This window comes from Vicugna pacos, chromosome 16 (genome assembly GCF_048564905.1).
Source record: "Vicugna pacos chromosome 16, VicPac4, whole genome shotgun sequence".
NCBI lineage: Eukaryota > Metazoa > Chordata > Mammalia > Artiodactyla > Camelidae > Vicugna > Vicugna pacos.
This window is the reverse complement of record NC_133002.1, coordinates 8,605,157-8,671,159: the sequence shown is the minus strand read 5'-3', so window position 1 is coordinate 8,671,159 and position 66,003 is coordinate 8,605,157. Positions and strand designations below refer to the sequence as shown.

Sequence of the window (66,003 nt, the reverse complement as noted above, 5' to 3'; positions counted from 1 at the left end):
AGGAAGAAAAAGAACACATTCTAATAGGCAGGGTGGAAGTGAAAAATAGCTTAATCTAAATACTGAAAGGAGTGTAATCTAATTTTGCAACAAACTGGTAAAGCAGGATATATTGGTTAAACTACTTTTTGCTTCTTTAATCCATAGATTGAGAATCACAAGACTGTTTTCAAATATCTTTTTGGTCATCACTCCAAGGGGATTTGCTACAGAATAAATATCCAGTACTGATTACAAGATGGTAGACCTATAGATACTGGGGTCTACCCTCCTACAAACTATACGCATAGAAACAATAGGAAATACATTGTAAATAAATTGATAACTATGCTCCAAAATTAGAAAGTGAATGGCTGGTAGAATAGAAAGAGAGAACTTGCTAAAAGATATCATGCTAGATTAGACTGAAATGGAGAACTGTAGCTAGAACATCAGCCAGAACAGAGGGAGAGAGGAATATATTCCTCTCCCTCAGGAGGAAACAAGACCCTGAGGGGTGGGCCAGCTGGAAGCCATCCACAGGGAATACGGAGTAATCACACTCTGTACTCCGACTTCCCTGGTACCTCACCAGCAACACATCCCACCCACTTCCAACTTCCAGTGAGAATAAATACAAACTGGAAGTTATTAAATGAAGCAATTTGAGAACTAGGAAATTAAAAAGTCGAACTGTTGAGATTAAAAATCAATAGCAGAAAAAAAAATCAATAGCAGAAAGGCCACACTCTTTGACAGCTGTGACTTTGCCGTCCACGCCTTCTTAACTTCCAGAGAGAAAAATGTAATGAAAAAGAACATGAAAAGGAATCTATGTATGTATATGCATAACTGGGACATTGTGCTGTACACCAGAAACTGACACATTGTAACTGACTATACTTCAAAAGTTAAAAAAAAAAAAACCCCGAAGAGAAAAATGGAGGAAGAGATGTTAAGTCTACCCACATCCTGTGTTCTTGACTTTTCTATCCTTGTTTTAAGAGACTATGACAGTATTCTGGGCAGGGAGGGGAGAGGGTATAGCTCAGTGGTAGAGCACGTGCTTAGCATGCACGAAGTCCTGGGTTCAATTCCCAGTACCTCCATTAAAAAATAAATACATAAACCTAATTACCCCCTCACCAAATTAAAAAAAGAGAGAGAGACTATTACAGTATTCTATACATTTGCTTTCTCAATCCTTCCTTCTCCTAAGGATGGGAAGTAGTTTGATGTTTCTTAGGCTCCAGGAATATAGAACTGGGGTGGTGGGTAGATCATAATACTGGTCTCAACTCTTCACTCTCCCTTCCTATGAAAGAATTGCCCTTCCTGTCCATTTCCATAGACTTAGTGACTCCTCTGAGAGGAGAAATATACAGCCCTGTGCTCTTGACCTAAGGCTTGGCCGTGTAGCTTGCTTTGGCCAATAGACTGGAAATGGATATGACTCCTTCCACATTTAAAGAGAAGCCTTTTGCCATGAGAACAGCATGTTGAAAATAAGGGCTGCTCCTTCAGCCTGTATCCCAAATAAAGAAGACTTATGGAGCAGAGTCCAGCAAAGCCACAGAGGACAGAAATGAACCTTTGCTGTTGCAAACCACAGAGGACTGGGGCTCATCTGTTACTGCAGCAACGAGGATCCACGTGTCGTTGGTTTAACCACCTCCAGTCATCACACAGTTACCTCTGCAGCCTGAAGATGGTGCATACAAACCTCTAATTCTTGTCCCTCTCTCCTGGGACCAGCAGCAGGATTCTGCACGGGAAAACATTGTTCCATGGCACATGGGAGTTTAATTCTTTTTCTGAATGTCTATATTTGCCTCATATGAAAAGAGGCTCCTCGGAGAATAACACCAGCAGCAGTGTTTAAAAAAAAATCAGTAGCAGGATGGCCACAGCTAAAGAATGAATATGTGAGTTGAAGATCCAGCCAAGGGATTCTCTCAAAGTACAAAACACAGAAATGGGACTTCATAAAGTGAGGAAGAGACACTGAGGGACATGGGGGAAAAAATCCGGACGTTCCAACATCTATGTAAAAGCTAAAGAAGGAGAGACTGGAAACAAGTGAAAGAATGGCGCTATTGAAACAAAGAATGTTCTTGCAATTAATCATGAAGGATTGAATCTCTGCTCCTTTCTTTGCTCTCATTCCTCCCTCCACTAAAACAACAGGCAAGGAATTTTTTAAAAAGCATAACTACAAAGAGAATGGAGGTAAGAGTAGATAACAGATCATGTCCATATTTTGGAAGCTTAAAGCAGATGGACAAGTGGTAATTAACTTGGCAGACCAGAGAAAGTTAAAGGGCAGATGACTACAGGGTACATACATGTGGGCCAGTGAGCACAGATACCCAGAAAGTCTCAGCAACTGGAGTATCAGTGATCCCCGAAGATAGCGGTGCAGGTAAAGCTGAACACAGTAGGACTGATTGAAAAATCTGCATGAGAAGCCCACAAACGGCCCCCATTAATCCTGAGTTGGGTATGGGGGTGCTGGGGATCAAGCCAACCAGAGAGAGATTTCTGGTGGCAGAAAATGGCAAAAAAAATGTGGAGAATATACGTAGATGGCTAATATTCAGTCTTACAACTGATCTTGTCTTTATTTAAAATTTTGAGGGATAGATGGGATTTCAAAACTGTAAAATAGATAAACAAGATTACACTGTTCCGCACAGGGAAATATACACAAGATCTGATGGTAGCTCACAGAGGGAAAAATGTGACAATGAATATATATATGTTCATGTATGACTGAAAAATTGTTCTCTACACTGGAATTTGACACAACATTGTAAAATGATTATAAACCAATAAAAAATTTTTTAATTTTTGATATTTTTGTTTACTGTGAATTTTTGCATTAATTTTGATCTTTTCAAATATTGCATTAAAATATTATTTACCTTGATGACCAGGTTTTGGGGGGACACTTTAAATGTTGCTCCCAAGGTAAGTGCCTCACTCGCCTCACCCTATTCCCCACCCTGGCTATTGCCCTCTCAAACCTTCAGTACAAATCTGTTACATGGATCCGCTCTGGGTTAGTGATAGCTTTTAAATATGGTTCAGCACAAGATGGAGCAAAGAGATCACAGGCGGCAGGCAAGACATGAAAATTATCTAGGTTATTCTAAGTGAAGTAAGCCAGAAACAGAAAGAAAAACACCATAGGATATCACTCATTTGTGGAATCTAAAAGAAAAAGAAAAAGAAAAAAAGGACACTAATGAACTCATCTACAAAACCGAAAGAAACTCACAGACACAGTAAACAATCTTACAGTTACCAGGGAAAAGAGGGTGGGAAGGGATATATGTGGGAGTTTGAGATTTACAAATGTTAACCACTATATATAAAAATAGATTTTAAAAAATTTCTTCTATATAGCATAGGGAACTATATTCAATATCTTGTAATAACCTTTAATGAAAAAGAATATGAAAATGAATATATGTGTATGTATATATGCATGACTGGGATATTGTGCTGTACACCAGAAACTGACACATTATAACTGACTATACTTCAATAAAAAATAAAAGATTATCTAGAAATCAGTGTGAATTAAAAATTTTGAGTAATGTAGGATTATCAGAAAAAAAGAGAAAGATAAACAGAGTTTGGGATGGTTTGGGGGATGCTGGCAGGGGTCCCAGAGAAGGAGTGGAATTTCTCCTCTGATGGACCCCACAACTCATTTGTCCCTTAACCGTTGTTTCTCCAAGATGGAGTAAAAAGCCCAAAATGCTGTGGGTCTGGCCTTGCAGTTCAGTCCTGAAAAAGAGAGGCCAGGGGCTGCATGTTGGATTCCTGGGAATCCCAGCCCCTTCTCCAGAGTAGTTGGAATAATCCTCCCACTTGGTAGCATATGAAGCTCCCACGCCCATAAAAACTAACCGCCCCACCCCTCATGGCCACTCGCACTTCTGAGTGAGGTGGCCCGCGCTCTGCCTATGGAGTGAAACTACTTTAAACTGAGCACCCAACCCCCACACCTCCTGGCCTTTCTCTTGCCTTCTGAAACAGCCCACACTCTGTCTATGGAGTATGTATCTCTCTAAATAAATCTAGCCTTACTCAACTGTGGCTCACTCTTGAATTCTTTCCTGTGAGAAGCCAAGGACCCACACTTGGTGACGCACATCCCAGGGGCTCATCCGAGACCTGGGACACAGCCATCCTCTTGCCTCACATTTTTTCCTGTATCAGTTCCAATAGAGACCCATCAGCAGGAAAGAACCAAAAGGGAACCCTCTGTGAGCAAAGTTCTCTGGTTAAAGGACCAGGTTCAACACCAATGCCTAAAGGTTTAAGCGGCTGAGGCTGGACATGGGCCTGACCCAGGCCCCTGGCACCAGTCATGCTTGGGGCCCTTGCCCAAGCCTGTGCGAACAGGCGTTGGGAAGCCCAAGTGTGCGTCACTGTCGTGGCCTGTGCAGTGGTCCCTGCAGCACCAGAAAATGACCCATAGTATGTGCAGGAACAATGTTCCCGCAATCGACCACTGAACAAGAACAGAAGCAAGTAACACCACTCAGAGAGGAAAGTGCTGGGCTTCGTGCAAACAGGGGCAGGTGGGACCTCAAATGACTCAATGGAAAACATGTGCTACAGCGTCGGCCCTGAAATCAGATCCTATGTTTGGTTCGATGCTACACAGTTTATAATGCCGTGTTTGTGTGTTTAATTTGCCCTCAAGGAACAAATACAAATGTCTATAGCCCTGTGCCAAGTATGGGTTCCAAAGATTCATGCAGAGGGGACAACTGAGTTATCCTCTAACCGACTGCAGTTTGAGCCACCCTGGCACAGAGGAAAGGAAGAGGATGAAATTATCCTTGTGATTAGAACACTTTAGCAAGACTTTTTGGCTTGAAAGCCAAGGTCCATCCCTCTTTCCCACACCCCTTGGTGAGAGAAGCTTTAATCCAGTTAAGTTGTTCTGCAGAGAGAGGTCATGGGAATGTGGGTTGCAGAACAGGGCCCTGGGAGTCTGGAAGAAGAGAGAGTCTGGCTCTGGTGTGCACACCTGGGCCTCCCCACCGTGAAGGGCCTGGCAAGGCCAAGGCCCTGGTCCTTCCCGGGGCATAGGTACACAACAAAATGGTAATTGTGAAGACAAATAAGCAGCTTCATTCTCCCTGCTGAAAATAATAAACTTCTTCCTCTTTCCCCCTTTTCTTAGCACATTAGCTTTATTTTTATTTATTTTATTTTATTTTTTTTGGAGCATTAACTTTAGAAAACTTGTAGCTACAAGTTCTTCCTGTGCCTCTTTGAAATGTGTGGAAATCTTTTCAGAAGCTAAACCAGCCTCTTGCTGGTTTTTGACCCAGGAATGTCACTCCCAAGGCCCCCCGCCAAGAGCCATCTCTTTCAAATGGAAATTTCAGGAGGTAGCACCCCCATCTCCCAGTTTCAGTGGGAGGGTAGGACCTTAACTGAGGTAGGCTCCTTCCACCAAGTTGCAAAACTATCTCTTATCATAAAGATACAAGAACTTAGTCCTATGATTAAGCCTACTAGTAACCCAGAGGCTCACCAGTTACCAGGTTAAGTTAGGATGAACAGTGTGTGACAAACGGTGCGGTCAAGCCTCTTACTTTGAGGACTAGTTTACTGTTTATCTTGAGGGCATATGTGTGACAGCTGCACCTCTTGGCTGTACTGCTTTATAAAAGGACTACTTTATCTTTACAGTCTCTTAGCGGATGGCCTGTGACGCATATCACATTCTGGGAATGCTTATTCAATTATACAACTGTTTTCTTTCCTCTGCAACCTTTGTGGAGGGGTTTTAGGGGTTTTTCTGGGTTGGGCAATTTTGTTTTAAATTCTGTTCCTCAGCATAATGCATGTGCTGAAAAAAGAAAAAAAAACCTGGAAGGGTCTTGAGGAGCAAGATCCCTAAATGGGAGGCTGGGGTCTGTGGAGGGACATGGAGAAACAGTATGGGGTGGGGAATGGCGGAGGAATTTCCAGAAGGAATGCTGCTGACATTCAACTGGAAATTGTTTCCAGTCTGTAAATAGAATAATGGCAGCGGATACATACAGAGGCTAGTGTCAGGCATTGTTCTAAATATTTTAAACATTAACCCCTTTAGCCTATGTAGTGGCTTGGATTATAGCTCTTAGTCATTCGTTCCCCGCCTCACCCTGCCTCTGCTGCGTGACCTCGAGGGATACTAGAATGGGCAGAAAAGTTGTCACGAAACAGCAGAGAAGCAGGCTGAAGTCTAGATGGGTTCTGGAAATAGGTGTGAAGCAAACTCTCTTTTCTAGGCCAAAGTGACCCTTGAAGGGTGTGTATGGAAAACCAGATTCAGCTACTACGTAAGATGGGGACATGAGATAGTCTAAGTATTACAGGATAAGGGGACCCCCCCGAACTGGAGGAAACTAGGGTCCAGCATGTGACAGACACCAGCCCTGAGCACAGAGGATGTAGGCAGCAGTGGGCCCAGAAGATAAGAAGAAAGCACACTGTAAGGATGAGACCCTTCCAGAAGTTTGGAGGCTAGAAGGCAGGACTGGAATCCCTCTTATGCTCCCCCACTCCCCGAGTAACCACACATCAAGTCATTTTTGAGGGTCTGGCTCAAGAAAGCAGATTTACCTTGCCCTGACCTAGCCCGGGCCAACAGACACATCCACTGGGAGCCAAAAGCTTATAATGATTTGGCCAAGAAGACCTACATAGGGACCTGCAAGAGGCTGCACCTGGTTCCTGTGTGGGTGGCAGAGCATGAGGCCTGAACATCTTCTGATGTTTACGAAGTCCCTAACCAGCACTGGCCCCTCCATAGCTCCCTGGTTTCCTGCCCAGAGAGCCACAAAGGACCAGGAAATAGCTGGGGGGAGCAGGATAAAGACTAGAAAGAAGATGAAAGAGGTAGAACTTCATAACTAATAAAAACCTTGCATCTAATTTCTTAGAAGAAAACTGAAAAAGCTTCAGATGGGGGAAGCAGGTACCAGGGTCAGTAAGGCCAGAATAAAAATGAACCTGATTTCTTCTGTATAGAACAGGGAACTATATTTAATATCTTGTATTAAACTACAGTGAAAAAGAATATGAACACGAATATATATAAGTATGACTGAAACATTTATGCTGTACTGCAGAAATTGACACACTGTAAACTGACTATACTTCAATTTTAAAAAATTAAACTTTTAAAAAATAAAAAATTAACCTGGAACATATGGAAGGGGAAGAGGTTGTGTTCACCTGGAAGGGAACAAAGTCCAGGGGAACTGTCCATGGATGCTGTGTCCCTAAGTTACTCCACACTGTACCCTGACACCTGGATCCTAACATTCTCTGCACCCACTGTGAACGTTGGACAAAAGGTTTTCACTGCCCTGCCTCAGCGGGGCCTCCCCCTGTATCTGGTGTGCCTGGGGTCTTAACCTAGCCATGCTGGAAAGCAGGTTGAGGTCTGGGGTGCAAGTCTTTGAACTGCTACTTTTCCGGTTCTAGGAAGCCTGGGGGACCTTAGGTCATTTACTAAAACACTGGGCTCAAATGAGGTCGAAAGCAGGAACTGAAAACCTACTGGCCATACCGGGTCTAGCAGCAGGACACTACGTGCTCCCTGGGGCCCAGCCAAGAAAAGCAGAGACTTTCCCCTCCATTGGAACACCGACCCACCTCCTCTTCCGCCTAGCTCTCCGAAAGGCCTGGGGACCCCGGGAAGTCCTCAGCCTTGCTCCCTCAACCCCGAGGCTCCCTCGGAGGTCCAGAGAAACCCAGGCAATTCCATCCTCTCGGCCTCACCGAGGCCGGTGCCCCTTTATCTCCCGCAGCTCCGCCCGGATCCGGAGGCGCGGCCCTTCCCCACAGCCGGCTCTGCCGCTCACAGGTTCGGGCTAGTCTGGGGCGGGGACTGAGAGCGCCAGCAAGTCGTGAGAAGGGCGGGGACGCGGACCCATCTTTAAAGGCCCGGGCCTGGCCCGGGCCCCAAGGCGTCTCGACACCCGCCCGCGGCCCCAAGAAGCGCGCACGTCCCGACTCCCCTCGTCTAAGCCGCCAGGGCCGCCATGGGCCGCTACTGCATCCGCGTAGCCACCGGGGCCTCGCTCTTCGCCGGGTCGCACAACCGCGTGCGGCTGTGGCTGGTCGGGGCGCACGGGGAGACGGAGCTGGAGCTGGAGCTGCGGCCGGTGCGGGGCCAGGTCAGCAGGCGGGAGCGGGGGCCCCCACCCCGGCCCGGGCTTGGGCTCGCGGTGGGAGGGCAGCCCAGAGGCGAGAGGCCGGCGAGGCGCGGGATCCAGGAGCTAAATGACAGCTGGACCGCACTGGCTGGGACTTCCAGGTGTTGGGATGCCTGCGCCTGGGCGAGGAGGGGCGAGGAGAAGGAGGGTCGGGAGCCAGAGACGGGCTGAACGCCACCCCCTTCTCCCTTCCCAGTTACCCTGGTCTTCACAGCCTCCAACTGACTCTCTAAATGACCCCAGGCCAGTGTCAATATAGCATCAGTGTCAAATGGGAAGCTCCTGGGAGAGCGCAGACGGGAATGGCTCAGTTAAAGAACGGATGGAAGTGATGGTGCTCAGGCAGCAATTCAAGACAATGCGGGCCACGCGCCGCCTTCCCTTGTCCTCCTGGTGCCATGGGGCGCCTAAAATCCACCGCGCAGGTGTCCAGAGGAGGGAACGAGGTCTTTGGAGGCATTGTCAACGGAGGCCACCAAGGTCCCCCCTCTTCTGTCCGCACCCCGCCTCAGACCCCCAACCCTCACTCCCGGCAAAACGGCCTCTCCCAGGACCCTGCCACTAAAGTCTCCGGGTTCTGGTCCCACAGGAGGAGGAGTTTGAGCACGACGTTCCCGACGACTTGGGGCCGCTGCAGTTCGTGAAGCTGCGCAAACACCACTCCCTGGTGGACGACGCGTGGTTCTGCGACCGCATCACGGTGCAGGGCCCTGGAGCCGGCGAGGAGGCCGCCTTCCCGTGCTACAGCTGGGTGCAGGGCGACGGCGTCCTGTGCCTGCCCGAGGGCACCGGTGGGGGCAGTGGTGGGCGGTGCGGAGCCTGGGGAACTGCTGACGAAGGTGGGGGGGAGGACTGAGGAAAGTCAGGGGGGCTTGAAAAAAGTGGGTGTTCAGCAGGTTAAGTGCGAAGAAGACAGGAAATGGGGGAAAGTTATAAACTACCGAATTTATACATAGACTAAAAAAGGCTGCGAGTGGGGCTGGATAGGGACATAAGTGGTGTGTAGCTCCCACCCTCCAAGAAGGTGAGGACATAGAATAGGCGTTGAAGCAGTGATGGAAAACAGAGAAGTCCAAGTAAAAGTGAGAAGGAGATCTGGATGGGACTGGGAAGAAGTTAGGGCAGGACAGGTAAGATTAGCACATGGAATAGGGGCTGGGGAGGACCCCTGCGAGGACACAGCTAAGGGAAACAATAAATAATATGACTTGGAGAGCTGGTTTGGTTGGGAAAACATGGAAGACAACCGTCAGGGACAGGGAGCATGCTGACAGGAGGCGGGGATGGATGACAGCTAATTCAGAATTTGTTGGGGAAACAAGAGAGATGATTATGGAGGCAACTGAGGCAAGGGCAGTGATGACGGAAACGTGAAATCTATCACTTTGAGGCAGGTAAGTGTAAGTACAGATAAGAGCAGGAACAAGTTGATAATATAGACTTTGCTGGTGAGTCTTGGAACAATGAAGTCAGAAACAGAAGGCAAACACAGCTCCTCAAAGCTTTTTGAGGATGGCCAAGGTGCGGCAGGGGAGGTTCAAGACACATGAAATTAACCAAAGCAATATACTGTAGAGAAGAGGTGTAGGCACATGAGTGATTAAGATGTTATCACCTTAATTAAGGTGATTTTTCCAATCATAGATATTGATGAAATAAGATCAGGAAGGGAAAGACAGTTAAATGACAAGAAAGGGTGTCAAACATGAGACTGTTGTCTCAAGGCAAGAGATGAGGTCTGAGATTAGCACAACCAGGAGTGCAAAGTTGGCAAAGATAAGATAAATGTGTCTGGGGAACTGATGCAGTGAGGCAAGGCCAGGGATAAAAGCAACAGAGCGTGACTGAACACATGGACTATGACTATGGAAAGGAAGATGAGGATAGGTAGCGGGGCACAGGACCACACAAACTGTGGCCAATCATCTTCATGTCTCCCCAGCCCGCCTGGCAGGAGACAATGCGCTGGACGTGTTCCAGAAACATCGAGAGAAGGAACTGAAAGAAAGACATCAGATATACTGGTGACCACCCACCTACAGGGCCCCTTGGTTGTACCCCCATTCCCTGACCCTGCCCCCATCACTGACCTGGACACCCTCCCTGAAGCCTTCTCCCTGTCTCCTAGCTGGGCCACCTGGAAGGAAGGCTTACCACTGACAATAGCTGCGGGCTGTGAGGATGATCTACCTTCAAACATGAGATTCCATGAGGAGAAGAGGCTGGACTTTGAATGGACACAAAAGGCGGGGTGAGAAGAGCCCGGAGCTCAGAGTGGAAAGAAGGCTGGGAGACCCCAAAATGGTGATAAATGGGGAGGGGCTGATGGATCAGCAAATGGGTTCATGCCACCACACCTGTCCTAGGGCCCTGGAGATGCTCCTCAAACGTGTGTACACCCTCCTGAGCTCCTGGAACCGCCTGGAGGATTTTGATCACATCTTCTGGGGCCAGAAGAGTACCCTGGCTGGTCAGTGGTCCCCCCAGGTCTCTAGAACCCCCTGATGGCCCCTTTTGATGACCCAACCATCACACTTCACAGTCCCGCATAACTACTTCCCAGATGAGAACATATTATGCTTGGTCATTTCTCAGAGGCCCCAAGATGAAAAGGCAGGGGCTGGATACGGGCTGGTCATATGCTGGATCGCTGGGGTAGGGCCTGGAGGAGGGGGATATCCCAACTGTGTACTGTCTTCCTTCTCCACTCCACCCCGACCCCACAGAGAACGTTCGCCAGCGCTGGCAGGAGGATGAATTTTTTGGCTACCAGTTCCTCAATGGCGCCAACCCCATGCTGTTGAGACGCTCCACCGCTCTGCCCCCTCGGCTAGTGCTGCCCTCGGGGATGGAGGAGCTACGGGCCCAGCTGGAGAAAGAACTCCAGGTACCCGTCCCACCTTTGCCTTGTTCTCTCCTTGGCAGTGTGGCCAGCAGTTGTGAAGAGGAGGGACCAAGGCTGAGTCAGGGTCAGGAGGTTGTGGGAATCCACTGCCTCTTGGTCCAGAGTCCAGTGCTGGAAAAACCTAGAGATAATAAGGCATGTAAGGGAAAACTATAAGGAGCACCCAGGGTGGAGGGGAACCAGGATGGATTCCCAGGGCACAGATGGGGCCAGAGATGTTAGTAGGGACGATGACTTTCCCTGGCTGATATCGGTGCTCCAGACACCAGTGTTCACAGGCAGGAAGAAAGATAAAGAATGCACCAGCAGGTAGAGAGAACTGGGGAGGTTACCTGGGTTTGGAAGAGATGAGCAGGGCGGGACGTGAGTGTGTCTGTGTGCGTGTGTGCTGGACTCCATGGTGGTGGTAGGCAGGGGAACCTCTGTGGATCACTTGGCAGAGGAGGTGAGGTTTGGATAGGGAGTCAGAGAGTGCTGGCTGAACTGATGACAGTCAAATCCAGTGAGCAGATCATTGAGGAATGGGGGTAAGGGGCCTGGCCATCTTGACAAGGGGACAGCTTGCAAACCAGACTCAGCAGTCCTGGTTCTAAAACCAGATCTCCTACTACACAGCCCTCACTAGGCGGTTTCTTCACTTGTCTAAAATGAGAGGAACTGGGCCAGCTGCTCTGCTCCCGACAGGACTCTGCTACTGACACAAGATGATAGCAAGAAGCAAGCTAAATGTCTTTAGATGTCTTCCCCCTTTGCCCAGGCCCTCTAGTGGTGGACTTTGAACTCTAACGATGGATACATTCCTCCTTTCCCCAGAATGGTTCCCTGTTTGAGGCGGATTTCATCCTCCTGGATGGAATTCCAGCCAATGTGATCCAAGGAGAGAAGCAGTACCTGGCTGCCCCCCTCGTCATGCTGAAGATGGACCCCCATGGGAAACTGCTTCCCATGGTCATCCAGGTGAGGCGCCCTGAGCATCCCCCTCCCAACCCTGCTCTCTGACCACCTCAACCTCTGTTCCCAAGGACACAGCCCCCCGGTTCTGGGCTCCTGAATTCCATCCTCACGCAGTGAGACCTGTCCTCATGTCACTCTGCTTGTGGCCTAGTTTCTCCTTGACTCATCCAACTGGAAGGACTTGTTCAAGAGTCATAAAGGCCTTCTGGAGTTCTCCTCATATACCCAGTGGCTCTCAGACATTACTGTGCCTCAGAATCATCTAGAGGGCTTGTTAAAACACAGGTTGCTGGGTGTCCTCCCCACTTCCCCCACCCCACACACTTTCTGATGCAGTAGGTCAGCAGTGGGGACTGAGAATTTGCATTTCTAACAAATTCCCAAGCGATGCTGATGCTGATGCTGCTGGCTTGGGGACACACTGAGCATCATGATTTAATCTCCCAGTTACCTCTGACACTAACTACCCATCTACCCTTTCTTCTTCTGTTCTCAACAGTTAGGTAAAAAGTACGGTCAATGATTTCACACAGCCCACTTCCCCTTCCATCCTCCCACCATAATTCAACCCTCATCATGTTTCTCCCAAACCACTGGCAGGATCTCCTCGCTGGACGCCCTGCTTCTGACTCTCCCTGATTCAACCTGACCACCATGGCGCTCGCACGGTGCCACAGCTAGGGAGAGACAGGGTGGAAAGTCCTCATTCCTCCTACAAGATTATAACTTCTTTGATGGCAATCAACATACTCATCTGTTTCCCCAGGAATGCTGACCATAACGTCACACATAAAGCAAGAGTTCTATGACGGCTTCATTTCTCTTTCCCAGCTCCAGCCTCCCAGCCCCAGCTCCCCGACCCCACCACTCTTCCTGCCCTCAGATCCTCCACTTGCCTGGCTCCTGGCAAAGTCCTGGGTCCGAAATTCAGATTTCCAGCTGCATCAGCTCCAATATCATCTGCTGAACACTCATCTGCTGGCCGAGGTCATCGCTGTGGCCACCATGAGGTGCCTCCCGGGACTGCACCCTGTCTTCAAGGTACAACCTCCACCCTCCACATCCCTCTTGAGTCAGAGCCCAGAGAAAGGAAACCACCCAGTGGCAAATGATATTGCAGCATCAAAAAAAATTTACGTCACCTTGTGAGAGAAAGAGGGGAGAAGAGAAGGAAGACAGAGTCCATATGTTGAGACTCAGATTTTAATTAGGTCGAGTCACTTAACGTTTCTTCAGAACATATTATTAATATGGCCCTCTGAAATTCTCAGAGATCTGATGATCTAGCAATGGGCCTAGCCAGATTACTAGGAAAACAAAGGCCTTGTTCCTGCCTTAGGAGATTTATTAGCCAGAAAGACAAGCGGTGTCCATTAGAACCACCCAGAGATCATCTGGAACTAGACTCTGAAATCACAAGAGACCACCTATAAACACTAGGGCGTTGATGGAGCAAATTCCACCCCAGCTGAGTCTGCTAAGTAGCAACAGATCAAAAGGCAAGGACAGGAGCCCAGCGGGCCGTTTAAACCTGCCCCAGAGAGAGATGGAGAAAGATACGCATTGGCAAGGTGGCGACAGGAATGAAAAGGACAAAAATCAAAGGGCTGGTGCAGGGGGGTAACAGCAGCTGCAGCATGCCTGCGTGCCAGAACGGAGACAGAAAGGTCAGAGGTCTAAGCTCCTCCTAGGAGCCCAGGGGTGGGTGTGCTGGAGTGATCTGGAAAGCCTGTGGGCTTAGGAAAGACCGAGTTCAGCATCTGTTGCCAGGCAGAGGCAGTCACATAAAGCCTGTGCTTGCTTCAAACTGTCCTCAAAATCTGGACGGCACTTTAGATACAGGGAACAAAGCAAAGGAGGGACAAAAGTGATACAAGTTGAGGAACCAGAGCAATGATCAGAAACAGTGAAACCAAGAGAAGCAGCCAGTTGAGAAGTAAAGATGAGGTGCTCCATTTTGGGTGCATGGAGTCGGAAATGTTGGCAAGAGATGCCAGTGAGCACCTGGTCAGGAGAACGACGAAACTGTGTTTCAGTGGGGTTTCTGCCCAACCCTCCAAGCCTGGCCAGTAGTAGCTGTGGCCTCCTGGAGTCCTGGGTGACACAGAAAAGATGGAGACCAGTGGAACTGACAGAATCTGGGATTTCACTGATCTCTAGGGGGCCATGCACCACCCTCTTCCGCTCATCTTGACCAGGCTCAGCCTCTATTCACACTTAAATTCCCCCTTCAGTCCCCTCCAAGCCCCATCTCCACTGCCATGGCAACAGCACGGCAAACAGCTGAGCTGTTACCGGTACACGGGGGAGAGCCCAGCCGGCACGTGTCCTGGAGGTGGTGTGTGCAGGCTCGGGACTCAGACTGCCCAGCTCTGAATCCTGAATCCTGACCTCTGTACTTACCAGATGTGAGCTCAGTGTCCTGCCCTCTAAGTGGGGACAACAGGAGCTCCACTGTGGCTCAAGGATAAAATGACACAACAGCGTGACAGAGGCTAAAAGCTGTGAAAACATCCGTTCTTGCAGCGATTGTTACTGTTATTCGGAGTTGTCTGTCCTCAGGTGTCTTCTCTCCTCATGCGGACTTCGGGCTTTCTATGACACTCAGTGCCCCTCATGAACTTTCTGAGAAGTTTCAGTTCACTGTGACCTGCTCTGACCTCCTGGCACCAGAGGTATTGCTGGCTCATCCCGTGTCCAGCAGCAACTCATATAGATACCAACACTGCATGAAACCTGCACTCCAGAGGGAAACAATAACAAGGACCCTTCCTCCAGGACTTCTGTGTGCACCAAACACTCCTCACACATCACCCACATAAACACCACAGCCTCCCGAGACAAAAGACCCTATCATCACCTGCTGCTGACAGATGAGGTGCTAGACAGGAGAAGAGTCAGAGCCAGGACCCTGAACGAGCATTAGAGTGAGGGCTGAACTGCAGGTGGAACCCAGGCCAGTCTGCTCCAGAGCCTGACTCAGAGGGGAGTAAAGAGAATGAAAGTGACCGCAGAAGCAGGAGACCGGCCTGTCAAGGGAGGAGAGGAGAGAAGGCCACTGTGCTCTGCAAGGAAGGACCCAAGCACGATCCACCATTAACCACCCCCATAATCTCCTCCATCCCAGTTTCTGATGCCACACATCCGCTACACTATGGAAATCAACACCCGGGCACGGACCCAACTCATCTCAGATGGAGGTGTATTTGATAAGGTAAGGAGATGATGGGGCAGGGGGTTGCCAACCATCCAACTGTCTGCGATCTCCTGCCACTTTCAAGATCCCCAACCCACCAGTGTGAAAGTCCTGACCCTTTATATCCAGAGCTTTAAATGTGAAAATCCCACACTTGAACCCCTTAAATACTGTGCTCTGGCTTCTTCCTCAAGGTCTCACATCTCTCTTGTCCCAGGTAGTGAGCACCGGTGGTGGGGGCCACGTGCACTTGCTCCGCCGGGCCATGGCTCAGCTGACCTACTGCTCCCTCTGTCCTCCTGACGATCTGGCTGAACGCGGGCTGCTGGGAACCCCAGGTGCTCACTACGCCCACGATGCTTTACGGCTCTGGGACATCACTGCCCGGTGGGTGAGAGTGGGAGCCAAGAAATGGAGGGGTTGGGGGAGAGGGTGAGTGGGGCTCTGGCCTGACATCAGCACGGGGCAATAGGAGTCTAAATACAAGAGGGTCCAGACAGGAGGAGCAGAGACTCCATCCTGGGGGGAGATGAGGACGAGTGAGGAGTCAGTGGGTAAGGTCCGAGAAGGAGGAGATGGGGGACAGAAAGCCTCGGTCAGGAAACTGTGGACTGGGAGGCTGAGGGATCTGGACAAAACAGGGTTTTGTTTTGTTTTTTGCCAGGAAGAATGGCTATCACCCACGCACAGGGAATTCCTAAAACGGATGACCCACATTTCCTTTCTTTCTCACCTAGTTTGTAGAAAGAGCTGGAATGACCCAGAAGGCAGGTCTTGAACAATCTACGCTCAGACACCGAGAGTCAGCTGGGCAGAGGCCACGGCAAAGTGGAGAGGTCAGAGCCTTCTCTCCACCAGCTCACCTCCCGCTCCCCTGGGCAGGTACGTGGAGCGGATCATCCAGCTCTTCTACCACGGGGATGATGTCGTGAGAGGGGACCCTGAGCTGCAGGCCTGGTGTCAGGAGATCACTGAGGTGGGGCTGTGCCGGGCCCAGGACCGAGGTGAGACCCCTCCCCAGAGACAGGGGCTCCTCGGACCCTCTGCCCAGAGCTCCTTCTCAGCCTTGTCCGTCTGGGTTCAGGACGGCAACCCTTCACCGCACCCCCGTCTCCCTCCACACGTGAAGCACCTGAATCCCATTCCCACCTCCGGAGACTCACTACAGTTACAGACACCCAAGGGCCGCCCTTCTCGGAGACCCTGGTCATCAACCCTCACTTCCACCCCTACCCCCAGCCTGTCACAGTGTGGAGCCCAACAGGGCCAGAACCCCGGCCAGGCAGGGATCTGCCCGGGTCCTGCCAGAGCTCACATTCTCGCCTCACGGTTGTCGGTTTCCTAGCCAAGGATATAAATGGGGAGCTTATTCCCATCGAAGCCCATGATGGCCTTCCCTGGCTCCTCCCACTTCTGCTCCTGTTCATCACACAGACGGTCCAGGCACCCTGCACACTCACCACAGCACAAGGTCATTTCTAGGTGCAAACTCAGTGCTCTGTGTGCTTTGGCTCAACCCTGAACTCAGTGTCCTACCCCTTGGGACTCTCATTTCTTTGGCCAATCCAGCCACCATCTGCCCCCTGCTTCTAAACTCTGAGGAAGAAACAGCCTTTCTTGAGCTCTTCTGAGGTCTGTCCTCCTCTCTCTAACTCACGTGGGCCAGCCTGTCCCTGCTGTACATCGTCCTTTGGTCCCTGCCCCTCACACTTCACACCAACATCTCTGCCTCTGTGGGACAACTACAGACATTTACTGGGGAGCCACTGTGGCCAGCCTCTGGGGGTGTGGTGAGTGCTAACCAACACCTGCCCTCTGGAGGGGTGTCTCCCTGCGGAGTCAGTGGCTGCAAACTGCCCCCCACCCTCCCAGGACCAGACTTTCTCCAGTACATCTCAGTGCTGTCCCTTAGCTCCACATGCTCTCGGAAGACCCTGCCTCCTCTCCCCAGCCATCTTTTCCCCAACCAGTATCTACATTTGGAAGATGAAAATAAACATCTGCCTGTTAACTTTAACCTCAACTAACTGCCTCTCATCCCCTCCTCCTCTACTCTCCTGCAGTTCTTATAGCTCACCTTTGCCTCATTTTTCCCAGTAGACTTTTTAGAGAAAATATTGTAAAATTTTAAAAGCCAAAAAAGGGGGGGGGAGGAATATAGCTCAGTGGTAGAGCTCACGTTTAGTAAGGTTCAATCCCCACTACCTCCATCAAAAAATAATAAATTTTTTAAAATAAAAAAGCCTGAGATTAGCAGTCAGGCACCCCAGTTCAAGGTCAGCCACTGCCTTTCCCCAACTACGTGATCCTGATTTTTGGTCTTTGATTTTTTTTTTAAATGAATAACAGGGGAGTGATTATACTTGTTCCACTTGACTGACAGGATTATTGGGTCTCTGAGCCCCGACCTCCACTGTCAACTGAGTAGCCTGACGTATTCTTCGTGGAAAGCCTCTCTTGGCTGTGACACTATAAATCCACGACTTCTCTTATCCCTCAAGTTATAACTCAAACATTCATAATTCCCTGTCCGGAAATAGGAGGCGCCATCCCAAGTTTCTCAGCCACTTTTTGACGCAGAGGATTTTTGATCAGTCAGAACTTTTCAGTCCCCACTCTTCCATGATAACAATAATTATTAATTATTGAGCTCTTGCTCCATGCCAGGTGACTATCTCATGCATAAGGTAGGGGGCGCTCCACATTCCACAGCTGAAGAAGTTGAGGCTTAGGGAGGTTCAGTAATTGGCCCGAGGTAACCCAACTATTTGACTTGAGCCTGAACTGAAACTCAGTCTGATGCAAATCTATTGGAAGAAAGGACCAAAGAAGCAAGCACCCACCAATTCCAAAATGCAGGCATCCCAGACATTGGTCTCGTTTTCTCTCCTCTCAGGCTATAAACTCTAAATCCTGTTCCCTTCCCACCCAGGTTTCCCTGTGTCCTTCCAGTCCCAGAATCAACTCTGCCATTTCCTTACCATGTGTGTCTTCACATGCACTGCTCAGCATGGGGCCATCAACAAGGGCCAGGTATGGACAGCTAAAAGCCCAGGCCCCTGAAGACAGGTGTCTGGACCTTGGGATGCCCAAGGGAGAGATGGGGGTTCAGACCCCAAGTACCAGGGTCCTAGGGCTGCAGTTTCTTCCCCCAGCTGGAATGGTATGCCTGGGTCCCTAATGCCCCATGCACAATGCGGATGCCCCCACCCACCACCAAGGAAGACGTGACAATGGCCACAGTGATGGGCTCACTACCTGATGTCCAAAAGGCCTGCCTTCAAATGGCCATCACATGGCATCTGGGTCGCCGCCAGCCAGACATGGTAAGAGAGGACTCTGGGGAAAGGGAAATGACAGTTGGAAGGGAAACATCAGAGCGAAGGGCTGGACTCTAGGTGCGGCTGCCTTCAAACTGGAAACCGACTGATCTTTTGTTCCTTCTTAGGTGCCTTTGGGGCATCACAAAGAAAAATATTTCTCAGAAGCCAAGGCCAAGGCTGCACTAAACCAATTCCAAACAGATTTGGCAAACCTGGAAAGGGAGATTGCAGCCCGGAATGAGCAACTTGACCTGCCCTATGAATACCTGAAGCCCAGCCTCACGGAGAACAGCATCACTATCTGAGCTCTAAGGCGCCCCCACCAGGAAGACCACAGATCAGCTCTAGGGCTGAGTTTCATCTTGAGTTTCATGGTTTCCTAATCTCTGCTGCTGAGGCTCTCTTTCCTCCCCCAGTTAAATCGCCTACATCTGTACCCCACGAGCCCAAGGGGCAGCAAAACTTTTCTGTAAAGAGCCAGATAATCTTTTAGGCTCTGTAGGCCACCCAGTCTCTGTCGAGACTCCTGTTGTAGCACAGAAGCAGCCACCGGCCGTACGTAAATGGATGTGATTGTGTTCCAATAAAACTTTATTTATGGACAGCAAAATACGAACTTCCCATGTCACAAAATATCCTTCTTCTTTTGGTTTACTCAACCATTAAAAAGCAAGCAAACAAACAAACCTGTGCTTTCTTAGAGGGACATGCACAGGTTGCCGGCTGGACTTGGCCCTCAGGGGCAGTACCTGCACAAAAGTGCCCCGCAGTAGCCTGAGGCACTGACCTTTCTTGCAAACCATCCAGAGAATGCTGGAAGGGTTTCTGGGAGATTTCTGGAAGAAATTGACTCTCTCAACTAATTCTCCTTTCCTGGGAGCTTAACTTCATGCTTGGTGGCCAACTTAAAAATTCCTGACACTTCTTTGGCAACTTTTTCTCCACCCCGATTTCTCCTATTCACACACCTCCCCCAAAAGTCCTTGAATGAGAATAGTGCTCCTAAAGCAGAATAAAAACCTTCACCCCAAAATGGCTTCCTTCTCCAGACAGTCTCAAACAAGAGACATGAAATTCATGTCTGAAGATCACTTTACTTCTCTTTCGGGCCCTGGGGTCTCCACGTGTTCCCTAGGTTCCAAGTTCTCTTTCACAACACCTTTAAGAACGATGTCACAAAATAAATGGAAAAATACCACAAAGTTATGCGAACCACTGACAGCGTTTCTTTGATTCTGGGGTTTTAGGATCTAAACGACCCCTCTCAATTATTTTGTGATCACTGTCCTCACTAGAATGGGTACAACAAACTCAGTGCAAAATTGTGTTCTTTAAACACCCCTATTTCCCTGAATAATTATTACAAATCTTTCACCAGGAAAGTATACAAACTTTTTCTTTGGAGAGTGTGATCTATTCATATGTTTTAAATCTTGTACTCCGTCCGCCTCGTTCAAAGTTTCCTTAGTTTACAACAGGGAAGCAAAGTGACATTTTTGTGTATTCATCCCCTTCTCCAGCACATTTGGCAGGACCACTCACCTGAACAACTTGCTCATTGAGTCTGCTTTTCCTGGACTTCTCCTAACGCCCAGATTTTTCCTGATTTGGCATCCAAAACCCTTCAGTATTCCATGTTTGGTAACAAAATATTACATACTTCCAATGCCAAGAAGCCTCAGCAATTTAAAGCGTCCTAGCCACAGCAGCACGCCTGGGCGCGGGAAGGGGCTGCTACCTCCTTTTACAATGTCAGAATGTCTATTTTAAAACGTAAGGATGAGTAGAGAAAAGATGGAGGCGTTCTCTCTCGGTGTAAATGTCTATGTCTCACTTACCATTTCCCCATCACAGGATACCACCCGAGACTAAGGTACCGGAGACAAAAATCAGGTAGCTTCAATCTTCTGCTCCTAAGAGCGCATCGCCAAGGTTACCAGGAGCTCCGCAACAGATAAGCCCTTTTCCCGAGGCCGAGCTACTGCTTCTTCCTCGTCACGTGACTTGCCATACTCCGTCCCGCGATATAATGGAGCCTCCTATTCAAACCTGAAGAGGGAGGAACCAAGAAATCGGAGGCCCTTCCTCCTGCAATACTCGCACCCGAGCTACATATGGGTTAATAAGGATTCCGAAGGACCTGATAAGATTTCGGACACGCTGCCTTTTCCCGCCGAAGTCCCGAGAGGACCCGGCGCCACCCAGCGCTCTCTGCTTGGCGCGCCCCACAGCACGACGGTTGGGTCCAGAAGCCACGCCCCCTCGGCCGCCCTACCAGTTCTCCGTCCTCCAAGCGAGCCCCCTAGTCCAGCCCGCTTCCCCACAGCTGGTCGGGGCTTCCACTCACCGCCTTCCTACCCGGCCTACATCAAGGCGATCCCCGACTCCCTTCTTCATGGCGTCGCTTCTGTGCTGTGGGCCCAAGCTGGCCGCCTGCGGCATCGTCCTCAGCGCCTGGGGAGTGATCATGTTGGTGAGGGGACTGCCCGGCGAGAACAGGAGAGGAAAGGGCCTGAGGGCCCCGGTGTTGGAGGGCTGGAAGGCTGGGGGACTCCAGGCCTCGGAGAGCAGCAGGCAGGCTGGAGGGGATAGTTGATTAGCCTCTGGAGAAGGAGACAGAACTGAACTGAGAAATGGGGAGTTGGAGAGTGGAGGGGGAAAAACTGAAGATTGGTATGGGAGCTGGGCTGGTAAATTTGGAGAACCCTCAAGGTAAGAGGAAGAAGAGCTGGGTTCTTGAGAGATCCTTGCACTGAATGGAGGCAGTGGGGAAAGGGAGTGCTTGTTCCCGAAGTGGGTGTTTCCCCAGGACTCTACCCGCCCCAAACCAGGAAGAAATAATATGAAGAAGTACCGATTCCTCCTAACCCCTCCCCTCTGTCCCGTGATAATCACGCCTCTGGAGGGAGCATAATCTGGGTTCCTCGGTTGCTCACTATTCTTGCCCTTGCCCCAGCCAAGTCTCTGTGTCACCACTCACGCCCTATTCTGGGTGACAGGAGTCCAAATCCAGCAACAGCCATCCCTAATCCAGCTCATTCTGGCAATCCCAAACATAGATGTTGTGGCAACATTCGAAGTGGGAGGAGTTTAGGCAGTGACCAGGTCAGGTGCCTGAGTTCAACAACCTGCGCTTTCCCTTTTTTCAGATAATGCTCGGAATCTTTTTCAATATCCACTCCGCTGCGCTTTTTGAGGATGTTCCCTTCACGGAGAAAGATTTTGAGTAAGTAGAGAGGCCAGGTGAGGTGGTCAGAATGACGGGCGGGGAACCGCAGGAGGCTGGATGCTTGGGGCCCGGAGGATAGGGAGCTGGGTGCGAAGAGCTGCTCTCTTAGCACAGTTACGAGCGGTCTTGGGAGTCAGATCTCAGGCCATCCTAAACCCACCACTTTAGATGTGGCTTCTTTGGGTATTACATTTGACTTCTCTGTGCCTCCGTCCACCTCTGCAAAGTGGATGCTGTAAAAGAACTCAGTTATGGAGAAGATTGAATAAGACAATACACGCAAAAGCGTTTAGAATGGTACCCAGCACATAATCAGTGTTCGGTAACTATCGGCCGCTATTAATGTTTCTGACATTTCTCTGCCTAATCCTCACCCCTAGGAATGGCCCCCAGAACATATACAACCGTTACGAGCAAGTCGGTTACAACTGTTTCATCGCCGCGGGCATTTACTTCCTTCTCGGAGGCTTCTTTTTCTGCCAGCTTCGGCTCAATCAGCGCAAGGAATACATGGTGCGCTAGAGCACCGTCGCGTTTCCCCTCTCCTGCCCCCACCTCTATTTAAAGACTCTCCCCACCTGGTCGTCGTTCCCCCCCCCCCCCGCCATCCATTCTGGCGCCTTCTGAGGATTGGATTTCCCTGGCGGAAGACTGAATCCCTTGTTCGCCAACCTCCGGCACCCGTCCTCAATGGAGAGAAGTTGTGGCCGTTCCCTGTCCCTCTGGCCCCCTCGCCTTGTCCTTTTCCACAATAAAGAGAAACTGCTCTCTTAAGCCTTGTGTGTGTGCTTGGCTTGGGGGCGGGGGCGGCACCCGGGCTGGAGCTCGGCCTCCAAGCAGGGAGTCCCGACCCCTGACGGAAGCGAAGTAAAGCCGGGCCGGAAGTGAGGCGGTATCTTCCACTCTCCTCTCCGCGCCCGGAGGCGGCCTAAGTAGCTGCGGCTGGTGAGGCGGCGGGAGATCGAGCTGGAGCCAATCAGCTGCGGAAAGAGGCGGGACTTCCTGCGCGGGGGCCGGAGCCGTTCGGTCGCCGGGCTTTCCGTGGTCCCGGCTTGGCTTCGTGGTAGCGGCGGCGGCTGCGTCTCCGTGAGGAGGAGCGCGGAGCCATGACGTCAGCGTCCACAAAGGTTCGACCTCCCTCGCGGACAGCGCTCCCTGGTGGCCACGGGGGGGCGGGCCCCCCAGTTGGCTCCCGGATTTTCCGTCCCGGACGGGGGTGGGCGGGAGTCCAGCCTGGGGTGGGGCTAGGGGCTCCGGGCGGGATGGCGCGGGGATGTGCGCCTGCCCCCCGTAATGCTGCCCCGCCCCCAGGTCGGAGAGATCTTCTCCGCCGCGGGCGCCGCCTTCACGAAGCTCGGCGAGCTGACCATGCAGCTGCATCCCGTAGCCGACTCTTCCCCCGCGGGGTACGTGAGCCCGGGCTGGGACGTGGACGCTGAGAGCGGACGCTTGGACTCGATCACAGACACCGACACTCTCTAGGGCAGGGACAGATGTTAGTTTCCCTTTGTGCCTGGCCCAGCACAGAATAGGTGTTAATAAATGATTGTTGAATGAATGAATGAATGACAGATAAACCACAGACTGAGGCTCATAAGCCGGACTCATTCATTGCACAGCTCTACCCTGCTGCAAACTGGCACATTATAGACCACCATCACTACCCACCTATCCCAAATCACGTGGAATTGCGTCAGACTGCTGCAGATTGTGTTTAGGGTTTCTGTAAGACCCCTACTTGTTGAATTAGTTTTAGTGGGTTGTTTACAGCAGCTGTTTCGCGTTGATGGGAGAGAGGTTTTCTTCTAAGGTGGCGGTTGTTGCAATATCATGTGGTTGGGGGGTCCTCAGAGTTCCCACAGGGCCTTAAGTTTTTTTTTTAAAAAGGAGGATCTCTTTATGGGCCCATGGAAGAGGCTCTAGACATTGCGGGGAGGAGGCTGGTTGCTGTGGAATGCATTGCCTGTGGGCTGGCTCCACACCCCTCCTCCTCCCACTTTCGCTATTCCCCTCTCCCCTTCTGACAGTGCCAAGTGGACGGAGACGGAGATAGAGATGCTGAGGGCTGCTGTGAAGCGATTTGGGGACGATCTTAATCACATCAGCTGTGTCATCAAGGAACGGACAGTGTGAGGGAGGGTTGGCTGGCAGAGAAAGGGCGGGTGGGCAGCTTTTTTCCTCCACACCCATTGTTCCATCTTCCTCCGAACTCCCTTCCAGCTCAGCATCTTTCCTACTTTGTTGCTAGTTCTATTAGCATCCCCTTGAGGACTGAAAGAATAAAAGAATTGTCACAATTGGTCAAAAGTTACTAACATGCTATGGTGAATGGGAACTTACAAGAATTTGATTTTAGTTTGCCGGAGATACCCAATCCTTGAATTTGGTCATCAGAGTTCCCTGGTTATTTATACAGAGCTTTTGAGACTCTACTGTGGTGTTTCCTGGGATAGTGCGATTCTGAACTAGTTGATCAGGATCTCCCAATAGGTCTCAGTCTATCTGTGGGTCGCACAGGCTTCCCTGGTAGCCTTCCATATCCATACCCCTCTCCCAGAAGAGAACTGGGAGATGGGCCTGTCCTGCTACTCAGTTAAGGGACTCCACTCCTCAGACTCCATTTGCCCTAAGTGATTGCAAAGCTTCAGGAAAAAGAGTCCTATCAAAAAGTTGGGGGCCCCCCGGGTTCCTTTGAAGGGGTTCCCCAGGATTCCTTCCGAGTGGCCCACTGCCCTGCCCTCCCCTCCCATCTGCCCTCAGTCTCTCTGATGACTCCCTTCCTCACATGCTGTCTCTTTTCTTTAGGGCTCAAATAAAGGCCACTGTGAAACGAAAGGTGTATGAAGACTCCGGCATCCCCCTTCCAGCTGATTCACCCAAGAAAGGGCCCAAGAAGGTGGCATCTGGTGTCTTGTCGCCTCCTCCATCTGCCCCTCCACCAAGCAGCTCCAGTGCCTCTGAGGCCGGGGGTCCCCCCATAAAGAAACAGAAGGCTGGTGAGCGCTGTGGAGTTGCTGCCTAGTGGTTCAAGATCCCACCCGAGGTTCAGTGGGAGAATTGGGCTTGAGTCAAAGGACAGATGTTTTTTCATCTCCCAGTGAATGGCTGAGGGGAGGGAGGGAGGGAGAGCTTGAAGCTTTGGGAAGTGGGGATGGGTAACCATCAGGGAACCTAGAACTTAGCTTATGCCCCCCTTCCAGATGTGACAGTCAGTGCTCTGAACGACTCGGACGCCAACAGTGACCTGGTGGATATTGAAGGGCTAGGAGAAACTCCTCCAGCCAAGAAACTCAACTTCGACCAGGGTAGGAGTCTTGCTCCTCCCACAGCTGTTGAAGGGGTGGGGAAGGACGTGCTGACTGTGCTGGGAGGGGAGGGGCTCAGCAGAAGTCTCCTCCCAGGTCCCTGGTGTTCTCGCCTGTGCATGCAGGGGATCAGGTCTGTAAGGAGCTAGGTGCCCCAGGGAGGTGGGAGTTGTATCAGAAGCGTACTTGGGGCTTGCTCCATCTCGGCCCGTTTTACTTCCTGTTCCAGACAGCCTGACCCTGGATTCTGGCCTTCTCTTGACCTCCACTGATCCTCCTCTGCTCTCTTGCTGAGCCTTTCACCTCTGACCCCTCCCACTGTTCACCCTGGACCTGTGGATCGCCTGGGACTATGAGCAGGGCCTGCATGAGTGAGGGGTGAAAACCTGCGGGAATCGCCCATCTTGCTGTTCCTGTATGAGCATCTGCCCCAACCCCTTTGACTCCCCCCCCCTTCCGATGGACATTTTTATATAGAAGACAATAAAGATCTCCCTCTTAGCTTGGTGTCTTCAGCCTGATATTGATGGAGGACAGGGGACACTCCCCTCTGTCCTTAGTCCCCTGGGGCTCAGCCCCTCCTCGGCAGCTCTCACCACCCTGCCTGGAGCAGCACAGCCAATATTGGCAGACTCTCTTCCCAGTGCCAATATTTCTGTGCTGCTAGAGCCAGGGGAGCTGGGTGTGGGCAACAAAGACTCCACTTTGCTCTTTGGAGGCAGAACTTACTCCCGGGTCTCTGGCAGTCAGGATTCCTGAGACTACCCTGGGGATTTCAGAGGGGCAGCTGCCAGGGCGTTCACACCTCCCACCCCCTGCCCCCCTTCACCTCATGAGAAGGCCCCAGATGTTTTTTGTGTCGCTTCTCCAGGGTGGCCTCCCGGGCCAAGCCTCGGCGGTGCCTCCCCCACCCTCGCTCTAACACCACAGTGTGGTTTGGACGTGGCCACAGTGCCGTACAAACCACAGTGTGCTGCTGGGGCGGGAGCAGGATTGGGGTGGGTTGAGGGGAAGGGAGCACAGGACAGTGCTGTGAAGATCCCCCGCCACCAAGAGCAGGGAGTTAGAGAAGGCTGAAAAGGCAAGCATGGCCCCAAGAAGGGTTGGGGAAAACAAGAAACCAGAGCTGGGAGCTGAGCAGGCAACTGGAGGGAGAGGGGCCTCGGGTGAGCTCGCAGTGTCATAAGACTGGAGCCATCTTCCCTGTAGGAACTCTGCTCAGGGGATCCCTAGGGTGGGGTCAGAGGCAGAGGAAATAGGGAATGACTATGGGGGACCAACAGACTGCCTCAGGACTCAGCAAGGGCAGGGACCCAAGGCTTCCTGTGTCCTGTTCCTCCCCTCCCTGGGTCAGAACCCAGGAGAAAGCAAGGAAAGACAGAAGGCCAAGGACAGCAGGGTTGGGAGTTGGCAGTCCAGAGGTGGTGGGGCCGGAACATGGTTGGGAGAGGGGGGCCGGAAGTCGCCCTGGGCCCTGGGCCTGCCACAAGATGGAGGCCAAAGGCAGGAAATGGAGGCCAGAGAAAAAGGGGAGCAGCAAGGCCCAGGAAGAGGGCCATCTGGACCTGGGGGCCAGGTATTCAACCCCCAGCACTGTTCTCACTCCCCACGGCCCCCCAGGACCCAAGTCTCACCCCCTGTGACATCCCTCATCAGCCCATCCACCAGGCCCAGGAAGGCGGGCCCACCCCAGAAAGCCACGTTTAAGCTGAGACAAACATGCCTCTCCCCACCCCCACCCTAGGCCTTCCCTCAGCCTTTCTCTCCTGTCCAGGACTTGATTTTTAAAATACACCCCCCACCAGAAAGCGAAATCCAAGGGTCAAAATCCCTTCCGCAAATCAAAATTATATCTCCTAAAATTCAAAAGTTATCCTCCCACCTCCCATCCCACCCTTTACCGCCCCCCCTCTCGACACACCCCCCAAAACTCTTAGCAATCAGACAAATCTAAGATGGTGGTGTAAGCAGTCTTTTTAGGCCCCAGGGGATGCCGGACCCCCTCGGTCGAGACCCTTATCTGTCCTGTATCAAATCCTGCCAAGGCCTCCTGCTCCTCACACCACCCTCCATAACCCCCAAACCGAACAGCTGCCCCCAGCTCCCATCCTCGGCAAAGCCTTTGTGGGGGTGAAACAGAAATCAAACACTATACTAACGGCTGGGGACGTTGGGGGGCCCTCTGGTCTGTCTTTGGTTTCCATCTGGGGGACTGCAGTTTAGGGGCATAGGAGAAAGCCTCTCCAATCATCCCCCCAGTTTCAAGACTGACAAAGCCCAACCCCACCCCAGCACGCACCTCCAAACCTCCCCCCAACCGCCATGTCTCTCCTGAAAACAGGGGACACTTTCCTCCCCACTTACCTCAGCTACTCTCCCCTGAGATCCTGGTCCCCTATTTTGAAGGGAACAAAATTTGGGGTGCATCCCTCACATTTGGGGTGCAGGAGAAAGGAGCCGCCCCAGTCGCATCGCTGGCCTCCTTCCTTTCGGCTGGCTCAGGGAGTGGGGAGTGCCCTAGGGAGGGGGGACCCCCATAAGAGAGCACAGGAGGGGGTTCCTCCACTCCCAGTTAGAATTGGGGACACCCCCCCAAAACTCGTCCCAGCCCATCCGTCTCCAACTCGGCGGGAGAGGCAGCTGCAATGCCCCAGTCAGATTCCCCCAACACTACATTCCTCACCCCATCTAGAGGGGTCCCGGGGGCCCCAAAAAATCCCAAAAAAATCTAGGATGTTGGCAGGACGGTCCTTGACTAGCTCCCCAAATTTGGGGTCCTTAGATCCCCCCGTTTTTTCAGGAAAATTCCGTCTTTCACCTGCCTCCCGCCAGCCCTGCTCTGTCCCGATGCCAATTTTGGAAGTCACTCCCTCCTTCCTCCTCCCCGTCTCTCCAGGCCCCCCCGCTCGGGGGCTAGGGTCCAGGACACCTGGCTTCCAGGCCGGGGGGAGGGGGGCACTCCTCGAAGGGCTAGGGGCCAGGAGGTCAAGCTCATAGCCCCAGTCTTAGGGAAGCAGGAAAGCCCGATCCTCCCTTCCCCTCCCCCCTGGCTGGTCTCCGTGGTGGTTTAGGAAAGCCTGGAGGATTGGAATCTGCCATTGCTATTGCACAGGCAGTTTTTTTTTTCCTTGGGTTGGGGGGGTGGGCGGTGGGAGGGAGAGAGGGGAGGAGAGCTGAGGAGAGCAGGGACCGGGGTGTGCAGAGCTGGCCTGGCTTACCCCCTAGCCTCGGCTGCCGTGGGGAACCCCCCCCCACCTCACCCACACTCCCAGTCCTCTGTCTGCTTTCTGTTTGGGGCTCTTATCCTGGAAAATCAGGGTACAAGATTCACTGCCTTGGACCTCACCACCTCTCCTTGCCGCAGTTCCAACAGCACTGTCCTACTCAGGGGTGTCCACTTTACCACAAGACACCCCATTTCCCCCATTGTCCCCCAAACCGAGGTGTGCTCCCTTAAGAAATTGGGGTTCAGACTCCAAAACCACCTTTTGTCTCTCAGATCTATCCAAGTCACATAGAAGTAAGAGGAGATACACTCCCTTTCCAAATTTCTCCCTTCAATCCCTGGGCATATTTGGAGGTTCACTGAAGAAAAAAATTTCTAGAATCTGGGGTGAAGGTGCTATAAGCAAAGGACATTCCAAACCAGCATTGTGCTCCAAATTAAGTGAACCCTAAAATCAATCTCACCTTTTGAGTCATTGCTCGGCTTCACCAAATGCACCCAAAGAGTAGCAAATCACCCCAAAATAAGGACACCCCAAAACTTTAGTCTCTTACCCTAGGCCCTCACCTTGTTTCTCCTCCTGGAAAAAGCTTCTTGACTATCAATGCATACACAGAACTATCTGCCTCCTGAAAGTAAGGTTGTACAACATTCAAATATAAAGCCTTGCCCCCCAACCCCGTCCAGGACCCACAATCACAGAAGGCCTTCACACTTGCTCCCAGGTCCCTATTATGTTCCACCTCAAGATAATACAAACCCCAAGTTAAATTTCATGTCCCCCAAATACAATCTGAACCTTGAAACTTATCTGGCACCTCAAAACAGACCACATCCCAAAATCAGCATGACTACTTTATTTGAAAATCAGATTGTCCACATACACCGATGATGATGAATTCCCCCAAAGAAAATCCTCATCAACCTACGAAGAACACCTAGCAGGTTCTCCTGATATTCCAAGATGACAGTCTTCAAATTGTCAGTGTCAGAATCCCCAGAACTAATGTAGCTTCAAAATCAGCTCTAAGCCTCAGACTTACTACTGGCCTTCAAGCCTGAATGCAGCCCCCAGTGCCCAGAACAATCAAACTAACTCAATGACCCATAATAAACACGCACTCCCTCAACTGACACATTGACCAGACAACACAAAAATAACCCCATCCTGATACCAAAGGGAGTCCCGAGTCTAACTCCCAACTTCCAGCTGGGCAGAGACCAAAGTTACCCTCATTTGCAAAAGCCACCTTACCATCATGAACCCCTAGTCGTCCCCATTCTTGGTTTCTCAGCAATTCTTTCCTGCACCCAAATAAAGATGCTCTCAGATCTGAAGGCGAGGGCCCTAGGCCTGGATACGCAGCTCCACGGATAATGGTCAAACATTACTGGGCAGCCGGAGTCTCTCCTGAGCCCAAATCCAAGTCCTGCTTTGCAGCTGAACTCAGCTCTGGACCCCACTTTCTCCAGATGAACCTTACCCACCTCTCTCCACCCCCTAGCGCCAACGTCTCCCCAAACAAAACATGAGGGTGTGACCCCTGCCCATCTCCTAGGTCAGGGGCTTAAATTGGGGTTATCAGGCCTTCCTGCCCTCTCTCCCTTCTTTTACCGTGAGGCCCTCTCCCTGTTTCCCCTCTCTGTTCACTGCACCCAACTTTCATATTGATGTTCACTAAAAATTCGCCTCTAAAGACAGATCATAGTATCTAGCTTAATAAGAAATGAAACCCTGTGCCCACAGGCCTCAGACCCCGCTCCTTGTCGCACTCGTTCCCCTTGTCCCCAAAGCCCGCGGATTTCTCACCCCAGGTAGGAGCCCCAGCCTCGGAGGAAAGTCCCCTCTGTCGCCTAATTCTCCCTCCCTCTGCCCAACCCTAGGCCTCTGGACAAAATAAACCAGCGCAAAGGGGGCGAGGGCAGAACGAAGGTTTCAGCCGCCCAGACCTAATCGATCCTGCGCCCCCGTCTGAGAGGACCCCCAGCCGGATGGAGATGACTGGGCGAGGCGAGGCTAGTGCTCGTCCGCCCCCTCGTGGAAGGAGCCGAACATTGCCGAGCTTTGCCTACTTGCCGCGCTGGACCCCGGCGTCCCGCCAGCCTCCAAACGCGGCCGACGGGCGGGTGCCCGAGGCCCTAGAGAGCTGGGACTTGGGGAGGGCGAGAGGGCTTTGGGCAGGAGTCTGTCTCTCTGGGTCCCTAAAAGGATTGAGAAGAAAGTCGGGAGCGAAAGTCCGGACCCTAGGTCTCCTGAGCGTCTCTCGGCCCCCACCCGGGGCTTTCCCCACCTCCTCGAGGGGAAGCAGCTGGCGGAGCCGTCCGGTCTCGGGACAATAGAAGGAAACGAACTAGAAATCATATCCGCCCCCTCCCTACCGCGCCCGGTCAGAGCCCCCCTTTTTGCAGGCCCCGCTAGAGGAACCTGTCATTTAACCACACCCTCCTGCTGTCTGAGACCCCCACGGGAGCCCACTCTCGCCTCCCCAAACCTAGTGCCTTTTTGGTCTCCTCTTTATCTCCTTTAATCCCCCTACACTGGAAAGGAGAGTTTTGCCGTATTCACTCTCCTGTAATAGGTTCCTTCCTAAAGCCAACACACCAGTGTTCTCTGTCCCAGGCCCCCTCGACGACCCAGGTTACCCATATTTCCAATCTCAGTATCCCCAATCTCCTCCCAAATTCCAGTGTCCCATCCTCAGTTCCACTTTCAGTGGCCCAAGATCCCTTACGTTACGACCACCTAGCGTTTCTGAGGTCCCGCCCTCGAGCCCGAGACCCCGCCCCGGGTTCGCCATCTGGAGAGCAAGGGAGGAAGGAAGGATATAGACCCAGGCGTTCACCCCACCTCCACCCCCGCCCCCGACATCCCGGCCAGATAAAGGCGCCGAGGCCAAGAGGGGAGAGAGGCCCCGCCCCCCTTGAGAAGAGAAGCTGAAGCCCCTGCAGGACAGGGGTAAGAACCTGAGACTGAGGGAGCCAGACTCCTGGGTCCCCTGAGACGGTTGGGGCTTGTTGATGGTAGGATGACTGAGGCCCAGAAATTGGGTTAAACTAGGGATCCGGGACTAGATGGAATTTCTTGGTTCAGGGTAGGGAACTTCGATTGGGATTTGGAAGGGTGTAGACCGCAGGTCGTCAGGGGACTCCAAACAGGATCTGAGACCAGGCACGGGGTGAGACAGAGGGGAATAGGGGTGCTGGAAGGGCACAGGGAGTCTAAGGGCGCTGCGGGCCAAATTCCCCACGGTCGTCATCGACGCCTCGGTGTGGGAACCTTCAACTCGCTCCAAGCGCAGTTCAATCTAGAAGAGGAAAGCGAGCGACGGTGTGGCTGAGTGCAGAAAGAACAAGATGAATTAAGTAAGGCCGCGTGAACCGGAGCCGGGGGCTTGGCTCTAGCCGCACCTCAGGAGGAGCGGGCAAATTGCGGAAGGGATGGGGTCTTCGGACGGCCTGGATCCCTGAGCCCTTTCCCCCGCCCCCGCAGGCCTGCGTCGCTATGGGTTCCACGGCTACCCCGGAGGGAGCTCTGGGCTACGTCCGCGAGTTCACGCGCCACTCCTCCGACGTGCTTGGCAACCTGAATGAGCTGCGCCTGCGCGGGATCCTCACTGACGTCACGCTGCTGGTTGGCGGGCAACCCCTTCGCGCTCATAAGGCAGTTCTTATCGCCTGCAGGTTCGAGGAATAGCTCGTGAGGTTGGGTGGGACCAAATGGGAAAGGGGCGGAGCCATAACGTATTGAGGAGGGAAGCCCAGCCTTCCAGACGCAGGAGGCGGAGCGTCCTGGAATTGGGGGCGGGACAAGAGTGGGGAGGGGCGGGGCTTTCTATAGGGGTGCGTGTATCCCTTGGTTCCCCAGCCTCTAAATGTGACCTCTAATCTTCCCTCTCTCCAGTGGCTTCTTCTATTCAATTTTCCGAGGCCGTGCAGGAGTGGGGGTAGATGTGCTCTCCCTGCCTGGGGGTCCTGAAGCTGGGGGCTTCGCGCCTCTTCTGGATTTCATGTACACTTCGCGCCTACGTCTCTCTCCCGCAACTGCACCAGCCGTCCTTGCAGCCGCCACGTACTTGCAGATGGAACATGTGGTCCAGGCATGCCACCGCTTCATTCAGGCCAGGTGAGGGAGCCTCAGCTCCGTATTCCCCATGGGTGAAGTGTCATTCCAGGTGTCAAGGGCAGGGGCCACGATTTGGTAATGGTACTAATGTCCATCGCACTTTTCTCAGCTATGAACCTCTGGGCATCTCCCTGCGGCCCCTGGAGGCGGAACCCCCCAGGCCCCCAACAGCCCCTCCACCAGGCAGTCCCAGGCGCTCCGAAGGACACCCAGACCCACCTACTGAGTCTCGCAGCTGCAGTCAAGGGCCCCCCAGTCCAGGCAGCCCAGACCCCAAGGCCTGCAACTGGAAAAAGTACAAGTTCATCGTGCTAAACTCTCAGGCCTCCCAAGCAGGGAGCCTGGCAGGGGAGAGGAGTTCTGGTCAACTTTGCTCCCAAGCCCGGCTCCCCAGTGGAGATGAGGCTTCCAGCAGTAGTAGCAGCGGCAGCGAAGAAGGACCCATTCCTGGTCCCCAGAGCAGGTACAGAAACTGGAACCCCCGGAATTTGTGGAGGCTAGCCTCAGCTCAGAGGCACAGCCATTGGGCCTGGGTGGTCAGGAACAAGGAGTCAAGGGGTGGGCTTCAGACACACTAGCTCACCTCACTAGCCAGGCTTACTCAGTGGGGTGGGACTTTGGCAGCACAACTGGATATGGCTCATTGGTCAATATTGGCTCACCTCCAGAGGGTAAGCCTTTGGCAACAAGTTCTCCAGGGGAGAAACCCCCTCCATATAATCTCTCCTAACCCTTTTCTCTGGTCCTTGACACCTGCCTAGGCTCTCTCCAACTGCTGCCAATGTACAGTTCAAATATGGGGCTCCAGTCAATACCCCCCATCTCCTCACACCCAGGGCTCCAGAGCCCACTGGATCACCCTCTGGGCAGGCTCGTCCACCACCAGGTAAGAGCCCCTCCTTCTTCCTCCTTCTTGGTTTTTCTCCTGCGGCTGCTCAAGGCCAGCATGGGCCAAAAGGCCTTAGGAAAGGCCTAGTCCAATTCCTGCAAGTTAGAATCACCTAGGGAGCTTTTTAAAATCCCATTGCCCGGGTCACACCCTATAGATCACAATGTCTTCAAATGGGATCCAGGCATTAGTATTTTTTTAAAGCTTCCAATGAGCAGCAAAGTTTGAGAGCTTCCGGCCAATTCCCATCCAGGGCTGAGTGGTCAGCCCAGGGCTTGGCAGGGCCTCTCTGGCAAGCTGTCATCCAGACTGGTGCAAGAGAAGAGAGACAAATAGAAGCATCCACTGACCAGCAGGGGCCTCCACCTACCATCACCACCACTGGAGAGATTAGCAGAGTACTGTGGAATCAGACCGCAGACATGGAGTCAGATCTTGGCTTGTCCATTTCATAACCATGGGACTCTGAGCAAATCAAAGGAGCCCCAGAAGCCTTAGCAGAAAACTGGGAAAAAAGAAAACATGCTCCCGTGTGGTTTGAGGATTCACAGGAATTGTCGTCATCACCCACCCCCCTTCCCAGGAAGTGAATTTTTCAACTGTCAGAACTGTGAGGCTGTGGCTGGGTGCTCATCGGGGCTGGACCCCTTGGCTCCTGGGGAGGAGGACAAGCCCTACAAGTGTCAGCTCTGCCGGTCCGCCTTCCGCTATAAGGGCAACCTGGCCAGTCACCGCACAGTGCACACAGGTAGGCAAGAAGCAGGGAGGAGAGGATCCTTGCCTTCATGCCCACCGACACGTGTTCTCTGGTACAGTCCCTGACCTCCTTCCAACCTGCCTCCAGGGGAAAAGCCCTACCACTGCTCCATCTGCGGAGCCCGCTTTAACCGGCCAGCAAACCTGAAAACGCACAGCCGCATCCATTCGGGAGAGAAGCCCTATAAGTGTGAGACATGCGGCTCACGCTTTGTGCAGGTATGGCGCCCATCTCGGAGCCGGCTCGAAGGCAAATTTGCTAGAGGGCGGGGAGGGCCGAATGGGGAGGGTTCTGTCCCTCCGAGAGGCGCGGTCTGAGGTCCCCTCCTCTCCCAGGTGGCGCATCTGCGCGCGCACGTGCTGATCCACACCGGGGAGAAGCCCTATCCCTGCCCCACCTGCGGCACTCGCTTCCGCCACCTGCAGACCCTCAAAAGCCACGTCCGCATCCACACGGGAGAGAAGCCTTACCACGTGAGTACTCGACCCCGCTTGGCCCAAAGCCTTGGAATTGCCTCCCGTTTACCAGGGGGCAGGGCTCTGTGAGGAGTGGGCCTGGCCGTCGCGATTTCTCTTCCAGGTGGGCAGTGTCCTGGAAGAGTCCTTGGAAGCGGCGGAGCCTAGGGGGAGGGATGGCAGGTGTAGAAGTTAGGCTCCTGGAGAGGAGCTAACGGATGGGAAAACCTTTGCGGAGGAGGGCAGGGCCTAGTTCCTTGCGAATTTGGGAGGATGTGGGGACTAAAGAGCTTCTCTAAGGTGGAGTGATGGGCAGTTCCCCCTAGCTCAACACCTAAATGGTGGCTGTGGGTGGGGACGGATCTGACTCCGCTGTCCTCCCTCAGTGCGACCCCTGTAGCCTGCATTTCCGGCACAAGAGTCAACTTCGGCTGCATCTGCGCCAGAAACACGGAGCTGCTACCAACACCAAAGTGCACTACCACATTCTTGGGGGGCCCTAGCTGAGCGCCGGCCTGGGCCCCACTCCCTTCCTGGAAGACGGGAAAGCTGCGCTCAAGGCTGGCTTCCCTGTCAGGCTTGGGCATGGGGGCGTGCAAGGTCCCTCCCTATCAGCGACTGCCACCACCTTAATTTCTCACCGGGGAGAGCAGGGGTGGCAGATCACGGCTTGATCTGCCTCTGTTTTGCTGGTCAAAACCTCTTCCCCACGATCCAAATTGTTTCTAAGGAGACAGCATGCTAGGAGCTGGGGGAGGGGAAAGACAGGTCTGGCTTCCTTAAGCACCCATCTCATTCGATTTATCTGTAAATATAATTTATTGAGGCCTTTGGGTGGCACCAGAGCCTTCATTCTAATGCATTTCCCATGTCCCTCTTCCACAAGTGTGATCAAAAGTGACCTGAAACACAGAATGTGAGGTCACAGCTCTGCTGGCAGAGATTAGCACTTGGTTGCCTCCTTTGGCTTGAGTGTTTTATATGATTATTGTCATGACTTTTACTTTAGAACTACTGTCTCCTATTTGTTTGCTTGTTGTTTAATATAGTGGAAGGGGTTCTCTGTGTCCTGCCCCTCCAATTCTAGGTCTGGAACCTTGATTTGTTCTAGGGCACCTCTGGGAACATGCAGGTTTGTGGAATTGGGTCAGGAACCCTCTCTGGTATCCTGGATATTGTAGGTTCTCTAGAAGGCTAGCTCTGGATATAGACGTTTCTTTCTTCTTCAAGGGTCATAGAAGTGGAGGTAATAAATACTTCCTGGAGGCTGTGGCTGGAGGGGGCTTTGTTCGTCTTGGAGCTAGAGGGATGATTGGAGAGGCTTTGTCTTCTGCCCCTAACTGTCCCCTTAGTCTGGTCATCTAGGTTTGGCTCCACTGGGTCTATTTGTCCTGATGGAGCCCACCTAGGAGCTTGGGTTGAGCCCATAATCCTCCCACTAGGACCCGTTCTTAGCACTGAGTTGATCCCTCCATGGGGGAGAGATTTGAAATTCCTTATCAGAGATAATGCAACCTTTTCTGATTCTGCCATTTCCAAGAATGTCATGACCTAGGGGAGAGTTATGAAACTCTTTATCTTGATGAAATAGTAAAGAGTATGACCCGTCCTTTACTGCAGAGGGATCTGGGTTTGAATTCCTTGGGGTTCTCTCTGAGATGAACCTCTTCTTCCTTTAGTGGGTTTTTGGACATCTTCTGGCAAGTGTCCAAATTCCAGAAACTTCTTTGCCTCTAGAAATCACAGGTGCTTGGTATCTTTCTTACCTTAGAAAAGCCGGGTCTGTGACCTGGTCTTCCTGTCACTGCATTCCTGTCTGGAACCAGTGAATGCACTAGAATCTTCCACAGGGAAAGAAAAGGGAGGCTGAGTTCCATTCTGGATTTGCTGTAATTTCGGATTATGATTGGGACTACTGTTGGGATTAGAGGTTTAAAAGATTTTCAAGATTGATTGACTGGTAGACCTTCTAGTGGACCAAATTTCCAGGTAGGATTAAGAGGCTGGTTGAGGGGCACAGTCTCTGGTGTAGGCCAAGTAGATAGAAAGTTAGGAATGGGTTTCCTCTTAATTGGGTGGAATGTCTGGAATGTGAGATGATGCTCTGAAGCCTTAATTTACAGGCCTGCCTCTGTTGCCCTGGGGCCTATTTGATCTGGAGCATGGGGTGGAGGATCAGAAGCACTTTGAATTTGTGGGGTGGAGCTTCCTCAAGACAGGTCAGTACTAGTGGCTGTCACCTGGGGACTGGTGAGAAAGCTACTCTTCTCGCTCTTTCCCTCTTACTCCCCACAGCAGAATTGAAGGAGGGAGGGACAGCAGAGGAGAGATGTGAGAAGGAACCAGGATTTTTTTTTTTTTAGCAGATTGGATGGGCAGGTGGAGAGTGCCAAGGGGTGGAGATGTTAGATCTTGCAAGATCAGAATCATGGAATAAAGAAGCCTCTCTGTGCTGTCTGCTGTGTCCTGGGCTCTTGTCTTTGGGGATCTGGGGACTGGGTGAAGCTGGGGAAAGAGGGTTCTCCATTCTTAGATACCATCTTGGATTCTGTGCCCATCCCACTGTCCCACTCCACCAGACATTTTAAGCAGCTTTTTTCTCCCCTTCCCTGCTCGTGCCTTCCGGCTCATTGTGTAGGAACCAGTGACTTCATGAAGTTTCTCCGGACCCACCTGCATCCTGCTGCTCTGAAGTCACTTCCTGCCTGAGGTGTGGAGGTGGCAAGGAGAAAACCAGGAAGCCACTAATAATACCAAGAGGCTGGGGGTGCATCTGTGTTGGGAAATTTAATGCTTGGGACACACCCTACCACCACCACCACCACCAACACCACAGAAAATGGATAGGACTTGGGTCCCATAAGGACAATAGGAGCTGGAGGTGGCAGTGAGAAGCTAAGCGGTTTGATCCAACATGCCAATTCTACGCCTCCCCCAGAGCAATGGTGTCTTGGAATCCGTCCACTTCTCTCCCACCCTTTCCCCATGTCCTGTGTACACAGCTTTGTTCTGCCCCATGGCTGGAGGGTAAAGGGGCACTAATTCTGATAATTTACCCCTGCTTTGGGACTTAAATTCCTTACCTGTGAAATAAGTCCATTAACATGGAACGAATACGTTCCTCGCAACATTTAGTTTGTGATTGTGTTTCTCAATCTTTTAAAACCCATGACCTGAATTAGATTTTACTTTTTAAGCAAAAAACAAAACAAAGAAACTAAATGAAAACGTTCCTTTCCCTCACACTATGGCTTATCCCCTGCTGCAAATGAGACCAGCTAATATTACTTATCTCCTGCTACATGCCATGCCCTGAACTAAGCATTTTAGTGTATAGATTTTCTAGTTCAACTCCCCTGATAACCCTAAAAGTAGGTACTTTTTTTTTTTGAGAAAGTAGGTACTATTTTTAGCCCCAATTTATAGATAAACAGAGAGGTTCAATATCTTGGCTAAGCGAGTAAGTGATAAAGCCAGGATTGGAACTATGATTTGATTCTAAGAACTGCACTCTTAACCACTATGTTATACAGCCACACTAATTTCTACATCTTTGGCAGAGTCCCCAACAGCCAAAGTTTTGACTCCACTTACATTAAAAAAAAAAAAAGTTTTGGGGTATGATTATTTTTATTTCCCACATATGGAAATATAAGGCTCAGTATGCTTTTTTTAAATTACACAGCCTCCTTCCCCACCTCTCGCCCCTTCACCTCACTCCTACTTGTATGTGGATGAACCCTTGAGCTCAAATTTCAAGGTCAGTGTCCTAAGGATCTTGAAACCAATCCATGAGTGCTATATAAGGTTGTAGGAACTAGGTACTGGTTGGGTAGGAGGGGCTGATTGCTCCAGTGGTCATGGCTTGTCTCTTTAGTCTATCCCATCAAGAGATTAAAACACGTGATTAGGAAGTGGTTGTTACTGGAGGGCAGAGGAAAAGGTCCCAGCCCCACTGAAGACCGGTGCTGGTGGGGCTCTGAGTGAACTCAGAGCTGCACTTCCTCTCCCCAGTTATTTTCGGTCTCTGTGACCTGTAGGTTTCCTGTTAGTGGTAACAGAAGGAACAGGAAAGAGTTCCCATCACAGAAATCAACGCCAGGAGTCCAGCAGCCCATTCCCCTGTCTTGCTCCTTGGCATTTGAACCCCTCAGGAATCCAGGCATTTAGATTCTAGTGGCCTCAGGCGCCTGGCCAGGTATTTTGTTTAGGCTTATCTCATAATTCCTCCACACCCGCCCCCTGACCTGGGCCTCGTCTTTCAACTCCTGGGGCCCTCATTAAGTACGTGAGTGTTTTCTTTTCCTAAACCGGTTTACCCACCACCAACCCCCTGGACTCCTTACGTGCGTGTCTCCGTTCTGCAATCCGGTCGAATTGGTCCGCTAGGTGGACAGGAGACCCAAACAGCCTCCTAGTGGGTTCCTGGGTCACGTGGGGCCCATCTAGAGTGCCTCCTAAAGTTCCCCTCCTCACGCATGCGCCCCACTCACTGACCCGATGGAGAACGCGCTCTAAACTCCGCCCAGCCCTTCTGGCTCCGCCCCCTTCTGAGGAGTCCCGTGTCCTCATTGGTGAGCTGCGGACAGGGATGTTTGCCCGTCTGGCCAGGTGCTGACACTTTCAATGATAAAATAGATAATCCGCTTCGAGGCTGGCTCACCTCAAGGGTAGAGCCCAAACCCAGTGCTGCCCCCTGGTTCCTAACCAACGTCGACCCCGCTTTCATCTTGCCCCACCCAGGCCTGGACTCTCGACTCGCGGCCAGCGGAGCCACGCCCCCCGGCGCTGAACGCGGGGGGCCAGTGCCGGCCGGGTCTTCCCACGTATATCGCCCGCCCATCCTCGCCGCCACCAGGGGAAAGGCGCAGGCGCCTCACGCAGCCTCTCTGCAGCTTTCAAGCCCTTATCGGTACTTTCCTCTCAACCATCCTCTCCTCCGCACGGCCCCGAGCCGTCCGGCTGGGTGGCTGGATGGGTGGGCCGAGGTGGAACATCCTGAGCCCTGCTCCCGGAGGGGCTCTCAGTGGCGGCAGCCCTGTTACTTCCCAGATGGCACATAGAGCTGAGCCCCCCGACGGGGGCTGGGGATGGATGGTGGTGCTCTCAGCGTTCTTCCAGTCGGCGCTGGTGTTCGGGGTGCTCCGCTCCTTCGGCGTCTTCTTTGTGGAGTTTGTGGCAGCGTTTGAGGAGCAGGCGGCGCGAGTCTCCTGGATCGCTTCCATAGGAATCGCGGTGCAGCAGTTCGGGAGTGAGTGCTGTGCCTGGGTCTGGAGTCCTGTGACCTTCGACCCTCGGAAGGGAGAGGGGATGCGGGAACTGGGAAGGAGATAAGGGGTGGGCAGTGCTGGAGAAGGAAGCCTGAGGTCTCGCAGAACCCTTCCTCTTCCCCAGGCCCAGTAGGCAGTGCCCTGAGCACGAAGTTCGGGCCCAGGCCTGTGGTAATGGCTGGGGGTATCTTGGCTGCGCTGGGGATGCTGCTCGCCTCCTTTGCTACCTCCTTGACCCACCTGTACCTGAGTATTGGGCTGCTTTCAGGTGAGACCCTGGGCAAGGGCCTGAGAGTTAAAAGCCTGAGTATCTGGCCTCTGGACTTTTACATTCTTCCTGCTCCTTCCAAAAGGCTTAGTGAGAAGCTGAAAGTTTTGGCTGGCATCTGTGCCTGGAATGGAATTCTTAAGAGAGTTGACTAAAGTCATTAACAGGGTAGGGAAATCAGGAAATGCAAAGATGATGAATCCAGAATATGCAAGCCTAGGGCCAGTGGGACTGGAGTGTAAAAGGAAGAATTATGAAAATGTTGTCTCAGGTACTGTGGTTGTGAAATAGGTACCATTATCCTACTAAAGGTGAAGAAAGGCTTTAGAAGCTTATGCAATTTGGCCAATGAAGTTTACTCAGCCAGAAATGGTACAGCCCAGGTTTACCTCCAAAGTTCCATGGTAGTTACTCTGTAAACATTATCTCTAAGCCTCCAGACTCCCATAAAGTATATTACCCCCATTTTGCACAGGAGATTGAGGCTGGGAAGTTAAGTAAAATACACAAGGTCATACAGCTGGAAAGTATCAAGCTAGCTTGTAACTCAGGCCTGTGCTACATTCTGCTGCTGGGCAGTGTTGGGATGACTGGGTGCCCTGAGCTTCCTAGGAGTCCCTGAACCCCTGTTTTCTTCCTTTTTGACAGGATCTGGCTGGGCCTTGACCTTCACTCCAACCCTGGCCTGCCTGTCCCGTTACTTCTCTCGCCGGCGATCCCTGGCCACCGGGCTGGCACTGACGGGCGTCGGCCTCTCCTCCTTTGCCTTTGCCCCACTTTTCCAGTGGCTGCTCAGCCACTATGCCTGGCGGGGGGCCCTCCTGCTGGTGTCTGCCCTCTCCCTCCACTTGGTGGCCTGTGGTGCTCTTCTCCGCCCACTCTCCCTGGCTGAGGACCCTGCCGTGGGTGGCCCTGGGACCCAACTCACCTCCCTCCTCCATCACGGCCCCTTCCTCCGTTACACTGTCGCCCTCACCCTGATCAACACTGGCTACTTTATTCCCTATGTGCACCTGGTGGCGCATCTGCAAGACCTGGACTGGGACCCACTGCCTGCTGCCTTCCTACTCTCAGTGGTGGCTATTTCGGATCTTGTGGGGCGTGTGGCTTCTGGGTGGCTAGGGGATGCAGTCCCAGGGCCTGTGGCAAGACTCCTGATGCTCTGGACCACCCTGACTGGGGTGATACTGGCCCTGTTCCCTGTGGCTTTGGCTCCCACAGCCCTGGTGGCTCTGGCTGTGGCATATGGCTTCACATCAGGGGCCCTGACTCCAGTGGCCTTCTCCGTGCTGCCTGAACTGGTGGGGACTGGAAAGATATACTGTGGCCTGGGACTGGTGCAGATGGTAGAGAGCATCGGGGGGCTGCTGGGGGCTCCTCTGTCAGGTAAGGGGAGTGGGATTTCCAGGTGGGCCAGGGCTGCTACATCATGCCACTCGGGAGGGGGAACTTCCATTATAGTATATATGAATAATGCCCTCTGGAATTGGTGCAGTACGCAGCCAGCATGGTCAGTCACACTGGCCCCAAAATGGGTCCAAGGGGCAAAGAAATTGGGCTGTGGAAAGGTTAAGAGGAGCTATGTGGCATCCTTGGCAGGGTACTTACAGCTTGGGTTTTCAGAGGACCTGGCCAGACATCTCATGCCAGTGTCTGCCTTTTCCTTTGGCCCACTGGGCCCCGGGCCAGAGGTCTGGGCCATCTGGTCAAAGTTCTCCAGGCTCCAGACGTCAGAGCCTTCAGACCCTTTAACATTTTCCTCTTAACTATTAACTGAAGGCATGAATGGGAGGGCCACAGTTACTGGAAAGAAAGGCACAGGTGTGCCTGACTCCATCTGGATCCCCAGATCCCCACCTGCTGGTCCAGTCCTACCTTGAGAGTTCTAACTCTTCCACGATAATAGGTTAAGGATTATTTTCTTCCCTCCACCCAAAAATGTGTCTGAGCCATCAGTCTCAGGAAACAGATCACCCACGTGTATTCTTTTTCTCTCTTGAACCTAGGCTACCTCCGGGATGTGACAGGCAACTACACGGCTTCCTTTGTGGTGGCTGGGGCCTTCCTCCTTGCAGGGAGTGGAGTTCTCATCACTCTGCCTCACTTCTTCTGCTTCTCAGCTCCTACTTCCAAGCCCCAGGACCTTGTAACAGAGACACTGGGTACCAAAGTCCCTCTGCCCAGTGAGGGGCTGGGAGAGGAATGAACTCCAGGAAGGGCTAGTCAGACCCAGAAAGCCAGAGGTTGGCAGCTCTAGGTCTTCTGCCCCATCTTGGCACCCACAGAACCACAGTGCCTTAAACATCTTGATCTGCCTCCCCTCAACCAGAGCAGGCCTGGGGCTCCTGCAATGTGTGTGCCAGCTCCTTGTATCTTGTTGAGGAGAGTCATCTCTTCTTTGCTCCCACAACCTTTTCTGAAGGATGCAGGCATTCAGCCTGCTCCACTGAGCTGTGAATCAACTGTGGAAATCAAAGGCCAAGAAGAGTCTTCTCATGTTTTACTTGTGATCTCCAGTGTTGCCTTCTAAGTTTCTTCCCTGAAGACATCTTTGGGAAAGAAGGATGCCCCTTTGAATTAAAACTGAATAAGAAAATTGGATAATAAGAACCTCAAGAAGAGCTGGGGCCCATGAGCTTGGGTTGGCTGAATGGGGGCATGCTGGGGAGTGGAGGGGAGGTGTTCAGGTGCTCTGGTGACCCAGAGCATTTAACCCCTGGACTCTGCTCCCTGGACCACAGTTCCTCCCATTTGCTCACTGACCTCCCTCTTTCCCACTATGCCCTGTAACTTAGAAAATAAATTAAGTAAACAAGGGACATGGCGGGGGTGGGGGTGACTGTGCGGGGATGTGTGCCAGTTTGGGAAGGAGAGAAAAAGCTAAGAGAGCTGAAGTCTGGGTCTGGGATTCTTGTATTTCCCTAAGGCCAGAAGAAGGAGGTTGAAATGCAGGAAAGAATTGTCTGGGAAATGAGGTTGGGGCAGCTAGCACTCAAGAGCACTGCCCTCCAATAAACTGAAGCTGACGGACAGACATTCGGCAAAGATCTCCTGTTATGATGACAAGAACTTGGGCAGAGAGAAATTGACTGATTGGACACACACCATTTCCGCCTCCCATGGCTTTAGTAGGATCCTCTTCCTATCAGCCTGCCTTTTCAGATATCTTATGTAGAATGCTTTAGTTGGAGCTTGCAGAAAAAGCAAATAGAAATCCTTTATTGGAGGAGGGAGTTAAACAAGAAAATGGTCAACAAGGGGTGTCCAGAGTGGAGTGAGGGCCTCCTGGGGAGAGCAGCGCAGCCTGAGGAACGAAGAGCAGCTCCCCCCTCTCAGGGGGAGGGGTGGCTTGATGGGCGGCTGGACGGCAGGAAGGCAGCGCCCTGGGCAGCCCCATGTAGATGAAGCTGCCAGAGAGGATGAAAGAGCCGCACACAAGGAAGGAGGCGGTGAAGTCTCCTGTCTCGTCCCTTAGGAAGCCTGAGAGGAGGGGGAAAGGGACTTAGAAGCCTCAGACCCCAAGAGCAGAGGGTGGTTGTGAGCGGATCTGCTGGCTCAGGCCCTTACCTGACAGGGGCGGGCCCAGAAGCCCCCCGATGCTCATCAGCATAGGCACCAGGCCGGTGGCCTGTACAACACCTCCAATGCCCACCAGCCCCGGGAGCACACCGAAAATCAGCACGGCGTAACTTCCGGCGCTCAGCCCGTAGGCCCCAGCGGCGGCCAGTAGGGGGCCCCCCCAGCTCCCCTCGCTCCCCACCGCGGGTACCAGACCCACCGCCAGCAGCCCCAGCCCTGTCAATGCCCCGAACATCACGAGCAGCCGCGGGAGGGGCACCCAACCCTGGTCCGACAGCCACCCGCAGAGAAGCCGGGCTCCTGCATCCCCCACCGCTGCCACCGCCACCACCAGCGCCGCCCCGTAGCCCCCCAGGCCCCGATCTAAAGCATGAGGGGCCAAGTGCACGTAGGGGACGAAGTACCCCGCCCCCACCACGGCCGTGCCTAGAGCCAAAACCAAGAAGGCCCGACGTGTGAAGAGACCTAGGCCGAGGGCAGCTAGAGGGCCTCGGGGTGGGGCCGAGGGGTCGCCAGGGAGCGCCAGGGGTCGCAGCAGGGCGCCACAGGGGGTGAGGTGGAGGGTAATGGCACCAAGGAGGAGCAGGGCGCCCCGCCAGCCGAAATTATCAAGGAGAAACTGCAAGGCGGGCGCCAGGAGCAGCGAGGAGATCCCATTGCCCGTGAGTGCCAGCCCCACGGCTAAGACTCGACGGCGGGAGAAGTAACGGGAGACGGTCCCGAGAGCAGGGGCGAACACCAGGGCCCAGCCGAAGCCTGCGAATGGATAGGACGGGGTGAGGGCGGGAACCGGGGGTGCCTGCCTTTGCAGTCCCAGCTCCGCTTCTCGCAGGAGGCCCCCGCCCCATTGGCCTCCAACGAGCTCCTGTTTCCCCCATCGCCCCTTAAGAACACGGGTGTCCCTCTCCCCTCACCAGCCAGGACGCCCAGGCCAAGGTAGAGGTGCAGCAGACTGCGGGCGAAAGCCGAGAAGACGAGGCCGAGCGAGGTGAGGACGCCCCCAACCATCACCACGGGGCGCGCCCCCCAACGGGTGCTCAGGGCGCTGCCCACTGGGCCTAGAAGGGGGCGGAGTCAACGGAAGACACGCTCCTGGACCCCTAAACTCTCTTCAGCACTTCTCATTGACAGTTTGTTGGGCCTAAATTCCTCCCCCTGTCTAATAGCCCCTTCTCTTGACCACAAAGACCCACTCTTTTCCAGAACTCAGTTCCACCGGTCGCCCTTTCTCAGGTTATCTGGTGATCAGTCAGGTGCGTTCCCCACCACTGCACTCATGGCCCCTCCACCCCTGTTCCCGCCTCCCACCCTGGGGCCCCCCTCACTGGCTGCCTGCTGCACGACCAGGGCCAGGGCGCTGACCCACGCAGTGTCCTGAGCGCTTCGGTCAAAATGCTCCTCGAGGTCAGGGAGGGCCAGGCCCAGGGAGCGTAACACCCCGTAGGAGAGCCCATTCACCGCGAAGGTTGAAGCCGCCACCACCCAGCCCCAGCCCCCGTCCGGGGGTCCGGCTGGCTTGGGGGTCATCGCCTCCTGGGGGAGAGGGAACACCTGTGAGTGAAGTCGCCACGTCTGTGCCTTCTCTAGGGACCTGGGCATCCCTGAGATCCAGCTTCTGGCTGTTTGCGCGGGACTGGGGCGGGGGAACAGGACCTAGGCCTAGGGATAGAACTCCCAGGTCCGCGCGAGGTACCGGGACGGGGTGACAGCCAGATCTCCCGGGCCTGAGACTCCCCCTCCCACACACACCCGTTCCCTCTTACCCGACCTCTCCGGGTGGTGCGGGGAGGGGAAGGGCGAGGAACAGCTTGGCTGGGTTTTCTCCCCGCTTCCCCGGCGGGAGGGGGCCCCAGAGGGGAGCAAATGCAGTGATGGAGCCCAACTTGGACGTGCTCTCACAATAAACAGATCGCCACAGGAGGCCTGAGCCACCTGGGACGCGGGGGGTACGGAGGGTGGGGGCAAGCTGAGACAGGCAGCCAATCCGCCGAGCCGCCGGTGAGGTCAGACGCCGAGTCCCACGAGGATTGAATTATCCACAGACACCCCCCCACCCCCAGCCCCTGGGAAGGGAGGGGCGAGGAGTGAACGCCGCCCCGCCCCGCGCCGCCCCGTCCCCGCCCACGCACCTGCCGCCCGCTGCGCACCCGGGAGACGCGTGGATGGCGATCTCCGGCCAGCCCGCAGCCGGCAAGCAACGCACGAAAATAGGGGTGATCCCCCAGAGCCAGAGAGAATGAGTAGTTTCGCTCTCAGGGAACGTTCGTGGAGAATCAGGTAAACCTCGGATGTCAAATCACAGAACTCAACTGAGCGCATGTTGCGTGCTCAACAATAATATGCCCTCAAGGGCTTCCTTGTGATGTGCCAGGGACATGCCCACGTGTCATCTTTCATCTTCGCAGTCACCCTGTGAAGACGAAGTAACTGAAGCTTAGGTAGGTCAGGTGACTTGCCCCAAATCACCCAGCTTAAAAAAATTTTTTTGTTTTAAAGATGGTGGAAATATATCAATTTGGGTCTGAGCAACTGCGGAGCCACACAAGGAGAACAGACCTCAGACAGAAATAGAAGCTACCGCCACGGAGGGAAATGGCCTGGAGACAGCTTGATGCCAAACTGGCCTGGAAATGGTAGAGCCTCTGCAGGGCCAAAGAGTTTATGATCCCGAGATAGGGGTTACTGGGAATAGGAAGGATCCTTGATCAGAATCGCTGAAGATTTAGATTAGGATTTTAAAAGAAAAGTTAAGAAATCTGAGATGAACCCAGGTAATAATTTCTTTCGTGTGTGTGTGTGTGTGTGTGTGTGTGTGTGTGTGGTGTGTATTTTTTTCCCCAGATTCTTTTCCATTACATCTGATTACAAGAAATTGAGTACAGTTCCCTGGGCTATACAGTAGTTCCTTGTTGTTTATCAGGTATTGATTTCTCGAAAAACCTTGTGAAAAGTATCCTTTTCACATTAGGGGTAAGGTTATCATTGATCTACTTCAGCTATTTGAATCAAAGGATGTGTTCTTTGGTTTAATTATTAAACAGTATCACAGAAAATTTGGCAGTTTACAGCTTGGAGTATGTGTCACCCAATAGCCACATGGTGGCAGTGTTTCCTAATTGTTGAGATGTTTCTGCAAAAAAAAAAAAAAAAAAACCAGAAAAACAGCTTCTTAAGTAGTGAAACTGTAAACCTAACAACACAGCCTGATCTTCAAAGGCTCTTCACTGCCCACAGGAGGAAAACAAAATCAAATTTCTCTACTTTGGGTATAAGACCCTTCACAATCAAAGGTGGACTTAGACTGTTTTTCCGTCTCCTGTCCCTCCGCTCTCTCCTTCACCCTTTCACCAGCCATTAGCCTCTCACCTGCTCTTTGGACAGGCACAGCTGTTTCTCATGCCTGAATTTTTGCATATATCATGCCCTCTGCTTGAAAGGTCCTGGATGGGGTACAGGAGACCTGCCACGTGCACCCTAGGAAAGTGGTCTCACTAGTTTCCCTACACAGGGGGGCTGTTGTGAAAAACACCTGGGAGATGGTGCCAGCAGATCCTCAGTCACCCAGGAGGGCAGGGAGCCCTCTTCCTGAGATGGTGAGGACTCTGCTCGGAGTGGAAGCAAGCCAACTGAAACAAATCACTCCCTCTCCAAGGTAAAGTAAAAAGGCAGGGCAGTCAGAGAGGAGACTGGGTCCTCGGGGTCTGCAAGTTGTACAGAGTGATGCTGAGAGCCTTTACAGGATACTTATGAACCCAGAGGGCATCCCAGAGCCCGGGACTGGGGTGATCAGTTGTGAAAGGGCACGTTCATCTTCTACCTCATGGTCCCTCTGTTCTTAGCCAAAGTTACTGTCACTGTACATCTTTTGCTCCTGGAACTAGTAGAGCAGTGAGGTTGGGAGAATGAATTTCCAAGCTAGACTTACTGGGTTTGAAGCCCATCTCTGCCACTTATTAGCTGTAATATGGTGAGCAAGTTATTCAGCCTCTCTGTGCCTCAATTTCATCTCTAAAATGGGGATAAAAATAGTAGCTTCCTGATAGGGTTGTTATGGGGATAGAATGAGTCACCGTGTATATGGGTATAAGTAAGGGACTTGGTGCTTGGGATGTGATGTGTCCACCCCTATAGCTGCTCCTGTGGTGACTTGCAGGAAACCGACTGGACCCTAGAGCACCGCTGCCTTTCCCTACCTGGTTAGTCTACTGATGCCTGCAGGTCAAAGGACCACATTGGTCTGGTGAGTCCTCAGCATAACTCCCCAGGTTTTTAAGATGTGAATGACTACAAAGAGAGATTAAATGCATTTTCTTTTTTTTTTTTTACGTTAGTGGTGAGTGGTTTTCTTAGCATTTTCCAAAGTTTATGAGAAGATGCTGGTCTCCCTGTCTTGACTCTAAAAACAAATGAAAAAACAATTGAGAAGAAAAGAGTCAAAATAAGTTTTGTTCATTTGCTCCTCCAGAGAAAATATTTATAGATACCTACCATCCCAGATGCTACACTTAGGACCAGGATACAACTTTCCAATGCTACAGTCTCCCCTATCCAGGCGCTCACAATCAAGTTAGAGACAAAGTGAAATAAAGAGATCTCCACACAAGGAAAGGGACGCGGACACCGTAGAATGGTGCATGGGAGGAACTGACTCATTCTGCTTGGGCCTGTGGGGAAGGCTTCACAGAAGAGGAGCTCTTTGAGCCGGGTCTTGAAGGATGAGTAGGAGTTTGCCAGATGGATGTGTGGGCAGGGACATTCCAGGCAAAGGGAGCAGCTTGTGGAAAATCACAAGGCATGAACCAGCCCAGCACGCTGTTTATGGTTTGGGGAGCTGTACATATCGCTGTGGGGGGAACGGGGAGTGTGGACGGGAAGAATGTGGAACGAAGCCGCCAGGACAGAGGGTCCCGTCGTGGAAGGTCGTGAAGATCAGGCTAAGGAGCTTCCCAGACACTGATGCTTCTCAAAACTTTCCACTGATGTAGCAGTCACTAATACTCACTAATATTGGAAGCTAAACACAGAGGCGAGAGGACTTGTACCAGCGCCTGAGGGATCAGGAGAGTCTGGGGTGTAGACCTTCCATGGGGGTGGGAGGTCGTTTCTTTGAAATATCTTTTATATTGAAAATTCATGTGGACTTTTGCTTTCTGCTTCATAATCATTGATGCATGTTTTCATAAGAAAATTAATGCTTTAAATGACTGAGTGAATTATTTCAGGTTTTCTTCCCAAGTTCTCTTCTGGGCAGAAGCCACCCTTGAGGAGTCGGCCTGATTGCTGACGTGCATTAGGTGCCACCCCCTCTGCTGACCGACATGGCGCGCTTCTCAGCCCGCAGTGACATCATCCATTTTTCTCTTCTGCCTCTCACTCCGACATTGCTTCTACCCCACGAAGACCCAGGAGGTGGGACCCTGCGTTATTGATCTCTGGATCTTTGATACCCAAAGGTGCCGAGGGTGAATGACCACTTACTGAATGAGAGAAACTCTGAACGAGGGACTCATTGACTGACTTGCCACCAGATATGGCAAGACCACAAGGAGTGGTGGCTGATGGACCAAACTGGAAATGCCTGCCCATGTGGAGGAAGCCCCAGAAACAGGTGCTGTGCCCAGTTGGGTCTAACGAGATCAGAAGAGATGGTTTCAAGGTCTATACAGCATTTGCTTTGGGGACCACAGGATCTGGGAGTGTTTGTGTCTATGAACTCTAAACCTGTGTCTGTGAACTGCAACCTCTCTGCCGGAGGTCCTTGGGGCCTCTGGGGCCAGCAGCTTCCGGGGAGCCCTGAATTGAGCCCAGCCATTCCCTGGATACACCCACTGGGGGCTCCTTCTGCCGGAGGTGGATGGGAGGGAAGGGGCAGGCAAGGATGGGTGGTGTTACCCACAGGAAATGTGGCTCTACTTGAGGTACACAAAAATATGAGGCTTTCCAGTATTTGGCTCCCAGCTGATCTGGGGCTTCTAAGTGCCTTATACAGCTGCCTCTCCCTCCTCGCCCCCTAGCACCTTCTCCTTCTCCAGCTCACCCAGAGACCAGGCTGTGGGAAGACAGCATGGACCTCAAAGCCTAGGTCCAGGGCCCGCAAAAATGACCCAGGAAGGGGATGAGGACACAAAGGTCAGGGTTTGTGGGCCAGGCCAGGAGAGCACATCTATTGAGATGCTCTGAAATAGGGGTGGGTAATGATGCAGGAGGGTGAGGATGCCCACTCGGGGCAGTGGGGCTCACTGTGTGCAGGGAACAAGTTTGCTTAGATGACCACACATGAACGGGCGACCAAACTGTGTCCCCAGAACCTTGCGATGGGACTGGGACTGGATAAGAAATTTGCTGAGTCTGAGGCGGGGGGTGGGGGGGGCTGAAGGTGGGGCTGAAGTTGGCACAGATGAGACAGAGCTGGGGCTGGAGCCAGGTTGGAGCCAAGACCTGGGATGGGATGGTAGGGGATGGGAGGGGAGTCCTACCCCACATTTCCCCTCTCTTAGCCCCTCTACCAAGTCTGTTTCCAGTGCCTCTTTCTATCTAGTCCCCAGTCCCTTCCCTCTGTCACCAGCCCCCAGCTCCCCCACCTCGAAACCTGCTGAACACCTGGAGCCTCTGGCTCCTGGATCTCTTGGGACAGCCCCGTCTCCAGGACAGGGGATCAGGATGGCAGAGGAAGCAACCAGCTAAGGTCTCTGAGCCTGCTCTGTGTTTAAATATCCAAATGTGGTTTAGCTGGCATTTTCTGGTTCTGAGACTTTGGCCAACATGTGTGTCAAAGTTCTTGGTTGTAAACCACAGGCACTAACTCTGACTTATTTAAAGAGAGGACTGATCACAGGATACTGGGTTCTGTGCTCAGAATCACCAAGGAGCCTACAGAACTAGGTTTGGCAGGAACACAGCTTGCCACGGGCCTAACTGGGTGGCCAAGGACACTGCGGTCGCCATTGGACACTAGATGTCGCTGCCAGTCCTCTGCGACCACTGGGCCTAGGAACTACTGCTGCTGCTCAGCAACATTCTCAGCTTCGTTCACCTCTAGCTCCAAATCCAAGGCCAGGGTTGTGCTCCGGACCACCTGAACCTTGGTCGTGTGCTCTCATCCCAGCTGGAAGGGACACCAGGAAAGTGAGCAAGAACAACGTGGACCTGGTAAATCGTTAAAAGCATAGTTCTTTTCTCCCCCCACATTCCTATTTAAAAGCGTAGTTCTTGACTCCTAGCTCCAACACTTTCTAGATGTCTGTTAAAAGGTGATACTATTTCAAAGGATTGTTGGTGAGACATCAGGTGACAAAGGACCAGCACAACTCAGGCACATGGTAGGAACTCTACAAATGTAGGTCCCTTCCTGTTTCATTTCCTCTTGTTTTCTGGCCACAGGTAGTCGCTCCTTCACCTCTACTCCAGTTCCCTGTGCTCCTGTGTCTGGATCTGAGAGGCGGAGTCAGTAACGATGAAGGGCCCAGGGATGATGTCTGCCGGTTCCCCTCTGCAGGACCCAACATTTTTAATTATGTTTCAAGTGTACAGCATCAGGATTCAACATCTGTATGCACTACAAAGCGACCCCCACCGCAAGCCTCGTACCATCCGTCACCAGACAGTTGACCCCTTCGCCCACCGCCTGACCCCCCTTCCCTCTGGTAACCACTAATCCTCTCTGTATCTATGAATTTGTTTTTCCGTTTTGTTTGTTCTTTTGTTTTGCTTTTTAAGATTCCACATATGAGTGAAATCATATGGTATTTGTCTTTCTTGGTCTGACTTTTTTCACTTGGCATAATACCTTCAAGGTTCATCCATGTTGTCCCAAATGGCAAGCTTTCATTCTTTTCCTTATGGCCAGAGTGCTATTCCATTGTGCGTATACACCGCACCTTCTTTATCCATGCATCCATTGATGGACACTTTGGCTGTTTCCGTATCTTGGCTATTGTAAATAATGCTACAGTGAACACAGGGTGCACATATCTTTTTGAATTAGTGTTTTCATGTGCTTCAGGTAAATACTAGAAGTGGAATAGCTGGCTCATATGGTGGTTCTATTCTCAATTTTTTTTGAGGCATCTCCATACTGTTTTCCATAGAGGCTGCACCAATTATAGTCCCACCAACAGTGTATGGGGGTTCCCTTTTTTCCACATCCTCTCCAACACTTGTTATTTCTTGTCTTTTGGGTAACAGCCATTCTAAAAGGTGTGAAGTGGTATCTCACTGTGGTTTTGATTTGCACTTCCCAAATAATTAGATGTTGGCCATCTGTGTGTCTTCATTGGGATAGTGTCTATTCAGCTCCTCTGCCCATTTTTTTCCCAGGCCAAATCCTATCCAGCTTTATTAAAGATACTTCTCATAAATAATCATGGTATTTCAGGCAGGACATGGGCAGACAATCGTCAACAGTATACAACAACTTTCAGACTCCCTTTTTCAATGGACTAACAAAATCAGAAAGCCACTGGAAAACCCAATGAAGTCTTCATGTGATGCTTTGAGAGTTTAGAATGAGGGTTGACATTTCATATTTAGCATGTTGTTTAACAACTTTTCACAAGCTGACCCTGACTTTCAGGAAATGGAAATGAAAATGGCAGAATTATCAATGTGAAGATCCACGGTCTCAAAAAGGAACCGCTGCTCTTTTGAGGGGTGCCATCTCAGTGGTGACCCTGGAAAGTCCAGATTGCCTGACATTACTAGTAACCAATTTGGGGGGGGTCAGTCCCAACAGGTCTCTGGGTTTAAGGGAGTCAAGTCTATACTGAAGGAGGAGAGGGAGAAGAGGATATAAAACTAACTTTAGTTTTTCCACACCATGAGGTGCTTGTCCCCCAAGGAAGGAATCCCTGTGTGGCCACTGGGAGGAGCGGGGTGGGAACTGACTGAGCCCTGGGAATGCCCCAAAGCCACTGGGAGGGGCTGTGAACTGAAGAGGCTGTGACTGGCTGCTACTGATAGCACACGGACCTCTTCTTGTCTGTGCCCAGGGTGAGCCTTTCTCCTCTCAGTGCCCTCGCTTTTGAACAGAGTTCTGCTTGTCTGCCTTGAATCTCCTTCGCCCCTGCCTGCACCGCAATGTCATTTCCTCTGCACAGCCCTTCCCCGCTACTTCTCCCCTGCTTCAAAGCATTTTAAATCGTGGGCAGCCTCTCTTCCTAAGGGCTCTTTCCCTCTGTCTCATTCAGACAAATAGCTTTCCCCAGCTTTAGCCACCTCTGTCTCAAACTCTGGTCATAGCTGTCTTTCTTTTCTTTTCTTTTTTTTTTCATAGTTCTCTTTCTTGATTCACAACCAGGAGTCTCACAAGGGGACTGATCCTAGTTTAAAGCAAGTTTGTGGGTCTGATGCTTACTGTGTAGTTTCAAGAGTGTGGTGGCAGGGTCTGACCTGGGGGGAGGTCACATCTGAGTGGGCCTAAAGAGAGGTGGGGGCAAGGCCTTGGGCATCTGGTCAGCTGGTTACTTAAGAGTTGACGGATTATGATTTTACCCCTCCTGGACCCAGGGGTCTGGGGGACGGGAAGTTGGTACCAAAGGCTCAGACTCAGATGTTTTAGGACAGTGGCCAGTGAAGGCTGAGAGCAGTGAGCGGAGGGGTGGGGTAGGATCAGAGCCTGAGCTCCATGGTACAGAAAGCCTGGCTGTTCTTAGGTGGCTTGTGGCTTCTGGGTTTATTTCCCTTTTGTCCTTAAGGAAAGTTTATTTATCCCCTGAGTACACAAGGTTTAGGGCTAAAAGCTCTCTAAGTGTTCACAGAAATGTTACAGACCTGAAAAAGTTTGACTCCAAAATGCAAAAAGAAAACTGTGAAAATCTAAAATAATGGATGTTAAATCAACTTCTTTGATAAATTTCATGTTCCTAAAATTTCATTACATTGGAAAACAATTTGCATGTTAATTTTCTCACTTCCCAGAATTTCCTAAATATTCGTGATGATTGCCATGAAATCAGAGCCAATCAAGGGTACAATGAGTTCCTTGCAGGCAATTCGAAAGAAGAAAATCCTTTCAAAAATCTTAACAGAAAAAATATTACACTTAATGCATTTGTGAGTGTATTTGAAAATACTCAATATTGAGAAGTAATATAGCATGGTGGTAGGAACACAGCCTGGAACCAGACGGCCTGGGTTCAAGTTCTAGCTTTTAACAGCTCTATGATCCAGAACAAAGTATTTAACCTGCCTATGAATGACCCCCTCATCTGTAAAACAGATGACAATAAAATATCACCTACTTCTGAGAAAAGAAGGATGATGACGGTAGCACCTTGTTACTATTTACACAAATTTTTAGGGTGGTTGTGAGGATTAAATGAGTTAATATTTGAAAAGTGTGAGACAATTCCTAATAAGAAGTAAGCACTATTTAAGGGTCTGTTTGTTCACAGAAATAAACAAATGTAGGAGAGCTCTTGATCCCTGAGTGTTTCCTTAAGTCTTTAAGAAAGTTCCACTCCAGGTCATCCGGGCTAATGAACCAAAGAAGAGCGTTGTGTGTAGCCTCGGGCCACAACCATGATTGGAACCATGTACACCTGGGCTGTCAGGATGCAGACAGATAAAAAGAACCCCAAGGAGAAGGAAAAACTTGGGCCAGAGGGTTTGCCGCCCCGTTTTGGTGCTTCTCCAACCTGGGCTAACATGTGGAGTTGCCGATTTGGTTTTATTAAGGAAGCTGTCTTCCTAACTCTTCCCAAATCTAATTATCCGTTTTGGCACTGACCTGCTGGACCCTGCAGGGGCCTGTGGCTCTGCTGACCGCCCCCACCCTGCACAATACAGACACCTCTTTTTATCCCTCCAATCTCTGATGGTCTCTCTTATTTTCTCCTTTGTCTTTGTCTCCAGTTACAGGTCCAACTTCCCATAATGCCATTCAGTATTGAGGATGCTGATAAGAACTGGCAGTGCCCAGAAGGCTCAGTGGATAGCAGTTCATAATAATATCAGCCCCAGAGGGGAGGGAAGATCATGTTGTCTGTAGGTCATAAGCCCTTCTGGAGCGTATAAACAGTGTGCTCATTGGCAGCACAAACCATCTCCACTAGTTATGATGTTTTTGGCCACAAGTAACAAAGGAGTCCAACTGAACTTGGCTTGAACAATAACAAAATATATTACCTCAGGTATCAATAAAACTAGAGGTAGGAATACCCAAGGTAGCTAATCGTGGCTCAACAGCATCATCAAGGAATCGGGGTCTTCCCATGTTTTCAGTCTGTCACCCTCGGTGTTTTAGTTTTGCACTTTCAGATGTGGCATCCAGGCATAACCATGTGCAGAGGAAAATGAGCTCAAAGCTTCCAGTGCAGTGCGTCCCTACAGCCCCCAGCAGATAGCCCTTCATCCGTGGCCAGATTTGTATCCCATGTCCATGATTAAACAAGCTACTGGCAAGGGAGAATGGGACCACCGTGATTGGCTTACTCTCATCAGGTTGTACCTCTGGGACTGGCCTGAAGCCACTCACCTGAAGCACGTGACTGTATGGAGTAGGGTGGATTCCTGAGCACCATATAGGGTCAGTTAGGAAGGAGAAAAAACAATCAGTGTTGCACAGGAAACCAAGGGACTTGGCTAAACTATCTAAGAACTCCCCGTTGGTGCTTGAAGGTACTTGGGGAGGTTGGAAAAGTAAAGTTACTCTGGAGGGGCCTATTCCTGGGACCCTGATGGGAACTTTTTGTTTGTTATTATTAATGTGATTTGTTCCCTCTGATTATTACCACAAACTCCTCCCTCCTCCATGACACACACACACGGAGCAGGAAGAAACACCTACACTCCATGTAAAGGATCTGACATAATGTTTGGTATGAAGTGGGCATCAATATAGCAGCAACAGATAAAAGCATGTGTCTCCTCCCCAAGTTTAGATGAGGGAAGCTGCATCCTAACTGGTCTCTCTGCCACCAGCTGGCCCCAGCAATTCATTCTCTCCACTGCAGCAGAGTGGTTTGTTTTGTTTTGTTTTGTTTTGTTTTCATTCAAATCTGATCTACCCACAAAAGCTCCCCACTGCCCTCAGGACAAACTCAAGACTCCTCAGCTAGGAGTACAAGGCCCTTTATCATCTGAATCCAGCCTGGAAATCTTGTCTTCAGAGCTCTCTCTCTCTCTTTGCATCCTCAGCTTCAGCCCACTGGCGGGGTGAATGAGTGAAGCAGGAATAGGCCCAGACTGGTTCCAAACTGGATGTAGCCAATCAAAAAATCAATCAGCTCTAAGAAGACACGATGTGCTTCAGCAGCCATGTTCTAATTAAAAGAAAAAACTATGTAAAATAGAAATATAAGGAAATGTCTTAAATTTCATAAAGGCCAGTTCTCAAAAGGGCAGATGTTGTAAAGAGCAAATCATTAGATCTGTTTCATTAAAAAGCAAGGATACCCATTTTTATTGTTGTTACCCAGCGATGCCCAGAGGTCCTAGCAAGTACAAGAAAAGAAAGTCAATGTTGATAGGACTGAGTACCTAGAAGACACAAGAGGCCCTAGCATAAAAACTTTCAGAATAAAGAAGGAAATTTGGCAAGGTGGCTAGATACAAGACACATAAATGTAAAATGGTAGCTTTAAGTTCTTTTTCTAGCAATAGGGCAGCTAAACTCCTACTACAAAATACCTAAAAGGTCTGGATTAAAAAAACTGTTCTATTTCCTTTTAAATTAGTGGCTTAGCTAGAAAGAAAATAAGAGGGCTTCTGACAGCTGAAGCACAAATCCAGAGACCTAAGCAGGGCTAAAGTAGATAATGACCCAAAAGCTGAATATAGTAACAGCGAATTTCAAACTGTGCGCCCGTGTGAGTGGCAGGTGAAGAAGGCCTGGGCCACATAAGGGAAGAAGTCAGATCCTAAGAGCAGCCTCAGGAAGGACCACAAAAAAGACAAGAAGAAAGCTGGTCTTCCAGAGGATGAAAGAAGACTCCCATAAAAACTCATAACCACAAGCCTGCCCTCCAGCAGGAGCAGGGCACAAATGCGCACTTCATTTGAGTCTCAAGAAACATCCAGCTGAGTGATTTATTTAAAGTAGCCCCAGCTTGGAAGGCCCTCAGGCACCTGGCAGAAGCAAGCATAAATCCTGTCTGGAGGAATATACCACCAGACCGGACCTGAAAGAACCTCGAGGGATAAAGTTTAAAACCCTAAGAGCTTATAGCATTAAAAAAAAAAATACAAAACACAAAAGGAAACAGGACATTGGGGATGAGAGTCAGCAGAAATAGCAAACGGCAGAATAGAATTTTGTTGTTTAGACGTTGGAATTACTGGAAAACTACAAATAAATATATCTAATATGTTTACATAAATAGAAGAGAGTTTGAAAATATGAATAAGAAAAAAATTATCAAGCGATTAGGGGGACTTCCAGTGGGGAGTGCCCACAGCTGCTACTGCCTTTTCGGGCGCAGCAGTGAGGCTGAGCGCCCAGCTGGTCTGCTGGGAGGTGGCTGCCAGGGCGGGTGGGGCTGCGGGTGGCTACAGCATCGCAGCACACAGATGCAGAGATGGCCAAGGCAGGCGACTTCCACTCAGAGGAGCGGAATAACTGGGTTGCGTCACCTCAGATTTCAAACAGAAGATCAGGAGTTTGATTCATTGCCCACTTTACTGGAATTCTACAAAATGTCCTATTTGGACACTGCGATGTTGACAGAAGCATTTCCCAGGGCCTGCCAGGGAAATGGGGTGATTTTCAGGCAGAAAGAGCCAGAGGATGTGTGACCCAGCCTCTCCTTGACTTTAAGAGAGGAGACATCCTGAGAATCCAGGAAAATCCAGAAGAGCAGTGGTGGAATGAGGACAGCAAAGGCAAGGGGGGTGGGGGGTGTCGATCCCAGTCCCTTAGGCTGAGAAGTATGGACCTGGCTCTGACTGGCGGTCAGTGAACTGGTAAAGGTCTCAGGATTAATACGAGTGGTCAGATGGCAGGGGAGTATAATGCAAATGAGGTCACTTCCCATTCACTCTTGTCCATCTGCTGGATCAACAGAACCCGACGAGGACTTCAGCAGAGTGTAGTTTAACAAACAGTTTTGCTGACAGAAGGGAACAATCTTTTTCAGTTCTTTTGCAACTGCCGTCCCATATAATTTCTTGCAGAGGTTAAAGGCGGTTTAGCTCATGTAAGTGTTCTGTTCTTTATGATCTTCTGGGACAGAATTACTCCATTCCTAGTCACAGTACACCATGGCCAAGGTCTGAAGCTGGAGCGTTTATGTGTGAACTTCTGAACTGGCTGATTTCAGGTGGTAGTGGTCATGGCTCTGCATATGCCGGGGAGAGGGGTCTAGCCCCCTGTCCTCAGGCAGTGCAAATCAATCTCAGAAAAAGTGGTGGAATTAGGAGGGTCAGGCACTGCTTATCCTGATTTATTTAGCAGTTTTCTTTTTCATTCTGAAACCATTCTATTAAATGGCAATAGACTGTTCCCACCCGCCTCCATGAAGTAATCACATACCATGTGAAGTAATCACACACCATGTGAATAATACACAATGGGACTGCTTTTCCACTTGTAAAACATGACCAGGTATGACTCATTCTGACATTTCAAATCCTATTAATTCTGGGGGCACAGCTAGAGGCATTTGTCTTCTTTTCTAGCCAATGATTCACATATTTTCTTCAGATTCCTGTCCTTTTCCCCCAAACCTCCAAGTAGGTTAACTCTAAGAGAAGTGCACGTTTTCATTTCAGCTGAGAAGCAGGATGTGTAAGGCGCCTTACTCAGTGCATAGCATTAAGCCAGCATTGGACCCACTAAACACCCAGCTCTCTGCCTTCCCCCAAGGAGTCATTGTAGGTTCACACTGCGTCAGCAGTTAAATAACTCCTTACTCCTGACTTTCCCTTCGTAGTCCTGTGACAGCTGCCACTGCTGCAAACATTGTGTCCTTAGCAAGGAACTGTCCACAGCAGGAAGGCAACAATCAAGGTTCCTCCCTTAGACATCTTTCTATTTTCATCAGAGAACAAAACTCTTTCACAGAAGCCCCAGCCCATCCCAGGTCCTCAGGTGTCATTGGCCAAAACGGAGTCACATGTCTACCCCTAAACCAATCATGGACAAAAGAGAGTGGGGGTGTCCTAGTAGATTTAAACCAATCATCACTCAGCCCCTTCGTGGCACCCATGACCCTGTCACACCCAATCTTCCCTCAACCAGGTGGCAATTTTTTGATTTTGTCTTTGTTGTGGGGGTGACCATTACAATGTGACCTTGACTTGCTCATTCCAAACTTGGGGAGTGTGTGAAAGTTGGAGAAAACTTCTCATTAATTATTTTCAATGTTATCTATTTGTCAAGTTTTTTTTTAAATGCAGACAAGTACTTTATGCAGTTAGAAGCTCCAAGCAGTGCGGAAAGATTAAATGAAAAGCATGCAATAATAATATTTGGAGCAAGAGATGAGGCTCCTTTGTTGCTAGTGCCAATCTCTGTGTAACCACTGCTCTGCCCACCACTGATTCAGCAGTGACCGCTCTCCACAGTCTGCCCAGAGTTGTGGTGAGTATGCATATAAACTAAGACCAAAATTTCAACTGGATTTCTGAATGGATTTTCCAGATTCATAACAAAAGCAACATTCTGAAAGCCACAATGATTTGCAAGAGCCAGAGGAGAGAGATTTTTAGGATTCTAAAAATTTCTCTTTCAATATCAACAGCAGTATGACGGTGTAAACCCAGATCCAGAGATGAGACAGCGGTGGGGGACCAGCCTCCCTGTCCTTACAAGGACAGATATGGTTCCACTGGAGCAAGAGGGGAACCAGAAAGAAAGAGGAGCACACCATATACAGCGATAAACTCAAATGGCTTAAAGACCTAAGTTCAAGGCATGACACCATAAAACTCCTAGAAGAGAATATAGGTAAAACATTCTTGGCCATAACTTGTAGCAATATTTTCTTAGATCGGTCTCTCAAGGCAAAAGAAATAAAAGCAAAAATAAACAAGTGGGACCTAATCAAGCTTAAAAAGCTTTTGCACAGCAAAGGAAACCTTCAACAAAACGAAAAGAAAACCTATGGAATGGGAGAAAACATTTGCAAATAATGCGACGGACAAGGGGTTAATATCCAAAATATACAAATAGTTCACACAACTCAATATCAAAAAAACAAACAACCCAATCAAAAAATGGTCAGAGGACCTAAATAGACATTTTTCCAAAGAAGCCGTACAGACGTCCAACAGGCACATGAAAAGGTTCTCAACGTCACTAATTATCAGAGAAATGTAAATCAAAACTACAATGAGGTATCACCTCACACCAATCAAAATTGCTATCATCAAAAAGTCTACAAATAATAAGTGCTGGAGAGAATATGGAGAAAAGGAAACCCTCCTACACTGTTGGTGAAAATGCAAATTGGTGCAGTCACTATGGGGTGGTTTGTATGGAGGCTCCTTAAAAAGCTAAAAATAGAGCCACCATCTGATCTAGCAATCCCACACCTGGGTCGCTATCCGGAAAAGACGAAAACTCGAATTCAAAAAGATACATGTACCCCAATGTTCATAACAGCACTATTTACAATAGCCAAGACATGGAAACACCCCAAGTGCCCATCAACAGACAAGTAGCTTAAGAAGATGTGGGGTGTATGTGTGTGTGTGTGTGTGTGTGTTTGTATACATATATATGTATGTATATATTCATATATATAATGGAATATTACTCAGACATAAAAAGAATGAAATACTGCCATTTGCAGCAACAAAAACAGACCCAGGGAATATTATACTTAGTGGAGTAAGTCAGGCAGAGAAAGACAAATATTAATGGTATTACTTATATGTGGAATCTAAAAAATAATACAAATGAATCTATACATAAAACAGAAACAGATCCACAGATGTAGAAAACAAACCTATGGCTACCAAGGGGGAAAGGGAGGGGTAAAGCATGGGATTAACAGATACACAATACTATACATAAAATAGATAAGCAACAAGGATTTACTGTATAACACAAGGAATTATATTCAATATCTTGTAATAACTTATCTCTTATATGTAGAATCTTAAAGTCACAGTCATAGAAACAGAAAGCGGAGAAGTGGTTGTCAGGAGCTGGGGGGTCAGGGGAAGAGGGAGAGGTTGGTAAGAGGGTACAAACTTTCAGCTATTAAGATGAATAAGAACTGATGGTTTTAATGTAAAACATGGTAACTATAGTTGATAACACTGTAATGTTTAATTGAAATCTGCTAAAAGAGTAGAATTCAAGTGTTCTCACTTAGAAAACAAGAGAAGTATGTGAGGTTATGGATATTCTAACTATATGGGAGAATCCTTTTACAATGTATACATGTATCAAATCATGATGTACACTTTAAATATCTTACAACTTTATATGTCAGTTACACCTCAATGAAGAAGAAATTTTAAAAATACCTTAGGAACACTATACAGTCTTTTCAAAATTAAGGAAAAATATTTGAAATGATGGCAGTGCTCCAGTCTCCCTGGGCTCATCTGTCTCCCACAGAGAGACAAGTCCCCCTCCCCCAACCCCGCCAGTTCCTTGGTGGCGCGGGTCCACAGGAAACAACTCGGGCCACCCTCCTAGGTGGCCTTGCTCAGCCCGGCCTCGCAGATCCAGCGGTAGGGCCTCTGGCAGGCATCGTCATTCCACTTGCCATCGGGATGGAAGTGCGCACAGTCCTCGCCCCCACCCAGCCCGTGCCCGGACCAGTCATCTGGCTGACCCGGCTTCCAATTCCTGGGGGCAGAGGACAACAGCCAACTCAGAAGGTCAGATGGAACAGAACCCAGGTCTGGGAAGCAGGGGCCGTGGGTCAGACCCTCTAGGAGCAGAGCTGAAGGAGGGAGGACACAGAAAGCTGGGGGTACTCACTTGAAGTTGGTCTCATAGTCCGTCCCATCCGCCCACTTCCAGACTCCATCCAGATCGCTGAGACCCATCCAGGTGTAGGAGGCGATGTGGGCCTGGACAAAATTCTGGGGAGACAGAAGGGCTTGGTGACCTCTCCCCATCCCAGCCAGCTCCTTGGACTAGCAGTTCTGAACTTCACGTGTCAATTACATTGTTTGAGGAGATTCCAGGGCCAGTTAAACCTCTGAGGGTCTGGCTCAGATGGCAGTAGTTTTTAAAGCTCCCCAGGTGACTCCAATGTGCAGCCAAGGTTGAGAACCGTTTGCTTCAATGGGACATATCTTGGGACGCGAGGTCCAGAGGCCCTCACCTGCTCCTCCCTGGAGTTGATGACCACCAGGTGGGCGTCCTCCAGCTGACACTGCTTCTCAGCCTCAGGCCAGGGCTTTCCAGAGGAAGAGAACCAGTAGCAGCTGCCTTCGTGCTCCAGCCAATTAGTGGGACAGCAGGTGTTGCGAGACCCTAAGGGGCCGGGGTTGGGGAGGGTCTGAGATGCTGCCCAGGGGCCGTGGGCAGGAAGTAGGGCCAGGCACGCCCCCCAAACCCCTCACCATTGCTCTCCAGAGCAGCCACCTTGCAGGTCAGGGACTTCAAGTTCTTGACCAGATGTTGGACTTGCAGGAGCATTTCCGAATAACCTGGGACACACACAGATGGGCAGTGGAGACAGTGCCCTGGGTGTGAGGTCTGCTCCATGAGCCCCTGGAGACCAGAGGTCCATGCATGGGAGCCCCCTTGCCCTCCCTTGCCCAGGTGGAGGGGAGCAGGGGCCTGACCTGCCTTGAGTTCCTGCTGCTGATTCTCCAACTTGCCATCCAGGGAAAACATCTTGTCGTTCAAGCTACGGGCTGGAGGGGGGGGCACTCAGCACCACGTGGCTGCCCCCATTCCCGCTCTGTCCTGAGAGCCTGGCCCCGGCCCCTCCACACACTCTCCCGGAGTGTCTCTCACCTGCCTGTAATTCCTGCTTGTGGTTTTCCACTTCGGCTTTCAGGAATGTTATCTTTTCTTGCAAACTGCCATCTGGAGGACAGGGGGACTCAGAACTCAGAAGTTAGCCTTCCTGGCTTCCCCACTGTACCCTACCCAGGTCCAGAGCCCCTTCCATGCCTGGCTCACCCTGGGAGTTCAGTGCCTGGACCTCAGCCGCCGTGTTTGAAGTGAAATTGCTAAAAGTCGTTCTCAGGGTCGCCAGGTCCCTCTGAAACTTGGAATCTGATCAGGTGGATGGGACAATCAGTGCTAGGGGCCAGCAGGCTCCCTCTCTGCCAGCACTGGGTGGGGTACTTGACGTGCCTTGTCTCACTGGTCCCCACAGGGACCCAACCCAAAGGGACAGGCACTGTTGTTATTCAGTGTTGCAGGCAGGAAACTGAGGCCTAGAGCGGTGAAGTAATTTGACTTCGTTCCCCAATTGATAAATGACAAAGCCAGCAGTCACCCTCATCCATCACTATCGCCATCCACGCCCCCCTCCCCCACCACAACCGGTTATTTCTCTCGTCCCCACCCACCCTGTGCCCCTCACTTTGGGATCCGATCACACAGATGCCGACCAGCAGGAGGAGGCTGAGGCTCAGGGAGAGCAGGAGGGGCCAGGGGACAGAGAGGACACGTTGTAGGAAGGTCCGTGGGGGAGGCAGCCCTACAAGAGGAGAGGGTGTCAGGATGAGAAGGGTCCGGACAGGAGAGAGACGGGGAGGAAGAGAGGGCCACGGAGACCTGTCGGGGGGAAGGCTGGTGCAGGTAGTGCTTGGAGGAGCCTGGACAAGGAGGATTGTGGGACAGGGGACGTCCAAGCCTCTGACTCCTCATGGACCAGCGCAAGTGCTCCGTCACCTGGGCCCCTCACACCCCCGGGGACACATATACACAGAGACACACAGACAGGGGACGATGCGATAGGTAAGGTCCTATCATCAGAGCTGGGGGAGGTGGCGGGAGGACCCAGAGAGAGCTGGGAGCAGCCAGATCCTTAACAGGCTCATATTTATCAGTGAAAACAGGTTAGAAAATGGGTTTGATGCCCTCTCCAGAGCATAGGAGGCCAGGCCTGCTGTGGACCTTGAACCCTCTTCCTACAGGGGCTCCCAGAGGCTGGGGCCTGACCCCCTTAGCATGGAGGACCCCACCAGTACACATGGTAGAAGTGCAGACAGGACCTGACCACAGAAACCCTTCTAAACATGAAGAGGGGATTTAGGAAAGACCGTTCCTCCTTCCCTCTTACCATCTGTAGAGCCATGGCTTTTCTTCTCGCTCTCCAAGTACTGGAGGTCTTCATACTTCACTGACATGCTTGGACCAACACAGCTTCTGAGGCCGTCGGAGATGAAATGGAGGCAGGGCCAGTGGCCAGGCAGGGGCAGGAGCTGGGGTAGAGGGGAGGCTGGGACTAGGTAGAAGCTGTGGTCAGGGCCAGAGCTGAGGTAAGGGATGAGGGTCGAGAAGGAACCGGGGCCAAGGCTAGGCGCGGGGAGGGGAAGGGCTTCGGTTTGCAGCTGAGGTCGGAAGTTGGGTCAAGGTTAGGCCTGAGCGAGGGTCACGTTGAGTTTGGGGTTGATGGCAGAGGTAGAGTTGGAGCTACACGTATTGCTAGGACTGGACCTAACATTGAGGCTGGAAGCGAGATTGCATCTCCTGCTACGACTGGGGTCAGTACTCATGTTGAAGCTATGGATGGAGTTGGACCTAAGCGGAAGTTGGAAATAGGATACAGTGGAAGTTCAAGCCTGGGTTGGGGCTGGTGATAAGATTCAAGCAGACTCTAGGGCTGAAGCTGAAGGGAAGTTGGGGTTACTATGGGGTTCGGGCTGTGGCTGGGGTGGAGGCTGAAGATGAGGCTGGAACTAGGCTTGAGAAGGGGCTGAGTGCGAGTCTCAGCTTGTGACCAAGGTTGTAGCTGCCATTATTCAATCGGCATCCATTGTAGGGAAGAGTCTAAAATCTCCACTCGGTCATTAAATCCCCAGCTGCCCCCATATATATCTTCTCACTCAGTCCCACCTAAGACCCACAGTCCCCAATCCCTGCTTTCTCTGACATCCTCCCTGTCCCCTTGGTCTCATCTGCATCCCCAGCCCGGTTACCTGTGAAAAGTCGAGAGGAGGTGATCCCTGAGTTCTTTGTGCAGTAATGACCAGAGGTGGAAAAAATTAAATCCTCAAAAGCAGGAGTGGGGCTGACAGAAGGAGGAGCCGCCAGGAGTCTATAAATGGGGATCTCCCCAGTTGGGGCAGTAAATAACAACAGGGAGGAATTGAAATCAGGACCCAGGCAGATGGTGTGTAGGGGCAGCTGGATATAGGGCCAGCTTTAATCTCTTCCTCCAGGGAGTGTTTACTCCCTTTCCGCTTCTTTTGAGCTCCCCTAACTTCCTCAATTTTCCCACTTGAGGGAGAGGAGTTAGACCAGAAGAAACCAGAGGTGCCATCTGTTGTTTCTCCTCTGCCCCACACCTCTTTCACTTCCTGCATCTGAATGAATATCAGAATTGTCGGTGTCCCCATCACTGCACAACCGGGGCCAGAGGAACTCATTGCTGTGCTCTTGCTCAGTCCTGACGCTGAGTCCCAGGCATCTGCGCTTCCTCTGGGGTCTCAGTCATGGAGCTCGGCCAGCTCTGGTCAGCTCTTCTCACTCCATTCAGAAGGAGGGGAGAGGGTGGCTGAGAATAGGATCTCCTGGCCAGAATGGGAGGGGAGGAGCCTTGGAAAAAAGAATTTATTGAGCACCAAATCTGCGATGAGGATTGTGCCAGACATTTGCCGTGCATTAACCATTCAATTCCCACCAGAACCTTGAGACGAACTTGGGATGATGGACTGAGGCTCAGAGCCATTGCGTGACTTGCCCAAGATCACATATCTGGTAAGCAAAAGAGAATTCAAGCCCAGTGCTGCCTGACACCGTAACCTGGGCTCTCTCCACATACACAATCTTAACGAAAGGATTCAGTTCAATCCTGTCAACCCTTTCCATCCTTGCAAGGGGGCTGCCCTGAATTGACACACACAATCTTTTCAGTAGGAAGGATTCCTAGTGTCTTAAAAGGGGAAGAAGGAAAGCAAATCCATTTCAGATTTTATTTTCTAATTAAATGGGATTGTGTTCTGCTTCTTGCTCTTAAAAATTCATTTAACAAGGCTTCAGGAACACTTTGCCGCATCAGTTTACAAAATGCCCTTTATTCACTTCTCATCTTCACCTCATGTCATAATATGTACCATAATTTATCTATTAAGCTTTTCTCTATTGATAAACATTTAGGTTGTTTCCAGTTTTGTTTTGTTTTCTTGCTTTATTTTTATTTGTTATTTGGTGTTTTCTTAATTAAAAAATTTTTTAATGTATTATTTATTTAGTTATTATTTTAAGCAGAGGTACTGGGG

At 51.1% G+C, this 66,003-nt stretch overlaps 7 protein-coding genes and 1 long non-coding RNA gene across 19 annotated transcripts; 5 read left to right on the top strand and 3 right to left on the bottom strand.

The window, feature by feature from the left end:
* Positions 1-7,982: 7,982 nt before the first annotated feature.
* Positions 7,983-19,207, top strand: LOC140686424 (polyunsaturated fatty acid lipoxygenase ALOX12). 3 transcript variants are annotated; one of them, XM_072940465.1, is made up of 14 exons: positions 7,983-8,180; positions 8,809-9,010; positions 10,162-10,243; positions 10,348-10,470; positions 10,586-10,689; positions 10,946-11,106; positions 11,938-12,081; positions 12,910-13,119; positions 15,206-15,292; positions 15,492-15,661; positions 16,157-16,278; positions 18,207-18,307; positions 18,430-18,600; positions 18,723-19,207. In XM_072940465.1, the coding sequence occupies exons 1-14, from the start codon at positions 8,046-8,048 to the stop codon at positions 18,900-18,902; spliced, it is 1,992 nt and encodes a 663-aa protein (XP_072796566.1). In that variant the 5' UTR covers positions 7,983-8,045; the 3' UTR covers positions 18,903-19,207. The 3 variants fall into 3 exon arrangements, with proteins under 3 accessions (XP_072796566.1, XP_072796565.1, XP_072796567.1); XM_072940464.1 differs by having other exon boundaries at positions 8,809-9,058; XM_072940466.1 differs by lacking the exon at positions 18,430-18,600 and having other exon boundaries at positions 8,809-9,058.
* Positions 9,145-20,793, bottom strand: LOC140686426 (uncharacterized). Of its 2 annotated transcripts, XR_012060246.1 has the most exons (5): positions 20,436-20,793; positions 18,533-18,613; positions 12,975-13,220; positions 11,120-11,245; positions 9,145-10,217 (listed from the first exon to the last, which is right to left on the bottom strand). It is a non-coding gene; the product is annotated as an uncharacterized lncRNA (long non-coding RNA). The 2 variants fall into 2 exon arrangements; XR_012060247.1 differs by lacking the exon at positions 18,533-18,613.
* Position 20,794: 1 nt separating this feature from the next.
* RNASEK (ribonuclease K) lies at positions 20,795-22,600 on the top strand. The gene is made up of 3 exons (XM_072940468.1): positions 20,795-21,070; positions 21,747-21,823; positions 22,207-22,600. Exons 1-3 carry the CDS (start codon positions 20,993-20,995, stop codon positions 22,346-22,348), a joined length of 297 nt encoding a protein of 98 aa, XP_072796569.1. The 5' UTR covers positions 20,795-20,992; the 3' UTR covers positions 22,349-22,600.
* Positions 22,601-22,716: 116 nt separating this feature from the next.
* Positions 22,717-25,632, top strand: BACC1 (BPTF associated chromatin complex component 1). Of its 4 annotated transcripts, none has more exons than XM_006219594.4 (6): positions 22,717-22,953; positions 23,138-23,232; positions 23,854-23,955; positions 24,632-24,822; positions 25,027-25,131; positions 25,361-25,632. In XM_006219594.4, the coding sequence occupies exons 1-6, from the start codon at positions 22,933-22,935 to the stop codon at positions 25,423-25,425; spliced, it is 579 nt and encodes a 192-aa protein (XP_006219656.2). In that variant the 5' UTR covers positions 22,717-22,932; the 3' UTR covers positions 25,426-25,632. The 4 variants fall into 4 exon arrangements, with proteins under 4 accessions (XP_006219656.2, XP_015107870.2, XP_006219658.1 ...); XM_006219595.4 differs by having other exon boundaries at positions 22,744-22,953; positions 25,365-25,632; XM_015252384.3 differs by lacking the exon at positions 23,854-23,955 and having other exon boundaries at positions 22,734-22,953.
* Positions 25,633-31,229: 5,597 nt separating this feature from the next.
* On the top strand, positions 31,230-35,491 carry BCL6B (BCL6B transcription repressor). Of its 2 annotated transcripts, none has more exons than XM_006218821.3 (9): positions 31,230-31,313; positions 31,848-32,038; positions 32,259-32,480; positions 32,590-32,943; positions 33,242-33,366; positions 33,953-34,117; positions 34,214-34,344; positions 34,462-34,599; positions 34,968-35,491. In XM_006218821.3, exons 2-9 carry the CDS (start codon positions 31,860-31,862, stop codon positions 35,082-35,084), a joined length of 1,431 nt encoding a protein of 476 aa, XP_006218883.1. In that variant the 5' UTR covers positions 31,230-31,313; positions 31,848-31,859; the 3' UTR covers positions 35,085-35,491. The 2 variants fall into 2 exon arrangements, with proteins under 2 accessions (XP_006218883.1, XP_072796563.1); XM_072940462.1 differs by lacking the exon at positions 31,230-31,313 and adding an exon at positions 31,327-31,720.
* A 3,710-nt stretch (positions 35,492-39,201) lies between these two features.
* SLC16A13 (solute carrier family 16 member 13) lies at positions 39,202-43,013 on the top strand. Of its 2 annotated transcripts, XM_006218820.4 has the most exons (4): positions 39,202-39,832; positions 39,976-40,119; positions 40,768-41,505; positions 42,126-43,013. In XM_006218820.4, the coding sequence occupies exons 1-4, from the start codon at positions 39,556-39,558 to the stop codon at positions 42,323-42,325; spliced, it is 1,359 nt and encodes a 452-aa protein (XP_006218882.3). In that variant the 5' UTR covers positions 39,202-39,555; the 3' UTR covers positions 42,326-43,013. The 2 variants fall into 2 exon arrangements, with proteins under 2 accessions (XP_006218882.3, XP_015107149.2); XM_015251663.3 differs by lacking the exon at positions 39,976-40,119 and having other exon boundaries at positions 39,206-39,832.
* Positions 43,014-43,311: 298 nt separating this feature from the next.
* Positions 43,312-45,785, bottom strand: SLC16A11 (solute carrier family 16 member 11). Of its 4 annotated transcripts, none has more exons than XM_015251666.3 (5): positions 45,462-45,785; positions 45,024-45,231; positions 44,613-44,756; positions 43,687-44,454; positions 43,312-43,599 (listed from the first exon to the last, which is right to left on the bottom strand). In XM_015251666.3, the coding sequence occupies exons 2-5, from the start codon at positions 45,223-45,225 to the stop codon at positions 43,370-43,372; spliced, it is 1,344 nt and encodes a 447-aa protein (XP_015107152.2). In that variant the 5' UTR covers positions 45,226-45,231; positions 45,462-45,785; the 3' UTR covers positions 43,312-43,369. The 4 variants fall into 4 exon arrangements, with proteins under 4 accessions (XP_015107152.2, XP_072796561.1, XP_015107154.2 ...); XM_072940460.1 differs by having other exon boundaries at positions 45,065-45,231; positions 45,462-45,731; XM_015251668.3 differs by having other exon boundaries at positions 45,061-45,231; positions 45,462-45,730.
* Positions 45,786-60,748: 14,963 nt separating this feature from the next.
* LOC102544754 (C-type lectin domain family 10 member A) lies at positions 60,749-64,948 on the bottom strand. Its single transcript, XM_015251672.3, has 10 exons — positions 64,702-64,948; positions 63,843-63,984; positions 63,141-63,257; positions 62,732-62,827; positions 62,564-62,635; positions 62,389-62,460; positions 62,164-62,250; positions 61,923-62,074; positions 61,574-61,677; positions 60,749-61,438 (listed from the first exon to the last, which is right to left on the bottom strand). Exons 2-10 carry the CDS (start codon positions 63,907-63,909, stop codon positions 61,282-61,284), a joined length of 924 nt encoding a protein of 307 aa, XP_015107158.2. The 5' UTR covers positions 63,910-63,984; positions 64,702-64,948; the 3' UTR covers positions 60,749-61,281.
* Between the last annotated feature and the right edge of the window lie 1,055 nt (positions 64,949-66,003).

Excerpts from the sequence above, each read along its gene's own strand:
- LOC140686424 (XM_072940464.1), top strand. The coding sequence starts at position 8,046 with ATGGGCCGCTACTGCATCCGCGTAGCCACCGGGGCCTCGCTCTTCGCC. Across the intron at positions 10,471-10,585 it reads GAATGGACACAAAAGGCGGG|GGCCCTGGAGATGCTCCTCA; the intron begins GTGAGAAGAGCC and ends CACCTGTCCTAG. Across the intron at positions 12,082-12,909 it reads TGCTTCCCATGGTCATCCAG|CTCCAGCCTCCCAGCCCCAG; the intron begins GTGAGGCGCCCT and ends TCTCTTTCCCAG.
- RNASEK (XM_072940468.1), top strand. The coding sequence starts at position 20,993 with ATGGCGTCGCTTCTGTGCTGTGGGCCCAAGCTGGCCGCCTGCGGCATC. Across the intron at positions 21,071-21,746 it reads CCTGGGGAGTGATCATGTTG|ATAATGCTCGGAATCTTTTT; the intron begins GTGAGGGGACTG and ends CCCTTTTTTCAG. Across the intron at positions 21,824-22,206 it reads TTCACGGAGAAAGATTTTGA|GAATGGCCCCCAGAACATAT; the intron begins GTAAGTAGAGAG and ends CCTCACCCCTAG.
- BACC1 (XM_006219594.4), top strand. The coding sequence starts at position 22,933 with ATGACGTCAGCGTCCACAAAG. Across the intron at positions 22,954-23,137 it reads TGACGTCAGCGTCCACAAAG|GTCGGAGAGATCTTCTCCGC; the intron begins GTTCGACCTCCC and ends CCCCGCCCCCAG. Across the intron at positions 24,823-25,026 it reads CATAAAGAAACAGAAGGCTG|ATGTGACAGTCAGTGCTCTG; the intron begins GTGAGCGCTGTG and ends CCCCCCTTCCAG.
- BCL6B (XM_006218821.3), top strand. The coding sequence starts at position 31,860 with ATGGGTTCCACGGCTACCCCGGAGGGAGCTCTGGGCTACGTCCGCGAG. Across the intron at positions 32,039-32,258 it reads GCAGTTCTTATCGCCTGCAG|TGGCTTCTTCTATTCAATTT; the intron begins GTTCGAGGAATA and ends CCCTCTCTCCAG. Across the intron at positions 34,118-34,213 it reads TCACCGCACAGTGCACACAG|GGGAAAAGCCCTACCACTGC; the intron begins GTAGGCAAGAAG and ends ACCTGCCTCCAG.
- SLC16A13 (XM_006218820.4), top strand. The coding sequence starts at position 39,556 with ATGGGTGGGCCGAGGTGGAACATCCTGAGCCCTGCTCCCGGAGGGGCT. Across the intron at positions 39,833-39,975 it reads CGCGGTGCAGCAGTTCGGGA|GCCCAGTAGGCAGTGCCCTG; the intron begins GTGAGTGCTGTG and ends CCTCTTCCCCAG. Across the intron at positions 41,506-42,125 it reads GCTGGGGGCTCCTCTGTCAG|GCTACCTCCGGGATGTGACA; the intron begins GTAAGGGGAGTG and ends TCTTGAACCTAG.
- SLC16A11 (XM_015251666.3), bottom strand. The coding sequence starts at position 45,225 with ATGACCCCCAAGCCAGCCGGACCCCCGGACGGGGGCTGGGGCTGGGTG. Across the intron at positions 44,757-45,023 it reads GGTCGTGCAGCAGGCAGCCA|GCCCAGTGGGCAGCGCCCTG; the intron begins GTGAGGGGGGCC and ends GCCCCCTTCTAG. Across the intron at positions 44,455-44,612 it reads TGGCCTGGGCGTCCTGGCTG|GCTTCGGCTGGGCCCTGGTG; the intron begins GTGAGGGGAGAG and ends ATCCATTCGCAG.
- LOC102544754 (XM_015251672.3), bottom strand. The coding sequence starts at position 63,909 with ATGTCAGTGAAGTATGAAGACCTCCAGTACTTGGAGAGCGAGAAGAAA. Across the intron at positions 62,828-63,140 it reads CTGTGTGATCGGATCCCAAA|ATTCCAAGTTTCAGAGGGAC; the intron begins GTGAGGGGCACA and ends CCACCTGATCAG. Across the intron at positions 62,075-62,163 it reads GGCTGCTCTGGAGAGCAATG|GGTCTCGCAACACCTGCTGT; the intron begins GTGAGGGGTTTG and ends CCGGCCCCTTAG.